The 72,089-nt window shown below is 39.9% G+C and overlaps 3 protein-coding genes across 3 annotated transcripts; 2 read left to right on the top strand and 1 right to left on the bottom strand.

Moving 5' to 3' along the window:
* Window positions 1-5,829: 5,829 nt before the first annotated feature.
* On the bottom strand, window positions 5,830-6,240 carry LOC138904893 (uncharacterized). The gene has a single exon (XM_070193390.1). The coding sequence runs from the start codon at window positions 6,238-6,240 to the stop codon at window positions 5,830-5,832; it is 411 nt and encodes a 136-aa protein (XP_070049491.1).
* A 14,390-nt stretch (window positions 6,241-20,630) lies between these two features.
* LOC104098081 (protein DUF642 L-GALACTONO-1,4-LACTONE-RESPONSIVE GENE 2) lies at window positions 20,631-23,698 on the top strand. The gene is made up of 3 exons (XM_009604739.4): window positions 20,631-20,831; window positions 21,975-22,475; window positions 22,927-23,698. The coding sequence occupies exons 1-3, from the start codon at window positions 20,741-20,743 to the stop codon at window positions 23,508-23,510; spliced, it is 1,176 nt and encodes a 391-aa protein (XP_009603034.1). The 5' UTR covers window positions 20,631-20,740; the 3' UTR covers window positions 23,511-23,698.
* A 4,860-nt stretch (window positions 23,699-28,558) lies between these two features.
* Window positions 28,559-28,867, top strand: LOC138904894 (uncharacterized mitochondrial protein AtMg00820-like). Its single transcript, XM_070193391.1, has one exon. The coding sequence runs from the start codon at window positions 28,559-28,561 to the stop codon at window positions 28,865-28,867; it is 309 nt and encodes a 102-aa protein (XP_070049492.1).
* The last annotated feature ends 43,222 nt before the right edge of the window (window positions 28,868-72,089 follow it).

Consider the following 72,089-nt stretch of genomic DNA (forward strand, 5'->3'; position numbering starts at 1 on the left):
AGACGAGTGGGGTTTCTTTTACTACATTCCAGCTTAGAGGAGTAGCCTATCAGTGGTGGCATGCTTATGAGTTGAGTAGTCCGGCCAAGGCAGCTTCACTTACATGGACTCAGTTCTCGGATATGTTTTTGAGAGAGTATGTCCCTTAGAGCCTCAGGGACTCATGGCACACGGAGTTTGAGCAGCTACGCCAGGGTGCTATGACTGTGTCAGAGTATGCAGTCCGTTTCAGTGATTTGGCCCGACATGTACCGGCCTTGGTTGCCACAGTTCGAGAGAGGATTCGACGGTTTATTGAGGGACTCCACCCTAGTATCCGAATTAGTATGGCCAGGGAGTTGGAGATGGATATTTCTTATCAGCAGGTTGTGAGTATTACCAGGAGATTGGAGGGCATGCTTGCCCGGGATAGAGAGGAGAGAGAGGCCTCGAGAGACTGGTTATTATTCAGGAGCTCGTGTCCCAACAGCTCGCCATGGTAGGGGTTATGTGAGTCGCCCCGTTCATTCAGATCTTCCAGATGCCAGTGGTGTTCTAGCTCCTTCTAGACCCCAAGAACCTTACTATGCACCGCCAGTATCCAGTGTGCCTCTTGCACGGGGTGTTCCTAGCAGCCAGTCCAACAGATTTGGCCCGAGTCAGCCACGCCCTCCCAGAGCTTGTTTTAAGTGTGGCGACACTCGCCATATGGTAAGGGATTTTCCCATATTTAGGAGGGGTTCACCTCCACAGACTTCTCAGCCACATCGTGCTCCACCGGGTCCTTAGGCTATGATTACAGCACCAGCTGCCACCCCACCTACTCAGCCATCCCAAGGTGGAGGTCGGAGAGGTAGAGGTCGCCCTAGAGGGGGAGGACATGCCAGATATTATGCCCTTCCTGCTCGTACAAACGTAGTTTCTTTTGATTCTGTCATTACAGGTATTGTCCCGGTCTGTCATAGAGATGCGTCGGTATTATTTGACCCGGGCTCTATATATTCTTATGTGTCCTCTTATTTTGCCCCGTATTTGGGTGTATTTCGGGATTCTTTGAGTTCCCCTATTTATGTGTCTACTCCTATGGGAGATTCTCTTGTTGTGGACCACGTGTATCGGTCGTGTTTGATTGCTCTTAGTGGTTTTGAGACCAGAGCCGATTTATTATTGCTCAGCATGGTGGACTTTGATATTATTTTGGGCATGGACTAGTTGTCGCCCCATTATGCTATTCTTGATTGTCACGCTAAGCCGAGAAAACTCAGAATCTCAGTAACTGAAGATGGCCTGGGCCAACTTTGAACTGCCTCTATTTTCTTCGGATTCACCTTAATCCCTTCACTGGACACTATATGTCCCAAGAATGCCACTGAACTAAGCCAGAACTCACACTTAGATAATTTGGCATAAAGTCTCTCCTCTCTCAATCTTTGTAATACAATACCCAAGTGTTGTGCATGTTCCTCCTGGCTATGTGAGTACACCAGGATATCATCAATAAATGCTATGATAAATAAATCAAGATATGGCTGGAATACACTATTCATCAAATGCGTAAATGTTGTTGGGGCATTGGTTAGCCCAAAAGACATCACAAGAAATTCATAGTGACCATAATGAGTTCTGAATGTCAGATATTTAAACTGGTGATACCCAGATCTCAAATCAATTTTGGAGAACACCCTCGCTCCCTGAAGCTGGTCAAATAAGTCATCAATAGGTGACAAGGGGTATTTATTCTTGATTGTAACTTTGTTCAACTTCCTATAATCAATGCACATCCGCATAGTACCATCTTTATGTTTCACAAACTGAACCGGTGCACCCCAAGGTGACACATTAGGCCTAATAAACCCTTTTTTAAGGAGTTCCTGAAGTTACTCTTTCAATTCTTTTAACTCAGTTGGTGCCATACGATACGAAGAAATAGAAATAGGTTGAGTGCCCTGCACCAAGTCAATATCGAAATAAATATCCATGTCGGGTGGCATATCCGGCAAGTCTGTAGGAAATACATCCGTAAAGTCTCGCACGACCGGTACTGAATCAATAATAGGAGTATCTGCATCAACATCTCTCACAAAGGCCAAATATGACAAACATCCCTTTCCAATTATACGTTGGGCCTTCAAATAAGAAATTACCCTACTAGGAACAAAATCTAGAGAACCTCTCCATTCAACCTTTGGCAACCCCGGCATCGTCAACGTCATAATTTTTGTGTAGCAGTCCAGAATAGCATGACATGGAGACAACCAATCGATACCCAGGATTACATCGAAATCAACCATATCGAGTAATAAGAGATCAACTCTAGTCTCCCGTTCCCAATAGTTACCATACACAACCGATACACACGGTCCACAATAATAATATCGCTTACCGGTGTAGATACACAAACATGTAAAACTAAGGACTCACAGGGCATATCCAGATAATGAGCAAAATACGATGATACATATGAAAAAGTGGAACCAGGATCAAATAATATAGAAGCCTCCCTGTGGCACACTGGAACAATACATGTGATCACTGCATCTAAGGCAACAATATCTGGCCTGGCAGGAAAAACATAGAATCGGGCCTCATCGCCACTTGGCCGGCATCCCCCTCTTGGGCGACCCCTAGGTGCCTGACCCCCACCCCGAGCTGGCTGGGCGGGTGGTGTAGCTGTTGGTGGTGATGCCGTCGGCCGAGAACTCTGCTGTAGAGTCCCACTCAACATCCTAGGATAATCTATCTTGAAATGACCCAATTCTCTGCACTTGAAACAACCCCTCCTCTCACGGAACTGCTGCTCCTGATATCCCGAAGAATTACCTATAGAAGCCTGAGCGGACGAGGCATGATGAGAGCTCTACACTGGTAGCCGATGAGTGACTATATTGCTAGCCACCACCCAAAGAAGATGACATTTGCTCCTGAAAATTTTGTGAGGCCCACAGGTCATAATACCTTGTAGGAAGCTATTCAATACTTCAAATTGTTGAAAGGAGCATAAATTCTCAAAACGACCGGTCGGGTCATTACAAGATTAGTCGCATCTGCGATCGCCCACAATGCTCCATCCGCCTCTGCGTGTTTCCTTTCGCACCTGTGGCCTCGCAGGTGCGGAAATATGCTCGCACATGCGCACTCTGTCTCACCAGCCCTTGCCGCTTTTGCGCTTTCCAAGCTCTCTTCTGCGGGCACGCACTTACGAGCCAAACTCCGCAGGTGCGATTGCATCAATAGGCAGCAAATTTCCAACTTTGTTCTAAGTCCGAATTTGATCCGTTTATCCATATGAAACTCACCCGAGGCCCCCGGTACCTCAACCAAATATACCAACAAGTCCTATAACATAAACACAGACCTACTCGAGGCCTCAAATCACATCAAACAATGCTAGAAACATGATTCATACCCCAATTCAAGCCTAATGAACTTTGAAATTTCCAAATTCTACAAACGACGTCGGAACCTATCAAATCACGTCCGATTGACCTCAAATTTTGCACACAAGTCATAAATAACATAACAAAGGTATTCCAATTTTTAGAATCGGATTCCGACCCTGATATCAAAAAGTCAACCCCCTGGTCAAACTTTCCAAGAATTCAACTTTCGGCATTTCAAGCCTAATTCCACTACGGACCTCCGAACAAAATTTCGAACACGCTCCTAAGTCCAAAATCACCATACGGAGCTATTTAAATCATCAGAATTCAATTTCGAGGTCGTTTACTCATAAATCAATATCCAGTCAACTTTTCCAACTTAATTTTTCAATTATGAGACTAAGTGTCTCATTTAACTCTGAAATCCTTACGGGCCCGAACCAACTAACCCGATAAGTCATAAATAAATTGTAAGGCATAAATTGAGCAGTAAATGGGGGAACGTGGTTATAATACTCAAAATGACCGGTCGAGTCGTTACATTCTCCCCCACTTAAACATACATTCGTCCCCGAACGTGCCAAGAATTGTTTCCAAGCAACCAAATCACTATTCCATCTTACCACGCACGTACCCGGGGGTGGTCTCACGTCACCCTATTATATATAGGCCTGACCACACAACATAATTGAAAATTACTAATTTAGCATTAGCCCATAAACCTTGGAATCCAATTTCCAACATCCAAAAATTTCTTTCGAAGACCCGAATCTCACATCCACACTCTGTATAAGTCTTAACAAGCTGTATCCAGCCATAACCATAATCCCAAATATAATCACATAACATACTACACAACTCGTATGTTCGTAGCACTATTTCTGATCACAGTAACTACTCAAAACCAACCAAGTACTAGTATAAAACGCCACATTCAACAGAACCTCATTCCAAAACCTTCGTACCCAAAATAGAAGATGTCTCAAAGTAGAGAACCGTATTGCAAGTTCAACAAGAACTACTACAACCGAAATGCTATGAGCTCATTATATACAATAGAACCAAGAATCACCGTAACTGATCCCAACTCCAGCACTCGAATGACTAACACATTTTTCATGCACGAGGATTACTTTCATAATTCTTCCGTGACACATAGCATTAATTTGACTGTCATCAGTCTAGCAACCAGGTGAGTACCGCAATACTAACGAAACATTTGTAAGTCAAAATACAATGCACATACTGAAATACGCACCCTTCTCAGGAATTACCGAGCAGTTATAACATTCATCGAAATATCTGAAATTGACCATGTTGTCCAACATTCGTTACCTTCTCTACTAGACTGAACTGTCACCTTGTACATGTAAATCCTAATTCCGCACAACAAACCACACCGCCCTAAGGCCCATAAGCCACTGTATTCTTCTCAAGCACCTCCATAAATACCACAACCAAGACACCCACTCTTCAAGATCTTATGTGAATTTAAAATTGTTCCTCTTTCCTTTCTTATACTGAAATGTAGAATCCATAGTCAAACAGAATTACCGCATATAATCACGCAATTAAATCGTAGATAGCAGACTCCCCCACTTAGCGCAAGACTATATAAAAAAATATCTGATATTTTACCATACCCAGATAATATCTAAATTGTCCATACTAAGTAATAAAATATCAACTCTGGTCTCATCCCCCAATAATTTCCACACACGACCGATACACCCGGTACACAATTATAGTATCGCCCATCGACGTAGATACATGAACAGGTGAAACTAAGGACTCACGGGGCATATCCAGAAAATGAACAAAAATATGATGAAACATGCGAATATGTGAAACCAGGGTCAAATAATATAGATGCCTCCTTGTGGCACACTAAGATAATACATGTGATCATTGCATCTAGTATGGCAGGAAAAGTATAGAATCGACCCTGACCGTCACCGGATCGGCCTCCCCCTCTTGGGCAACCCCTAGCTGACTGAGCCCCACCTCGAGCTGGCTGGGCGGGTGGTAGAGCAACTGGTGCAAAAGTAGTAGCCTGACTCCTCTACTGAACTAGACCTCGCGTATGGTGGGGACAATATTTCCTCACATGGCCCAGCTCTCCACACTTATAGCACTCCATCTCGAAGAATGGTGGCGAGTTCTGAGGTAGACCTCGGGAACCAGAATAACTAACAGAAGGACCTGGTACATATGATACCTGAACTGATGGTGCATAGGGCATACTCGGGGCTGTAAGTGCATTGAGAAATGACTGACTCTGAGGAGAACTGTATAAACCATGGCCGGATGATGCACCATGGTGAACTGGACGACCCGTCTGAGCGTGTCTGTAAGAATGACCTCTACCGCAATAAAACTGACCCCCAGAAAGAACACTGCTGAAATCACCTGGACCACGAGGCCTCTTAGCCTCCCTCTCTCCATATTCCCGGCTACAAACCATCTCTATCTACCGAGCAATGTCAATTACCTCATCAAAAGTAGCACCAGATACCCTCTCTCTAGTCATAAGTAATCGCAGCTGATATGTGAGGTCGTTAATGAACCTCCTGATGCTTTCTCTATTAGTGGGAACCAACCAAGCTACGTGATGAGCCAACTCAGAAAATCTCATCTCGTATTGCATCACTGACATGCCATCCTGACGTAACTGCTCAAACTGTCTGTGGAGCTCCTCTCTACGAGACTGCGGCACAAACTTCTCCAAAAAGAGAACGGAGAACTCCTGCCATGTAAGTGGTAATGCACTGACTGGTCTGCGTCTCTCATAAGCCACCCACCATCTAAAGGCAGCCCCAGAAAATTGAAAAGTAGTGAACGAGACCCCACTGGTCTCCAAAATACCCGTTGTCCGAAGCATTCATTGACATTTATCCAGAAAACTCTAAGCATCCTCTGATTCAGCACCGCTAAATGGTGGAGGTCGAAGCCTCTCAAATCTCTCAAGTCTCTTCTGCTCATCTTTTGCCATAACAGGAAATATCTGGGCCTGAGCAGCTGCAGTCGGTAGGGCTGGTAGTGCCCCCGGTATCTGAAGTCCTTGTACTACCTGGTCTGGAGTACGGTAAATAGGGGTATGATTACCTCCCCCGGCCTGAGAAATGGCAGGTGTGGCCTGAGTCGAAACCACCTGAGCAAGACCAGTGCAAGCTGTCAATATCTGGGCCAAAGTCTCATAAAGGCCTGGAATCTCAATGGGCATAGTTGGTGCCTGAGCTGGAGCAACTGGTGGTACTATAGGTGCTGCTCCAACCGCTGCATGAGCCATACCTCGACCTCTACCTCGGCCCCGGCCTCTCACGGCCCTAACTGGTGGTACTAGTGGCTGACCGTCCAACCCGGTAGTACGTGCCCTCATCATCTGTAAGAGAATAGAATAACAGGATTTTTAGTTTTCGGAATCAACAAGTTTGCATGACTGAATACAGTAGAGTGAAACTTCCTAAGGGCAGCCTCTCGAAGATAAGTACAGACGTCTCAGTACCGATCCGCAAGACTCTCTACGCCAGGTTTACCACGATTAGATTGGAGAGGTACCTTAGAGTATACTCCCAGTAGAGTTATTTCATTTCTTAAAGCTCAACGAATGGTTGAGAACGGGTGTGACGCGTATCTAGCTTATGTGAGAGATGTCAGTATTGATACCCCTACAGTTGAGTCAGTTCCAGTAGTGAGGGACTTTCCAGATGTGTTTCCAGCTGATCTTCTGGGCATGCCGCTTGACAGAGATAATGATTTCGGCATTGATTTGTTGTCGGGCACTCAGCCCATCTCTATTTCCCCATATCGTATGGCTCCTCCTGAGTTGAAGGAGCAGTTACATGAATTGCTTGACAAGGTCTTCATTTGGCCCAGTGTGTCACCTTGGGGTGCTCCTGTCTTATTTGTAAAGAAGAAGGTTGGTTCTATGCAGATGTGTATTGATTCCCGCTAGTTGAACAAAGTCACAGTGAAGAACGGGTATCCATTGCCTCGTATAGATGACTTATTTGATCTGTTACAGGGTGCCAGAGTGTTTTCCAAGATTGACTTACATTCAGGATATCATCAGTTGAAGATTTGAGAGCCAGATATCCCGAAGACTACTTTCAGGACCAGATATGGTCACTATGAGTTTCTTGTTATGTCTTTTGGGCTGACCAATACCCCAGTAGCTTTTATGCACTTGATGCACAGTGTGTTCCGGCCTTATCTTGATTCATTCGTCATTGTGTTTATTGACGACATTCTGGTATACTCCCGGAGTTGGGAGGATCATGAGTAGCACCTGAGGACTGCGCTTCAGACTTTGGGAGAAAAGATATTATATGCAAAATTTTCAAAGTGTGAGTTTTGGCTAGACTCAGTGCCATTCTTGGGTCATATAGTTTTGAGTGATGGGATCCAGGTGGATCCGAAGAAGATTGAAGCAGTGTAGAGTTGGCCCAGACTGTCCTCAGCTACAGAGATCCAGAGTTTTCTTGGTCTGGCGGGGTATTACCGTCGCTTTGTAGAGGGATTCTCATCTATTGCAGCACATATGACTAGGGTGACCCAGAAGGGTGCTCCGTTCAGGTGGATAGAGAAATGTGATGAGAGCATTCAGAAGCTCAAGACAGCTTTGACTACAGCCCCAGTATTGGTATTGCCTACAGGTTCGGGGTCTTATACTGTATATTGTGATGCATCGCGGATTGGTCTCGGCGTGGTGTTGATGCAGGACGGTAGGGTGATTGCCTACGCGTCCAGATAGCTGAAGGTACATGACAAAAACTATCATGTCCACGACCTTGAGTTAGCAGCTATTGTTCATGCCTTGAAAATTTTGCGGCATTATTAGTACAGTGTTCCTTGTGAGATTTACTCCGATCACCGGAGTTTGCAGCATCTGTTCAAGTAGAAGGGTCTTAATTTGCGTCAGAGGAGGTGGTTGGAACTACTTAAGTACTATGATATCACCATTTTGTACCACCTGGGGAAGGCCAATGTGGTGGCCGATGCGTTGAGTCACTGGGCGGAGAGTTTGGAGAGTTTACCATATCTACCAGCAGTAGAGAGGCCCATGGCGTTGGATGTTCAGGCTTTGGCCAGCCAGTTTGTGAGATTGGATATTTCTGAGCCGAGTCGAGTATTGTCTTGTGTGGTCTCTCGGTCTTCTCTTTATGATCATATCAGGGAGCGTCAGTATGATGAGCCACATCTGCTTGTCCTCATGGACACGGTCCAGCACGGTGATGCTATGGAGGTCACTATTAGGGATGATGGCGCATTCAGGATGCAAGGCAGGCTATGTGTTCCCAATGTAGATGGTTTGCGTGAGTTGATTCTCCAGGAGGCTCACAATTCGCAGTACTCTATTCACCTGGATACCGCAAAGATGTATCAGGACTTGAAACAGCATTACTGGTGGAGGATAATGAAGAAGAACATAGTAGAGTATGTGGCTCGATGTCTGAATTGACAGCAGGTAAAATATGAGCATCAGCGACCAGGTGGATTGCTTAAGAAGTTAGATATTCCGGAATGGAAATGGGAACGGATCACTATGGATTTCGTTGTTGGACTCCCACGGACTCAGCGGAGGTTTGATGCAGTTTGGGTGATTGTGGATAGGCTGACCAAGTCAGCTCATTTCATTCTTGTAATGACTACCTATTCTTCTGAGCAGTTGGCTCGAATTTATATCCGCAAGATCGTCAGGCTATATGGCGTACCGGTATCTATCATCTTTGACCGAGGTACGCAGTTTACATCACGGTTCTGGAGGGCTGTACAGCATGAGTTGGGTACTCAGTTTGAGTTGAGCACAACATTTCACCCTCAGACGGATGGACAGTCTGAGCGCACTATTCAGATACTAGAGGATATGCTCCGTGCTTCTGTGATAGATTTTGGGGGGTGCTTGGGACCAGTTTCTGCCACTTGCGGAGTTTGCTTACAACAATAGTTATCAGTCCAGCATTCAGATGGCACCGTATGAGGCTCTGTATGGTAGGCGGTGTCGGTCCCCAGTGGGATGGTTTGAGCCGGGTGAGGCTGGATTATTGGGTACAGACTTGGTTCAGGATGCCTTGGAGAAGGTTAAGGTGATTCGGGACCGACTTCGCACAGCCCAGTCAAGACAGAAGAGTTACGCAGACCGGAAGATTCGCAATATTGCATTCATGGTTGGAGAGCGGGTCTTGCTCCGAGTTTCGCCTATGAAGGGCATTATGAGGTTCGAAAAGAAGGGCAAGCTGAGCCCAAGGTTTATTGGTCTCTTTGAGATGTTGTGGTGAATTGGGGAGGTTGCTTATGAGGTTGCCTTACCTCCCAGCCTAGTAGGAGTTCATCCGGCATTTCATGTTTCGATGCTCCATAAGTATCACGGCGATTCGTCCCATGTGTTGGATTTCAGCTCAGTCTAGTTGGACAAGGATCTATCGTATGTTGAGGAGCTAGTGGCTATTTTAGACAAGCAGATCAGAAATCTAAGGTCAAAGAACATTGTTTCAGTAAAGGTTCAGTGGAGGGGTCAGCCGGTCGAGGAGGCAACTTGGGAGACCGAGCATGTCATGAGCAACAGTTACCCTCACCTTTTCACCACTTCAGGTATGTCTTTATGCTCGTTCGAGGATGAACTATTATTTTTAGAGAAGAAGGATGTAACGACCCGACCAGTCGTTTCTAGAGTAATAGCCCTGATCCCCTATTTACTGTTTTCCCTGTATCTTTTTCTGCTTATGTGACTTGCCAAGAGGTTTTGTTTTTGGTTTCAGAGTGTGTTGGGACACTTAGTCCCTAAAATAGGAGCTTAAGTCTTAGGATTTTAACCGTAGTTAGAATTGTGTGAAGATGACTCCGGAATAGAGTTTCGTCGGTTCCGTTAGCTCCGTTGGGTGATTTTGGACTTAGGAGTGTGTCCGGATTGTGTTTTGGAGGTCCGTAGCTTATATAGGATTGAAATGGCGAAAGTAGAATTTTTAGAGATTTGGACCGATAGTGAAAATTTTGATATCGGGGTCGGATTCTGATTCCGGAAGTTGGAGTATGTAAGTAATGTTGATTATGACTTGTGTGCAAAATTTGAGGTCAATAGGACGTGGTTTAATAGGTTTCGGCATCGGTTGTAGAATTTTGAAGTTTCAAGTTTTTTAAGTTTGAATTGGAGGGTGATTCGTAATTTTAGCGTTGTTTGATGTGATTTGAGGGCTCGACTAAGTTCGTATGGTGATTTAGGACTGGTTGGTATGTTTGATTGAGGTCCTGGGGGCCTTGGGTGAGTTTCGGATGGTTATCGGATTATTTTTGGACTTGAAAGATTTTTCTGGTGTTGGTTGTGCTGTAATCGCACATGCGCAAGGCTGCCCGCAGGTGCGAGCAAATTGGCGCAGAAGCGGATTTGAGCATCATGAGCTGGGTTCGCAGGTGCGAGGTTAGTTTCGCATCTACGATGCCCGCTGATGCGAGGGAGGAATCGCAGATGCGAAGTTAGACCGCAGAAACGCAAAGGATCTTCGCAAGCGCAAGCGCGCACGCGCAGGTGCGGCCCCTTATCGCAGGTGCAGAGGCATAGGGGGTAAGTGAATTGCACAGATGCACACATTTTCCGCACAAGTGCACCCGCAGGTGCGAGCCCAGGCTCCGCAGGTGCGAAAATACCTAGGCAGTGCTTAAAACCGAAGGGTTTCGCGATTTTTGTCATTTTGGACTTTGCAAACTCGGTTTAGGGCGATTTTTGAGATCATTTTCGAGGGATTTCTTGAGGTAAGTACCTTGTGCTTATTTTGATCAATAATCCTGTTTCCCCATTTATTTATTTTTCACCTAGTTAGTGTGTATTTAAGGTGGAATTTGGGAGTTTGAGACTAGGGATTTAGAAAGTTTGAATTGTGGATTTGAAGGACTATCTGGTGTCAGATTTTAATAAATTTGATATGGTTAGACTCGTGAGTGAATGGGCTTTCGGATTTTGTGATTTTTACCCGATTCTGAGACGTGGGCCCGAGTCAACTTTTTAGGGCGAATTTCGAAATTTTTGTTAAAATATTGATTTAATTAATTAGATGAGTCTATTATGGTTGTATTTATGATATATAATTGTTTTTGGCTAGATTTGGGCCATTCGGAGCCGGATATTCGTGGGAAAGTCATTCTTACCGATTGATTGAGCTTGGTTCGAGGTAAGTGGCTTGCCTAACCTTGTATGAGGGAACTTCCCGTAGGATTTGTACTATTTTTGATATATGAGCACAGTGTACGTGAGGTGATGAGTACGTACACGGGCAAATAGGGTAAAAGCCCAATTTTTCTACTAAGTAATAACATGATTTCTTTCTTATTTAAGTTTCATCAGCATGTGTAGTATCCTGCTAGATTAGAATAGCATGCCTACTTGCCTTAACTGTTTACTTGAACTACGTGCAGCATGTTTAGTGAATTTACCTATTTTTCCTTAACTGGTACTTAGGTTAAACTGTAGAAATTTCGTGCCGTAACTATTGAATTCTATTGTTTTCGCTGCATATTTACTTTGGGACTATGGAACGGTATTCCGGGAGATCCCTTTGTACTGCATATTTAGTTTGGGACTACAGAACGGTATTCCGGGAGATCCCCCTGTACTGCATATTTACTTTGAAATTACGGAACGGTATTCCGGGAGATCCTCTTGTACTGCATATTTACTTTGGGACTACGGAACGGTATTCCGGGAGATCTCCCTGCACTGCACATTTACGTTTGGGACTACGAGACGGTATCTCGGGAGATCCACTGTTGTATTTCTGTGTACTGAGTTGTTAACTTCTATAATTTCATTGTTGTTAAATTTAGCCTTTATTTTTACGGTATTACACTCTATCTTGTTTTATTATATATTTACCAGTAGGGCCCTGATCTGACCTCGTCACTACTCAACCGAGGTTAGGCTTGGCACTTACTGGGTACAGATTATGGTGTACTCATGCTACTCTCTGCACATGTTTTTCGTGTGCATATCTAGGTACTCCTTATCAGCCGTACAATCAGTGAGTCGGGACAGCTTTGAAGACTTTAAGGCATATCTGCCGCGTTCGCAGACCTCGAAATCCCCTTCTACTCTTTCTCATGTCCATTATCTTCTGTATTTTTCTTTTGTTAGACTCTGATGTATAGAGATACTAGACTTTCCTTCTGCAGTTTATGATTCACGATGTTCCGAATTTTGGGATTGCTGTGTATTTTTGAACAGTTAGTTGTTAAATTTATGTTTCTATTTCATTATTCCGCAAATATTAGGCTTACCTAGCCGTAGAGACTAGGTGTCGTCACGATATCATACGGAAGGGAAATTTGGGTCGTGATAGAGAAACAGAGAGAAGGAAAGCAAATGATGGAGGGCTGGTCGGCCACCGCCCAAGAGCAAAACAATTTTACATAAATGGGCCTGAGAAAATGTGGGTAATTTAGAAAACCTAAGGATATAAATGTAATTACACACGAAAGCAGGACGACGAAGATGAGCTTCACTCGCGCTTCTAAATAGTAGTAATATATATAAATATAAAAGTACTTCATTTATGACCAAAAAAAAAGTTTCTATTGGCTCAGCAGACTTGGTAGCCCATCTAACGTATCCGAGGCTTTTGCATCTATACTCAGTTTTGGGGTCACAATTGAACCTATACCCTACCCGCTTTACGATCAACTTTACACTTATCGGGTCTGAAGTTAAAAAAAATAGTTTGTAGTGCAACAAAAGTTTTCCGACCCTTAAGGCCAATAAGTCTGAAGTGTAAAATTGCACTTCATATGCACGTAAGGCCAAATAGGTCTTAAGTGCAATCAATGGTCATGCACTTAAGGCCAATAAGTCTGAAGTGAAAAATTGTACTTCAGATGCACTTAAGGCTAAATAGGTCTGAAGTGCAACTAATGGCCATGCACTTAAGGCCAATAAGTCTGAAGTGAAAAATTGCACTTCAGATGCACGTAAGGCCAAAAGGTCTAAAGTGCAACAAACGTTTTCCTACACTTAAGGCCAATAAGTCTGAACGAAAAAATTACACTTCAGATGCACTTAAGGCCAAATAGGCCTAAAGTGCAAATTGCCCATAAACAAAAACTTGTTCTTCAAATTTTAATAATCCAATTACGTTTTAATACCTAAATCTACTCCAAATGAGCTCAAATTTGAAACATAACCTCCAAATATCATCAAGAACAAACCTCAATCATCAATTTGTCAAAACAACAATAAATCTAACGAACCCATTTTGCGATTAAGAAAAATAAAAAGAAGAAACCCTAAGCAATAGTAAAAAATAAAGCGACACAATAGCTTACCGCTGTAAAACATCATAAACTACTTTAAAATATGTTCACAAACACCATATAAAATTATTGTTACCCGAAAAAAAAGAAGAAGAAGAAAGAGAAGAAAAAGGCTTAAAGTTGTTTAAACAATGGGTACAAGTTAAAAAAAAAATTAAAAAGTGGGTATAGGTTAAATAGGGGCGACCAAATAGGGTGCCCCGTGCAATTTTTACAACGTATCCTTGACAGGAAAAACTATACAGTATAGCCGGCAAAATAGATATTTTTTATATATTAATATAAAATATTCATATTTTATAAATATTTTTTATATTTAACTAGCAAATATGTTTTTGATCGACCGGTCAAATTTATCCTCCTTGAAAAGTAGGGCTTGGCGGTCATGTGAACTGAGTTTAGTCAGAAATGTTAGTTACTCTTTGACTGCCCAATAGACTAGCTAATCTATCCCATATATTAGATATAGTTTATATACACTGCCAATACGTAAAAATATTTGCGTAATCAGATTATTAAGAAGATAATTATACATGATTCTTTTTTATAATAAACATGGATTGGTAATAAATGTATACAACTTAAAGCATTTTAAATACTACTTAAGTTTCATATACATCAATCGCATTTTAATAATTTATTTATTGATCATATTGGAATATTGTAAACTTATAGTTATAGTATCACTGCATGTGCCTCTAGACACTTTCGGCCTAGCTTAGTATCTCATATAAGGAAAACAATTCCAACGTGAAACTCTGCATATTAATAGTTTAACTTTCAGTATTAAATTTTGCATATGGCTTTTCTTTCACTTTTAATCCGCGCCAGAAACTATTTATATTCGATAGCCAAAAAAGTATATAAAATTTATATATAACATACAGAATGTATATATGTACAAAAAAAAATATTTTTCGGCTATTATTTGAGAGCGGCTATATAGTGTCATTTTTTCAATTTGTATAGCTAATACATATCTTTATATTATTTTATATGTGCAGTATAGAATAAGAATATGTGCATTAACAATATCAAGTGATGTTAACTCTTGACTTGGGTATCACAATTTTTATATTCTAAGCAAGTACTATGTTATTCAACTATTTAAATTATGTCTCGCTAATTCAATGGGATAAATTTGACTGTAAAAAGAAACATTCATCCAGCTACTTTCTAAGGCGGACAACTCACCGAGTTAACGGGGACATAATTTAAAGAGTGCCCTCGAAAATGGACATACATCGCAAATAATAATGAGTAAACCCAATTCTGTCATTTGAAAACACTGTCCATTTCAAGTCCAGCCCATAACTAGTGGCCCAAATGTAATTTGCATCTGCTTCCTCTTTATTCCGAAGTCCAAAGTGGTGAGCCCGGCCATATCAACGAATAAACCCAAGTAACCATCTGAGCCCAAAGGGTTGTGTTCTGATCCCCCAAATTACGAACTAGTTAGTCCAAAACGAATTGGAAAAACTATACAATATAGCATTCTAAAAAATAATAGCCGTCAAAATATATATTTTTTATATATTAATATATAATATACATAAAATATGTAAAAATAGCATGAGCTAGCCAGTTTTCGAACTCGTAATTGAAAAATAACCACTATTTTGTTGTAACGCGAAAAGTTCCAGCATAATATACTGGAGATTGGTGCACTTGTGTATGAAATTCCAACATATTATGCTGGAACTCCAACACACGGAAAGTTCCAACATAATATACTGGAGATTGGAGCATCTGTGTATAAACTTTCAGCATATTATGCTGGACTAGTATATTATGCTGTAACTCAAGTATATTATGATGGAACTCAAGTATATTATGATAGAGTTCCAGTATATTTATACTGAAACTCCATCATAATATACTGAAATTTCAGTATAATATACTGGAACTCCAGTATATTATGCTGGAAGTTCACATGTAAAAAATTCGAACTCCAGTATATTACGCTAGAATATTTTTCGCATTTTGAACAGTGTTTTCGTTCAGATTTATCTTTACATGAAAAGTGGCTAAATTTCGATTACTTTTGAAACTATGACTATTTTTCAATTACCACTTGTAAATCTGGCTATTTTTTAATTTCACCCATAAAATATACTATCTCTGTTTCAATTTAGATAGTTTGACTCGTCACGGAGTTTAAGAAAAGAAAAGTAAATTTTTAAAACTTGTGGTCTTAAAAGCTTAAGGGTAAAAATTTTGTAAGACCATGACATTTGTGTGGTTATAAAAATTTCTCATTAAGGGTGAAATGGGTAAAATTAAGAGTTTAAAGTTGAATCCAATTGTACAAATGTGTCATTCTTTTTTGAACGGACTAATAAAGAAAATGTGTTATCTAAATTGACAACCTAAGAAACACAATAAACCACTTTATCATTGGTAGTTTATCCTCCATCCTCGCGACATTCTCTAAGTTTGCAGAATTAATTCCCTCCATCTCTTCCATTCTTTTTTCCATTTTCTGTCTTTCAGCAAAAACAACATCTTCCAAGTTAGCCATCATCTTCTTCAGATAATTTCTTTCAACTTCCACTGATTTCAGTAAAGTATTAAAGCTATTGATTAACATCGTCACATGTGGTGGCATTTCTTCATCCCACCATTCCCACAAACCACATGAAGCTTCCTCGTCAAAACAAGGACATTTGTAGAATCAACGACCACCGTTCAAATGAGTCTTAGCCACAAAATAATTTGCAATTAAATCACAAACCACAACGACGCGGTGAATCAGAAGAGACAAAATTTTCAAACATTTGAGTTTTTTGTTAATCAATAAAGGCGCAACTTTGAGTCAACCACAAGATTCGAAGGAAAAAGACAAGAATTAAGTAGTTGAAAAAGAGAAATTTTGGAGAAGAAGATTATATGAGCAACCTGATGATCTAGGTTCTAAATTGGGGAAGAAGAGGAGTAAAATATGTGGGTATAGGATTAAAAGAGTGGGTATAAGGTAATAGGAGTGGGTCAGATCGGTTAAATGAGTCGAAATTTACCCATAATATAATTTCAGCCCCATAGAGCCAAGTGGCCAAATAAAAGAATGTCACATCATTTAATGAGAGTCCTACGTGTGCTGGCGTTAGTCGTGGGGCACTTTTGAGAATAGAATTAACGTTAGACGGATAGATGAACAAGATTTTTTATAAACCATTTCGCATACAGGAGTAATTCAAGCCCCTTTCCGCTCACTAAATAAAACCAATAGCATAGATATAAGAAGTCTAAACAGATGCAATATCATAGATAAAGCTAAATCTGATAAATAAGTGTCAATTCTTTCCAGATTAATCTAAAATTATTCTTTGCAGCAAATGAAGTCCAAAAAAGTCTTCTCCTATAATCTGCACGGTTCGGCTGCTTTTTAGAAAGTTCAGCAACTTTGACTGCTATTGACAGTATGTTTTTCCCGCCACGACCTCGGCTTCTGCGTTTTATACCTTTCTTGTCCCTTATGTATGAAGTATGATTTCTTTTGACAAAAGTCCTAATGTTTAACTAATTAAATAATTAATCTCCCCCTTCTTTCGAATTAATTTTTTGTTTTTTGAATTAATAATTGAAGTTCCCACTTCCCACTTGTTTTATAAGATGCTCTTCGCAGATTTCCATAATTTGGCGGTGACCCTACCCCTGCATTGGGCCCACTAATGGTAAGAAAGTGAAACACCAAAATCTCAGAACGCGGAATGTATTTATGCTCCTTTTGAGTATGAACACTTACACTGACATTTGAAAATGGGAAACACAAACCCCTAGTATATGTATTATGTACCTCTTTTTAAGTATTCAAGTATATTTCAACTAATAGCTTGTCAAAAGAATAACATAAAAATAAATACTTACTACTCCAGCTTGTCACAAGAAATAATTATTCCAGTCGTTTGATATATATGTCACAAGATATATATATATATATATATATATATATATATATATATATAGACTTTAATTTTCGAATTAAGACATTTGAATTTATAATATTACACTAAAAGTATGTATAATATTATCAAGAATATTTTTGATTTTTTTATTTTAAACCTATTATATTATTCTTATAACTGAGTATCATCAAGTGTTGAGTGGGAAAGGATGAATAGAAAAAAATTTGCTTCTAAAAGAGTGACATTTCTTTAAATTAGTTTAAAAGAAAAGCATGGGCAAATAAATTAAAACCGAGGGAATAAAGAATTTTTGGACACGAGATGTATAAGATACACTTCAACTATTTCAAAGAGAAATTTGCTAATATTTTTATCTTAATTACTCTTAATTATGTGATAATTTAAGTCTAAAGATATTGAGATCTTAGAATAACAATGTGAGATATAAGTTAATATTTTATGTACTGTGCATATCATTTCGCCTCATTGTCGTATTATCAACATTCAACACCCGGGGCACCCAACCTCATCGGAGGCCTAAAGCAAAATATTAATAAGAGATCTTAATATATATATATATATATATATTATTTAATGAACATCGTTTTTAAAAAAAAATTTAGACAAGTGAGGATGTAAAATTAAAAAAATGAGAACTTAGTTTTATTAAATACAGAAAATTAAATGAATTTAGCGTTGATTGCATCACAACTGAAATGGGAGAACCCAGAAAACATAAGTGACTCCTTTTTTTTTAGTAAATCACTTTCTATATTCGGTAACAATTCAACTTTAGATTTTTTTTTTTTACCATTAATGAGATAATTTCTAGCCCAAAAACTTCTATGATTTATTTAAGATTACAATTTTCAAAAGTCTTCCTTTAATTCATAAAATCCATGTCCAGTCAAACACTTTCATATAAATTGGGACGGAGAGAGTATAATTTATGTAAGGAAAATAAATAATAAGTTAGATTATTAGATATAGTTACGTGACCAACTAATGAATAGAGAAATATAATTAAGTAAAAAAGTAAAATAAGATTGACAGAAAACTATTTTAGTTATATTAATTAGAGGAAGAAATCGAGTTATTAAAAATTAATATGACAATAAAGAAATAAATTTATCAATAATAAAAGATAATTATATAAATAATATACTATTATATATAAAAAATACTAGTAGTAATTTTGGGGTCCTTAAATTTTTGAGGCCTGAAACAAGTATTTCACCTACTTTAGGGTTCGCCCGCCCCTGTCAACACCAATTGCCATTGGTAGTGGGATCAGGAGGAGCGTAAAAGGCCAAGTTGGCCATAAGAAGATAAAATTTTGCTGTTTCTTGAATCAAAATTTGGAAAAACAACAGTAATCCTGATGGGAGCTTTGTATAGAGGAATAATACCAAAAGTAAGATAGATGTACTTAACAAAAAAGATCTAGGGGTGTATATGAATAATACTTACGAATTAAGAAGAATCTTAATTTAACAAGGGAAAAGAGCCAAATATACTTATATATTTTGATATATTGTTCGCATTTATCCTTCATTATATTATTGGGTCAAATCTACCTTTACCGTTAATAAAATTTTCAAATTTATCCTCTAATCTAACGGAAAGCCCCAAAATCCCAAATTCCTTCTATTTACTACAATTTTTTTTCACAAATTACTTATCCCTTCGTGTGCTCTACCACAGAAGAAAATATCCTTGACAAGTTGATTTCTTGTTCCACTTGATTATTTAGAGCCGGAAGACTTAACAAACTCGCCACCTCCAGTCATGGGAATACTAGTAAATATTTCTTTGAAAGAATGTTCTGAAGTTGGACATAGATTTAAACAAATTATTTAATTTAGGATTTTTCAAACAATACTAAAGAATCATATGTCACAAATGTCACGAAGAAGTGCATGCGCAAGCAAAATTTGCATCAAATGATATGCTAAATCTAAATCCGAAAGGGAATACATTTACATGGATACATACGGCCTTGTTATGCATGTAGTCCATAAAAAATAGGAGTAAATATTAGTAACAACTTCATAAGCGAGTGCATTTCGACCACCTAAAAAATCAAATAAATCTCTTCCAAATTATCTACGGTATTTCACTCATCCTCATTCCGTTGGAGACATACCCATAAATTATGAATTCTGCCCTTCATTTATGGTTTGAGCATAACCAAAGACAAGGGGAATAAATATGATGCAACTCTGCACTCCTATTTTTATAATATGGACCTTTTTTCCTCTCTGGTAGATCACACGAAGGAGATAACTGATTTGTGAGGAATAATTGCAGTAAATAGAAGGGATTCGGGGTTTTTCGTTAGGTTAGAGGGTAAATTTGAACTTTGCTAACAGTGAAAGTATATTTGACCCGATAATATAACGAAAGATAAATATGAAAAATATATCAAAATATAGATGTATATTTGGCCTTTTCCCATTTAACAAAGTCTGTCTCAAGAAACGCCTTTTCTTATTGTACTGGGAAAAGCATAGGTCCTTCATCATTCATTGATCAAATTAAAAAGCTACTCCTAAAAGCAAAGTAGCTGCTAGCTGGTTAAAGTGTACTAAAAAACTTAGCCCCCTCATCCCCAATCAAAAGCTAGTAAGAGAAACTTAAAAATTATATGAGAGATATTTAAGTACTTAATACTTTCCATTTCCATTTTATGTTAAACTTATTTTCTATTAATCCTTAAAAATGACATTTATTCATTAAAAAATATTTTAGATTTTAGGGGTACATTTTGTTCCTAATGACATCATTTTATAATCATAAAAATATCATGACATATTTTAGATCATAAATTGAAATGAAAGGCACAATGTTTACAGATTTATGAACGCATACCTTAAAGTTTTAGTGTTAATTACTTTTTTTGATATCATCAATTACTATTTTAAAACTGTGGAGCAAATAAGACAGAGAAAAAAAGGAAATACAAGAGAAAAAGAAAAGGAGGAAAAGATACAAAAGAGCCTGAGGCAAACAAAAACAAAAGAAAAAAGAAAAAAGAAAAGAGCTTGAGTCCTGGATAAAAAGGACATTTACTCTTGCCCCTTTTCTTCACTCAAAGCTGTGTCTCAGTTCCCTTCTGTTCTCTGCTTTCGTTACACTTGCATTACACAGGAGAGAGAAAGAGAACATTTTCTTTTACTCGCCATGGAAATAGCTCGGAGCTCAAGAAGATGCAAATGGGTTACAGCATTTCTTGTTCTACTAGCTTGCTCAGCTGCTGGACAAGTTGAAGATGGTACGCCCCTTCTTCTTCCCTTTCTATTTTACCATTTCCCACTTTGAAGATCATATTATTTTCATAAACAAAAAATGAAATTTATGCTTGATGGGATTTACCAACTTGGTATGAGATCTGATGAACAATTTCTTTTGTCTTCATTTTCAGCTTCAATGTATGTTAATTTAAGCATATAACACGATGATGTCATCTGAAGACTCAAATTCTAACATTGGTAGAAATATTTAATTTTAAACAATGGAGTAGTGTATTTGTTCGTAAATTTTGTTCCTCTGTCTCAAACAGGATTATTTTCCTCCAATTTCCGGAAGCAACATTTTAATATGTTTGTATCACATGAAAATATTGTAAAGTTAAATTGTTTTTTTTAAATCTTAAAATAACAAATAAAAGTTATATTAATAAGTAATTATGTAGTTGATGTTGATGATCATGAGGTGTTATTGCGACACCCTCACCCTATAAGAATCATGACAATGCAGGGGTTATGGTCCTCACTCCACACAATTAGACCGCTATTTCTATTTTGATATTTTGTGTACGTTTGATTTACATATTATAAGTTTATTTTAATTTCTTAATGTCGTACACATTCATTAGGAGTGAGTTGGTGGGGGAGCTATAGTATCATTACTAATTTCAATAATTACCATTGGTTACATTTTTAGGCCTACAGAGTTACTACACAGGACTTATTTGCATAAATATTCCTTCATAATTTGTGAAAGTGATTACCTCAGTTGAGTGCCGTGTGAAGTGAATGTTCCTTCATGTCATACACTAATTTTTGGTACGATTTTGAAGTGGGCTCAATAATAAATGCTACCTTTTCTTTATATGGGTTTTTTTCACATAATGTGTGCATAAATATTTTTTCATGTATAATAGACACTAAGCTTAATTTATTTCCAAAAATTAGCTTATGAAGCTAAGATTTTAAAAAAGAGACAATATTGGAAACAAAGACGACGAAATCTTAACTACAATGAGTTGATATTGCCCAAGTGAAAATATATTTTACTTATATATCTTAGTAAAACATTTACTAGTGGAAACCTTCTCTCAGTGCTGATAGTAAAGAAAAACAAAAACAACCCCATATCTTTATTAAATTATCAATCCAACCTTGTGGTTTTGCAGGTCCGTTAGTTAACGGTGATTTTGAGACACCTCCGTCAGGCGGTTTCTCTTCCGGCGACGGATTCTCTGATGGCCCTCTCGTACTCCCTAGCTGGAAAACAAACGGCACCGTCGAGCTAGTGGAATCAGGGCAAAAACAGGGTGGGATGATCCTCATCGTACCACAAGGTAGACACGCAGTTCGGCTCGGAAACGACGCCGAGATAAGTCAAGAGCTCAAAGTCGAGAAAGGCTCCATTTATTCAGTCACGTTCAGCGCGGCTCGCACCTGCGCCCAGCTAGAGTCACTGAACGTGTCGGTTCCTCCGGCGTCACAGACCATCGATCTTCAGACTCTGTATAATGTCCAGGGCTGGGATTCCTACGCGTGGGCCTTTCAAGCCGAGGAAGATGACGTGCGTGCCGTTTTCACAAATCCTGGCATGGAAGATGACCCTACTTGTGGGCCCATTATTGATGATATTGCTATCAAGAAGCTTTTCACTCCAGATAAGTCCAAAGGTAAGGTCACTTCTGTTTCTTTACTTTCTTATTTGGGCCCATTTCCAGCTGTTTATCACACCACGTTTTGGTCAAAGATTTGATTCTAATTGAAATATCTACTTGGGTTTTGAGAAAAATTTGAATGGCAAAAAGAATAACTTAAATAAGGTTTGGCATAGAAGTACTGCAAATCTCAAAATTAGTTTTGATGTTTTCATAACTTCTCATATTATGGAGAATTAGGAAAAAATTCAGATGATCAACATGAAGCCGAGAAATAGGTTCATTCACCTTCTAGCTAGTTTTTCGACGACTTTAATGCATTTCTCGCATGGCTTGTACATGAAACTCGTGATGGATGCATGAACAAAAGACACTCTTTTGATGTTAAAAAAACCTGAAGCAGAATGCAACATGTAAATAACTACAAATGTTGCTAACTTGTTCCTTATGTTGGCTATCGGAACAGATAATGCAGTACTTAATGGCGACTTTGAAGAAGGTCCATGGATGTTCAGGAATGCTTCCCTCGGTGTTCTGCTTCCAACCAACCTCGACGAGGAAACATCATCGCTACCTGGTTGGATAGTTGAATCAAATCGAGCGGTTCGGTATATTGATAATTATCACTTTACAGTTCCAGAAGGGAAAAGAGCTATAGAATTGCTTTCAGGAAAAGAAGGCATTATATCTCAGATGGTTGAAACCAAGCCCAACAAGCCATACAGATTGACATTTTTGTTGGGCCATGCAGGGGACTCATGCAAGCAGCCACTGGCTGTTATGGCGTTCGCCGGTGATCAGGCCCAAAACATCCATTACACTCCCAATTCCAATTCTTCATTTCAGATTGCTAATCTGAATTTCACGGCTAAGGCGGACAGGACACGTGTTGCGTTCTATAGTATCTATTACAACACAAGGAGTGATGATATGAGCTCTCTTTGTGGACCTGTTGTGGATGATGTGAGGGTTGAAGTATCTGGGTCTAGCACAGTCAAGGTTTTGGGGTTCGGGTTTATGTTGTGGCTGTTAGTCTTAGTATTGGTTTAAATTGAATAGCTTTCTGTTTTACTCACGTATATGGGATCCAATGTTGTACTACAGCAGGGAGGTTCAGATCGCAAAAAAAGAAGTTTGCTGTATTAAATAGCATGTGTAACTGTATGTCTTCTCAAGTCCAATGTGGTATGTCTTGGTAATTTTGCAATCAAAATTTGAAAGCGCTTCCAGTTTATTAAGGTCAGTATTCTTGGGCTCCTTTACACTATTCTCTTCTGTGGCGCTATGATAGATAAGAGTACTACTACATTCCTATTTGTCACCTTGGCTCTGTTTGCAGGTCTATAATTAATGACTTAACAAGGAATATTATTCTTCGAAATCCAAAGCTTATTTGTTACTTCATTTGAGTAATAAAATTAAGTCAATTCAATTTCAGTCAAGGAGATATGTAACTTCTAATGAGTAGTACTTAACAGAAATTTGAACATTTCTGCCAAAAAGACACCTTCTTCACGAACATGTGTCTTTGCAAATGTTGAAACTCCAACTAGTTGGCTATAAATTCAGAGGTTTTGCCTTAATTTGAAGAAAGAAGTGAACATGACTAGAATAGGGTGCTAAAGAACATGTGTCAAGATCATGAGCAGGATTTAGACAATTGCTCCAAGATCTTGGTTTTGAGCTATAAAGACTTGCCCATTTCCTTAAAACTTTGCTACCTCTATTTTGCACTTTCCCCAATAGGACCCTATGAAATTCCTGTATTCGACTTGATTAACATGTGGGCAGCTGAGAAATTCATAAGCCGAAGAGAAGAGTGTGAGATTGAGGAAGTCGGGGAGTTCTACCTAAATGATTTGGTTGCTAGAAACTTGATTCAAGTCTCCAAACGAAGGTACGATGGAAAAATTAAAACTTGTTGAATCCATAATGTTCTTCATGATCTTTGCATCAAGGTAGCAAAGGGTGTCAGCTTCTTCCATTCTCTTAATGGCATTGTAGGCACTACTAGCCCCAATGGTTGTGTTGAGGGAGCTCGTCGACTTGCTGTACGTCAAAGGGATGTGGACAAGTACCTTTCTTGTCACCGCATTTCTTAGTTTTGAACCCATTAGAGTTCCAGAAAATCAGAAGGTTAAAGATATTTTCCTAAATGTAGGATTCTTGAGAGTCCTCAACTCAGAAATCTTGACATCCCCTGACAAGTATGGATGGTCGGTTATAGGTCCGATTGGGAAATTAATCCACTTGAGTTACCTTAGATTGAGAGTATTCTCAGACACTTGCTTTTCTTCAAGTATAAGCAATTTGAGAAACCTACTAACCTTGGATGTACGAGGTTGCGATTTCATTAGACTCCCCACTAGCATTTGGAAAATAAAACAACTTAGACATCTCCAAATTGGTTTTGGTGCCATGTCTTTGTTCATTCGATATTGTGTATTTGTGTTGGATATTGGGGTTTCGAAGAATCTAATATCGTAACCAAGCACTATCCCGTTGAAGTCAATCTCCCAAACATCCAAACTTTGGAGACAATGGATGTATGCTACTGGAACCCCAAATGGTTATGCAAAGTTGGTTCCAATATAAGAAGATTGGCAATTTCAAGTACCTCTAGTGAAACCATAGATGTACTAATCAACAAGAACAAGTTTAATAAGCTTGAGAATCTTCGGTTATCTAATTAATGACACTACATATGTTATTCCTAGTGGAGAATTCGATTTGTCAAGCTATATGCACTTGGATGGTTAGTGCATTTCAATTTTCTTCATCACAATATTGCACCGACCAAATGCCTCCTAAATTTCGTTATATTGCATCTGTGAGGACATTAATTGCTGATCTTATTTCCAAGTAACTATCTACGTACCTTTCAAGGATATTGATACTATGTGTACTTAAGGTTCTTTTTGTACATTATTATTGCTAACTTGTTAACCTTGAAATGATATGACCATTCCGAAGAAACTGGTGATTCACTCTTCCTTTTGTTGATGCAAAAAAACTTTCCCTTGTCTATCTATGTTCATTTGTAGCAAAGACTGAAATCTTATGATACAAGAGGTCATAAGTTTAATTTGATTAGCACTCGGACACAAAATATCAATCTTTTTCGTACTCTTAATGGAATTTTCTCCATTTTGTTGACAACTCAATCTATTCATTCTGGTATGATCAAATTTTGATTCTTCTCTTCCTTTTTTTTTTCTCTGTCGCAGGAGTTACATCATATAATGGCGATGGATCAAAATGATGATCTTTTTTTGTCGCGGGAGTTACATCATAGAGTTTTTTTCCAAGGAAACTCGTAAGGAGTTCTAAACTATTGCGAATAAAAATGTGGATGATAAAGTGGCTATTTTTGGGATGTTAGCATATGAAACCTACCACAACATAAAGAAAAATAAACTACAAAGGGGTTGTTCGGTACCTGGTTACCGGGTAAGTTATTCATGTATTAGGAGTAACATAACTAAAGTATCATATTTCGTAGTCTTTAGTTACTTTGTACAAAAGTAATGTTATGTTTGGTTCCTTTTCCCATTGGGATATAAATAATACATGGATAAGTTATACAACAAATTTAAGTATTATTTTTGCAAGATAGAATATGGAGTAACTGATACATGTATTAGTAATACATGGATTAAACAATCAAATGTCAAAAAATCCTTATATTTATTTTACATTACACATTGTATAATTAAAATAAAGTTAACATTTAACAAAAAATAATCTCCACATTACAATCTATAAATTAACAATTTATGCATTACTAGTCCTTACATAACTAATTTATTTATAATTAAACCATGCATAACAAAACCCTGTATAACTAAACTCTACATAACTAATCCCTGCATAACAAATTCCGGCATAACTAATCCCAGTATTATTAATACCTGCATAACAAATTTCGGCATAACTAATTTCAGTATTATTAATATATGCATAACTCTAACTAGCAACCAAACGACCCCAAAATGTGTAGGTTCTTAAGTCATCCATCTTGACACTTTTTAAAGTTGAATGTTTGACATTCAAAATGGCATGTAGCAGAAGCAAAATTGAAATATATTTATAATAAGGGTAACATTGTTTACTTTTATTAAATGTAGTACGTAATACAATTTTGAAGTGATAAATTCTCTTCTTCTAGGAGTTTGAAAGAATCGCCCGCGATGCTTCCCAATGCCTCAAGAGAGATTACGCTCCTTGTAGATGTGACAATTTGGATGTTTGGGTTGAAAACAAATCATGACAATCTAAGCTACGGTTTTGTACTCTTAGCTTAAATGGACCGGAAATGCACAATAAATCCTTCTAACCAAGATCTTGATAAGTTATGTGCATGTGTTTTGATGATTTAACTAACTTCATATGAAAATCAGATAGGGAACCTGATACAAAGTCTTTCTGTACTCGGAACATTAAGTCATATGTCTGGCACAAGTTCCAATGATATCAATCAAGGGAACAACAGATGAAATAAATGGCTATCAGTTCCTCCGGTCACATGAGGCAAGAGATTACATATACTTGCAAACCCTAAAATATTACTCACTCTCAAGTGTGCAGCCGCCTTCATTTACTCCAAGGCTTGAAGAACAAAGTAGCAACAGAACAAAGTAGCAACAAAACAAAGGACTAGATCCCAGCATTGAGTATATCGTGTGTCCTTAGTATTGTTGTATATTTGTTAATGTTATTCACTTGTAATTCCTACTCAGCTTAGTTTGAAGCATCTAGTAGGATATCTTTGTAAACCATAAATCTTGTGTTTGTGTTTGTGTTTGACTAGAGTTAGTCAAAGTGGTGAGCTTTATAGTAGAGTTATTACAAAGAGAATTGCAATAGAGTTATTGCAAGTAGGTGAGGGATTAAGAGTTTAATTCCTAGGATACAATAGGTTGTAATTTAAAGTTGCTCGGTTAGTGAAGGTGAAATCCTACGAGTGTAGGTCGTGGTTTTTAATCTCGTGAGCTGGGAGTTTTTCATGTAAAATATTGTTGTGTTATTTACTTACCGTTGTATGTGTGTGTGTGTTCTGTGGGAACTAATAGAGAATCAGGTTCTCTATACAGTGTAGTGAACTCTTAGTTTACAACAATTAGTATCAGTGCAGGTTCTTTCTATAAGTCTAACACTTAGAAAGGATCTACATGGCTGCTTCACCAAGCTTTGAAGAAGTTCAATCAACCTACAGACCACCAAGATTCAATGAAAAATACTATGGCTGGTGGAAAACAAGAATGCATGATTTTATCATGGCTGAAGATTTGGAGCTTTGGGATGTCATTTGTGATGGACCCTTTGTCCCTATGAAGACTATTGGCGAGACAACAGTGAAAGTCCCAAAGACAAAGACAAGGAAGGAGTACAATGATATTGATCGCAAAGCTATTGAGAAAAATTTCCGAGCAAAGAAGATCCTCGTCTGTGGTATTGGACTAGACGAGTACAACAGAATCTCACCTTGTCAATCTGCCAACGAGATCTGGGAGGCTCTCCAAACCGCACATGAAGGAACAACTCAGAAATATTCAAGAACTAAGAAAGCGTACATATTAATCTTTGATGAATCACACCACTTAAGTGGGAAAGATTCACATGATATAAATGATCAAGACAAAGAGCATTCAAAGGTTCCTGGAGAAGTCATTGATATGGCAAACGGGAAGGCAGATCTGATGAGTCAGGTCAAAGAGTCTAGTAAAGAAGATGCAGCAAAACCTTCAGCTGATTCAGAGGAACCTGGTCCCTCTATTACAGCAACTGAAGCAAAAAATAGATTTGCGAATGCTGTGCAAGGCACCCATGATGTTGAGCAGAGAAATAACACTCACACTTCCATGGATACTAATGATGGATCCCACACGGCGGAACTTGGTTCTTCTCAACATGTAACTCAAGTGTCTAACTAGAAGCATAAAAGCTCACATCCTCTCCAGAATGTAATCACCCCTCTAGATTCAGGAATTCAGACTAGATCAAAGACAAGAAACATGTTTGCTTTCTCAGATTTCCTGCCTCAAATTGAGCCCAAAAATATTAAAGAAGCATTGAAAGATGCTGACTAGATTGTTGCTATGCAAGAAGAACTCCATCAATTTGAGAGTAACAATGTGTGGTATCTTGTTCCCGAACCTTCAGATAGAACTCTTATTAGAATGAGGTGGGTGTTCATAAACAAGCTTGATGAGTTTGGAAATGCAACAAGAAACAAGGCTAGGTTGGTGGTTCAAGGATATAATCAAGAGGGAGGAATTGATTATGATGAAACTTTTGCTCCAGATGCAAGGCTGAAAGCCATCACAATTCTCATTGCTTTTGCATCTCATATGAAATTCAAATTGTTCCAAATGCATGTCAAGAGTGCCTTTATGAATGGATATTAAAGGAAGAAGTCTTTATCAAACAACCACCTGGTTTTGAATGCCATGAGCATCCTGAACATGTATTCAATCTCGACTAAGCACTATATGGATTAAAGCAGGCCCCTCGTGCATGGTATGAAGGTTGTCGAGGTTACTTCTAGAAAATGGTTTACTAGAGGGAAAATTGACAACACCCTTTTTCTGAAGAAAAGAGGGAGAAACCTGCTAATTGTGCAGGTCTATGTTGACGACATCATCTTTGGTGCAACAAATGATTCTTTGTGTGAGGAGTTTGCGAAGCTTATGGGAAATGAGTTTAAAATGAGCATGATGGGGGAACTGAACTTCTTTCTAGGTCTGCAAGTTAAGCAAACCTCTAAGGGAACAATGATAAGTCAACAAAAATACATTAAGGAGCTTCTGAAGAGGTTTGAGATAAAAAGTTCAAAGACCATTTATACTCCTATTGCCACAACCACTCGTCTATGCATGGACGAACCTGCTTCCCCTATGAATGAAACCATGTATCGGGGCATCATTGGTTCACTCTTGTATCTTACATCCTGCAGGTCTGACATTGTGTTTAGTGTGGGTTATGTGCTAGATTCGAATCAAGACCAAAAGAATCTTATCTGAAAGCTGCTAAGAGAATTCTAAGATATCTCAAAGGAACGCATGACCCGGTCCTCTATTATCCCTCAGGAGATAATTTTGGCTTAATTAGGTATGCTGATACTGATTATGCTAGTTATTTGGTAGATAGAAAGAGTATATATGGGATGACACATTTTTTGGGGTCATGCTTGATTTCATGGGATACTAAGAAACAAAACTCTATAGCCCTCTCTACTGCAGAAGCTGAATATGTGGCAATTGCTTCCTGTTATGCCCAACTAAGGGTGGCAAGTGGGCCGGTCCCGGGACTAAACGAGATATGTGGTACGGTCCAAACGGTCCCGGTCCCAAATTAAACGGGCTAAACGGTTCCGGGCTAAACGGTCTTTTTGTAAGGACCGGCCCGGAACCGGAACCGTTTGGTCCCGGGCTAAACGGTCTCGGACCGCAGGCTAAATGGGCTAAGTGGGCCCAATAGATTTTAAAAAAAATTAAATAGAAATTAGAGACAAAAGGATGTTAAAAATAATATCTAAGTCTAAAGACAAAAATATTATAAAGAGATATGCCTTGTAATTTTATTATAGCATTAAAAAATATGGCAATATCTTTCTTAGTCTTCATCCCCCTATGGAATGAGCACAACAAGGTGCTAATACCACCATTAAGAAGAAAAAGAAACTAATCAAGATGTGCCAAAATATAAGTTACATAATATATACTAATTTTTGTTCATACAAGTTACATGGTATCTCTTACAAACTTCATAAATCTATCAAGGTCCGGAGGAATTTTCGTTGGTGGTGGCGGAAAAGTAGCTTGGTCATCGCCACTTCCGGGCGAAGCAACATCCTCCACAAGTTCAGCTAGCATTTCTTCGTAAGCTTCGTCTTCATCTGGTTGTGATTCAATAAGTCCAAAATTTCTTCTTTCCGATCGGATCCAATCTCTGAAAAGTACTGATTTTTCCAAACTCTCCCTCATAGACGCTCTATAATCACCGAGTTGAAGTCTTGCTTGACTGAAAGCGCTCTGTGATGCCACTGTTGAAGCTTGAATAGTTAAAATGTCTCGGGTCATCCTTGAAAGAACCGGAAAGTATTTTTCTTTGTCCTTCCACCATTCCAAAAAGATTAAAGGAGCTGTCGGGATTCACTTCCTCAATCGCCTGCGACAAATAAACTTCAAGCTCATTTAGTTGTGAAAAATCACTACTACTAGAACCTTGAGAACCCCTAAACCCCGCCCAAGCACTAAGTGCTCTTACTCTCGCAGTTCTTTTAGATGATTAAGAATCGGAAGAAGAAGGAGTTGGAGCATTTGGTCTAGCATGATTTAATGCAGCTTGATAAGCATTATAAATAGTTTGAACATTTATTTTAATTGAGGCTATTGCGTCCGGAAGTTTAGACAACTCCTCATCTTCAAGTGTTAAACCATTATAAACAGTTTCATACCAAAATTGAGGACCTCCTAATTTCATAGTAGGATTTAACAATGCAGCAACACCATAAATTGGGGGAATAGGGAAAAAATATTTTTAATTTTTTTTTCTCATAGAATCTATAGCAAGTTGATAAATATCCCCACCCTATGAAAAATGATCAAACAAATTTGCAAGTTCTGCAATATAAACTAAACAGTTAGAAATAGTAGGATAATATTTTCCAGAAAATTCATTTGTAGCAATATAAATTTTTTTAAAAAAATCTACAAGTATTTTAATATTAGCCCAATCCCCATTTTTAAGGTGTTCATCATCATCACTTACATGTGCATTAAATGTTAAATTTATGAGATTTTTATATTCATATGCAACAACCAAACTTTCATACATATAATTCCATCTAGTTGGACAAGGTTTAGGAACCTTTCTTTCTCTTAGGCCAAATTCATCGCATCTTTTAAAATATTCTCTGAGTCTACTTCTACGGTTTGAATAAAAAAGCTAGTTAAAAGCCATTTTAACCTTTTCAATTTCAATATTTAAAATTCTCATACCATCACCCACAATTAAATGGTAAATATGACAAATACATCTAACATGAAAAATATCACTAAATGCAGGATTTAGCGTAGTGGTAAGCAAAGCTATAGCATTTGTGTTACTAGTAGCATTATCCATTGAAATTGATATTATTTTATCACTAATGCAAAAATATCTACAAATATCTGTAACTGTGCTAGCAATAAACTGCCCTGTGTGACGTGAATTAAATATATTCTATAAGAAATAATGCGCTTTTGCATTATCCAATCCACATCAATCCAATGATCGGTAACAGTAAGGTAATCACAGTCGTTACCATTTCTACCAATATCAGTTGTAATAGCAACACGGTAATTTATATGAGTAAATAAATAGCGCAAATATTGTTCATATTCATGTTTATATTTATAAATATCGCTCTTTACGGTTGTGCGAGGAAAACCTTTATAAATAGGATTAAAAATGTTTCTAATATAATGCACAAAGTTAGGGTCAGAAGGAAAACTATAGGGTAAACACATAACAGTTACCATTTTTGCCAATTCTTTCCGATCTTTTTTTGGATCATAATATAAAATACCACCGGTAACAATGTTAATTCTCGATTGAAATTGATTTGAACCGGTACTAGGTTCAACCTGACTAGGAGTAGGTAGACTTTTCCCCTCGGCCAAAGCTTTCAGACAAATATATCTCACTCTGTCTTGAGGGTGTTTTATTATGTGTCTAGCCAAAGTTCCCGTCCCCCCCCCCTCCCGCGATCCAAAATATTTAAAAACTAACTTTGTGCCACAAGTTTTACACTTAGCCTTATTTTCTGGAATTAGTTGAGTAAAGAATGGCCAAACGGGAGATGTTTCTGTCCGTTTGCTAGGTTGTCTAGAAAAGTAGGGGTAGTAACAGGAGTATCAGATGGGCATCATTTGGATTAGCAGGGTTATCACTAGTTGGGTTAACATCAGGAGCAGGACTAGTTGGTGTATCATCATCCGGTTGAGTTTCATCAAAATCTATTTCCTCGTCATCATTTTCATCAATAGTTGGATTAGAATAAAGAGCATTCATTACTTCATGGTCTAATTGTTCACCAACTCTAATATTATGGCAAAATTAACTTTCAGTAAATTATAATAAACTATTATCACTATCAAGAATAGCAGGTGTAGGACGGATATGGAGTTTGGTTCGGGGAGCCCGGGGCAGTGGAGGAGGAGCAGATTGAGCACTAGATTCGTCACTCTTGGATTTTCCCTTATTTTTACCAAATTTTTTTTAAGGAAGCCATCTTAATTAATAAAGTAATAGAAAATAAATAAAACAAATAAAATTATAATATTAAAACTTAAGAGTTGGAACGAGTTTACCGAATTAACGAACAACTTCTTAAAAATTGATTATCGTTGAAGACTTCAATTCACCAACTTCACAATTGTTTCACAAATTGTAACAATAAAGTAAACAATAGTAGCAATTATAGAAGAAAATTAGAGAGAGATTGTGATAGATTGATGATTTTGTAAGAAAAAATGAAAGAATGATGGGGTATTTATAGTTGAAAATAGAGAAAAAGTGTAATTATAAAAAGTTTGGGATTAAAACAAAGTTGGGGGGGGGGGGGGGGGGGAGAGGGGGTTAAATGGCTATTTTATAAATAGCCAACGACTATTTTTGACAGCCCAACGACTATATTTTAAAAAATAGCAGTTGGGACCATTTGGCCCACTAAGGGACCGGTCTCGGTCCCTGGCGGACTAAATGGTCCCGGACCTGGCGGGCCCAAATTATAGGACCGGTCTCGGTCCCTCGATGACTGACTATAAAGGAATGGTAAGGTAAATTGCTAAAAAGTATTTTCTGGCAACTTCTAACTCAATTCTATACTATTACAGGTAAACACGCATGGCAACTACAGAGCAAACAAACAGCTAATGACATTGCAATTTGGTAGGATGATGATGCTCATATTTGCAAAATCAGTCAGAGAATCTGGTTCCCTTGACTCAGGTTAGCAGTTCCTCTTACACTCATTCGCATTTTAAACTGCTAAAGGTGCCACGTCATTAAAATATGTCTGCCCTTTTCCCATACCTTTTAATCCCAAACATCACACCCATTACAAACCAACCCGGCTACCCAGTTCGTCGCATCCAACTATAACTGGTCCCTTCTTCCCTCTAAATAGCCCTAAGAGACATGTCTATCTCATAACTATCTACATCAAAGGCATCAAACTCTCTTCTTCTCTCCCAAAATCCTCTCTTTCGTGTCTTTACTCTAAAACATTTACCATGTTTTCTCCAAAATTAGAGTCTCCTAAAGCCACCACTAACATCCCTACTATTTCTTCGTCTCACAAAGAACATCAGTCCGAATCGGAGTCTCAACCTTCACCCATTGAAACCCCCATCTCCAATCAACCACCACCCACTATCTCTTCCCCGACTCCATCAAGTTCTAGTTCCTATCATAGCCGAAAAAATCAAACACCTAAGAATTTTGTTGCTTCAACCTCTCCCCCTGCTACGCCAGAAAAAATGGTTGAAGAAGAACTAGTGGAAGGGGAAGAAGGAACAGAGGTCTCGAGTCAGCGGGTTGAAGAAGCAACTGTAGACAAAGAAGATATTGCTAGTCTTGGTGAAGCATCTGGTGTATCTACCATTCCATCTGGTCCAACTTTTGATCTAAGCAGTCTATCACCATCAGGTAATGCCTCGCTAGCTTCTACTGATTCTTCATTATTGGATGTGAGTGAAAAATAAGCCATAGAAAACATGTTGCTTATTGCTACTGAAGGGAGTTTGATTGGGGAATATGTGTCTGGTGATATGAGTGTTGAGGTTTAGGGGGGGAGAAAAGGGGAATGGGGATGAAAGTGGGGAACTGGTGACTCAAGGTGACTTGGTACCGGTTAGTACTACAGGGGAGCCAATATAGGTACCTTCTCCCTCTGCCCAAGAGGAGCACTTTGCTTCTCCTTCCCCTCATCTTGATGCAGTTCCGTTAGATTTTGTGATTCCTGAGATGAAACCTTCGTCTGAAGAAGAAGATGATGAAAGTGAGGAGGATTATGATGATATGCCTATATCCCAGTTTATCACTGCTAGAAGTGGTAGGGCAACCTCTAAAGAGAATTTTCTTAAAAGACCCACTACTAGGCAGCAGAAGAAAGAAGCCCTTGAAAATGCTTTGAAAAGGAATAAGGAGAAAAATAAGAGAAAAAGATTGGTGAAGGCGGGAAAATTAGTGAATGATGAGGATCTGCCTTCTGCCAGTGTTGTGGATGTTGAGGATGAAGAGGTGAATAAGGAACCTACTTCCCTTCTTCATAACTCCTCTAAGAAATCTGTGATTAAGAAGTCCAAGAAAGTGTCGTCTGTGAAAGGTGTTGAAAATGATGGAGAGAAGAGTGTTGAGAAGAAGGAGTCTGGTGAGAAAGCTAAGTCTGGTAGGAAGTAGAAAGGTGTTGAGAAGAAGAAATCTCACAAGAGAAAGGCGAGTGACAGTGAGGAACTTGGTTCCTCCAAGAAGGCTAGAGTGGAAGTGTCTGAAGTTGACAGAAGGCCAGTGTTGTCGGGCAGAGTGTTTGATGCTGCCATTCTTGACATGTCAGGCATGAGACAACTAGTTGAAATTTGCGAGTTTTAGAAATGGACTCATCGCTTTACTGTTTAGAGTCCAAACGTCTATGAAGAGGAAGTTTGCAGTTTCTGCGCTGATTTATTCACTGTGGAGGATGAAAATATTTGCCTGAAGGTCAATAGAGTGGATTTTGTGATGGATGAAGCTTTACTGGGGAATATCTTGGATGTGCCTACTGAGGGGCTCTCGTCTGTTGAAGGGACTTATTCCTCCAATTTTAGGAAGGTTATTCTAAAGCCTCAAGCTATTCAGCAAGGGGAACAGGTGCACAAGAAGGCCCTGCTTCCAGAATACCAGCTCATGTTTGAGATGGTAAACAAGGTCCTGCTCACTCGAGCTGAAAGAAGCTCCATTGCATCAATAGCGGACCTATTCCTCCTGGAGGCATTGGATGGGTACACTACTATCAACCTGCCTGGAATCATGATTGAACATATGAAGAAGGTGGAAGACTTCAAGGATGGGAACCATATTTTTCTATATGGGTTCCTGCTCACAAAAGTTTTTGATATATTTCCAAGTCCTCTTGGGGAGAGCAGTTGTGGGAACTCGAAAGCAAACATTCTCAATGACTACCTTGGAGAAGTGCGAGTGTATCGACAAGAAGGGGTGAGTTGGCATCAAGTCTACAATTTCTCAACTTATTGATGCTAGACTACTACTAACGAGGAGATAAGGAGGCTGAAGTCTAGGAATGCCATTCTTGAGGGACAGCTCAGTTAAGCCAAAGAGGAAACTAGTTCTAGCAGTGCTCAGGGTGCAGAGGTTGCCCGCTTGACGGCTGAAAATGCAGACCTGAGGAAATAGGTTCAGAACCTTAAAGAGCAACTGGTCAATGAGCAGCGGTCTACAAATGCTCGAGTGAATATTTTTCTCAAAGCCCCTTCATCCTTCTCTCCCTCTTCTAGTGCCCCTTAAACAGTCCCCTTGTCCGTGTCTAGTTTATCAGTGATTGTCTTAGTCCTAGTGTCCTGTTTTGGTATTTTGTTCTTATGACCGTGGTACTTTAGTTTGTTTATTTTGTGGATGTTTTGTAACAATGGTACTACTACTGCCTATGTTTTTCTTCTCTCTTTAATTAATGAGCATCTCAGTCCTTTGCTATGTATGTTATACTCTTGTGTTCTGTTTTAGCTATGTTGTACGCACACAAGTGGCATGAGTTAGCTTTACTGGACTTCTTTTTGTATTTACTTGAAAAAATTCTTTTTATGATGCCAAAAGGGGGAAGAAAAATTGAAGGGGAGAAACAGGTTCTCAGGGGGAATATGACTAATCTGCGGGGGGAATCATATGGAGATCTGGTTCTCAAGGGGGACTTCAATTTTAAGTTTGACATCATCAAAAATGAGAAAATTGATAAGTTATGTGCCTTTGTGTTTTAATGATTTAATAAAATTCATATAAGTACCAGATAGGGAATTTGATACAAAGTCTTTATGTGCTCGGAACAACAAGTCACATGTCTGGCACAAGTTCCAATGATATCAGTCAAGGGAACATCAGAGGGAACAAATGGCTATCAGTTCCTCTGGTCACAATACAAGTCAACTCTTTACAGCTGTTAAATCTACAACACTGTAGACGCAACAGTGCATCAGTCAGTGTTGAAGCATACTGTGTATCGGATACTTGCTTGCATCATCCTAGTGACCTCACTTATATATTACCAACATGAGGTAGGGGATTACACATACTTGCAAAGCCTAAAACATTACTCACTCTCATGTGTGCAGCCGCCTTCATTTACTCCAAGGCTTGAAGAACAAAGTAGCAACAGAACAAAGGACCAGATCCCAACACTGAGTACATCGTGTGTCCTTAGTATTGTTATATCTTTGTAAATGTTATTCACTTGTAATTCCTACTTAGCTTAGTTAGAAGTATCTCATAGGATATCTTTGTAAACCATAAATCTTGTGTTTGTGTTTGACTAGAGTTAGTCAAAGTGGTGAACTAGAGTTATTGCAAGTAGGTGAGGGATTAAGAGTTTAATTTCTAGGTTACAATATGTTATAATCTAAAGTTGCTCGGTTAGTGAAGTTGAAATCCTACGAGTGTAGGTCGTGGGTTTTAATCCCGTGAGCTGGGAGTTTTTCACGTAAAATACTATTGTGTTATTTACTTACCCCTGTGTGTGTTCTATGAGAACTGATAGAGAACCAGGTTCTCTTTACAGTGTGATGGACTCTAGTTTACATCAGATCACTTCCTCAACTACATTATTTATAGTACTCATTAAAACATGACCTACTATGCATTAGTACATTAATACGGATAAATTAATCAAATTATAACTCTTCTTACATTACTTTTATATATGTTAAAGAAATTTTTGCATAGAACTGAAAGTAAGGAAAATAAGCGTAATATCGTAAATTGCAAGAGAAATTAGTATAGAAAGCGTAAAACAAAACTGAAAAGGTTCATTAAATCCCTCTAAACACTAAGGGGTCATTTGGTTCAAAGACAAGTAATATAGAGATTAATACTAAATGGATTGTAACGTATGGATTAGAATACAAGAACTAATAATGCATTGGGTTATTAAGAATTAAAATATGTATTTTTAATCCTTTTTTCAAAAACTCTTTTTGAATACATTGGGGTTAATTTTGTTATGTACCTGTTCTTATTTTACTTTCTATCATAAAATAATACTCCATGATTTATGCAGGTGTCATTTATTCGAACAACAAAAATCGCTACAAAACATTACATTGCCAATGTTGGTTTTTAGCAACGTAAGTTGTATACGGTCAAAATCGGACTTGCCCGATTTTTTATGGTTAATCGAGACAGGGGTGGCAGACCGAGGTTCAATCCCAAGTTATATTGGATCATTACATGAATAAATATTTTTTAGCTCGTGATTCAGGGATCGATCGAGATCGAGACCAGCTAAGGCCGAGACCGAAAAGGATAGAGATCTACCGAGATCGAAGGAAACCTACTAAGTCGGCATGTATCAAGTCAAGACCGGCTGATTAGACAATCGGGAGATTTCCTTCTATATTTAGAATTGTACCATATATAGAACTCCTCTACTATATCAAAGGGGTTCCAATCATTTTATAAGTACAGATTCACGCATAACAAAGCAATATATTATGTTTTCTCTCTTAAGCACTCTTATTCAGTAGTTCAGTTCTTACTCTTAAATAATATACTTAGTTGGTGCGGGGACATCCTAGCACAAGGGCCAAAGTTGTATGATATATCGGTTTGCTTTATTATACAGTTAATTTATAACTTCAATTTTCATATTTCTTAGTTTGTGCCAAGCGAAATCACATATCCTTAAAACCACTTACAAATTTAATTGTTATCCGATTTTAAGGGTAAACAGTTTGGCGCCCACTGTGGGGCTAAGGATAATAGTGATTGCATGGTGCTAATTTTCATAACACACACACTGCTTTACACTTGTTCTTGTAAGCGTTTTTGATTCCAGGATCAGCATGTCGAACTCTCAAGCAGTACCCAAACACATCGACAATGGCCTTGGTTTTCATGGCAAAAACGACAACACAGCCGCCCCAGGAAACGAAGTGCTTCCAGTTGACCTCGAGGGAGTACCAGTTGCATACCCCATTGACGTCAGTTCCTATGTTGCCCTGAATGCAAATCTGGGAGTCGACCCCGAAAATTGCATTCGCAGAGACGTTCAATCAGCCGGTCAGAATGCATAGGGCAGAAAAGAAGGCAGAATCAGCCTTTGAATAATATTCAAAATGCTGCAGGCTCAACAAGCTGCAATAGCACAACTTCAAAATTAGAACAACACACTAAGTAGTTTCGAACCCGAGCCATCACAAGAAGTTCTTCACAAGGCCGAACCAGTGCCGGGGAGGTCAAATGTGAATGAGTCAGGGACCGACCCTGCTATCTTAAAAATGTTTGAGGAGCTGATAAAGCGAATTGAATCGGGGGAGAAGAAGATTGAAGCGAATGACAAAAAAATGAAAACATATAACTCCCGGGGGCACCACCGATTTTGAAGGGTTTGGATTCAAAAAAGTTCATACAAAACCCCTTCCCTCCGAGCGCGGCTCCTAAGCCCATTCCGAAGAAATTCCGCATGCCACAAATTCCCAAGTATAATGGAATTACCGACCCCAATGAGCATGTCACTTATTACACATGTGCAGTAAAGGGGAACAATATAGAGGACGATGAGATTGAGTCCGTACTGCTGAAGAAATTCGGAGAAACTTTATCAAAGGAGGCGATGATATGGCACCATAATTTTCCACCTAACTCCATTGATTCTTTTGCCATGCTCACAGATTCCTTCGTCAAAGCACACGCCGGAGCGATAAAGGTCGAGACTAGAAACTCGGACCTCTTCAAAGTAAAACAGAAAGACAACGAGATGCTCAGAAAGTTTGTATCTCGGTTCCAAATAGAGCGTATGGATCTGCCCCCAGTTGCCGACGATTAGGCCGTTCAGGCTTTCACTCAAGACCTAAACATACGAAGTTCGGTAGCCTCACAATAGTTAAAGCAGAACTTGATTGAATATCGAGTTGTAACCTGGGCCAATGTGCATAATCGGTACCAGTCAAATATTAGGGCTGAGGATGACCAGTTAGGGGCTCCTTCCGGGTCCGTTTATCCAAACGGGACCATCGACAAAGTTAAAAGGGATATTGACCGGGAATCACGGTCAAACAGAGATCGATATCAGCCATACAGTGGAGATCGGAGAAACAACGGGCCTGGACACAACCCCGTTCGAAGTGATAGATCAAGGACAGAGCTCTCGAGGGTTCATGAGTAAGAATGGTTTCGACAGAAATGTCAAACCCAAAGAAGCACCACGACTATCAGAATACAACTTCAATGTTTATGCATCAACTATTTTATTGGCCATTGCAAATCCTAGTCAAATGTGCAAATATCATGGCACCCATGGTCATAGAATAGAAGATTGCAGACAGTTGATGGAGGAGGTAGCCCGTTTGTTCAACGAAGGGAATCTTCAAAAATTCTTAAGCGATTGGGCAAAAAACCACTTTAAGAACAGAGATTCAGACAGACAAAATGAGTAAGAAGAGACGCAACACATGATCCACAGGATTGTTAGAGGGGTCGATATTCCTCAGGGGACCATATTCAAATGCACCAAGGTGTCGATCACGAGGGAAAAGCGAACTCGAGACTACGTACCAGAAGGGACCTTGTCTTTCAATGACGAGGATGTAGAGGGGATCTTACAACCCCACAATGACGCACTGGTAATATCTGTCCTTATGAATAAAATTCAAGTTAAACGTGTTTTGATTGATCCAGGTAGCTCGGCCAACATTATTCGATCGAGGGTCGTAGAACAGCTCGGCCTACAAGATCAAATTGTGCCCGTAGCTCGAGTACTTAACGACTTCAACATGGCAAGCAAAACCAACAAAGGTTAAATTACTCTGCCAGTGAACGTGGTCGGGACCATCCAAGAAACAAAGTTTCATGTGATCGAGGGTGACAGGAGGTACAACGCCTTGCTCGGAAGGCCTTGGATCCATAACATGAGGGCAGTACCCTCGACCCTTTACTAAGTTCTGAAGTTCCCGACATCGGAGGGAGTCAAAAATAGTGTACGGGGAATAACCCGCCGCCAAGGAGAGGTTTGCAATCGATGAAGGGATACCGGTTTTGGCACTCTCATCAACGAAGGGATCAGATTTGAAGGGAAAGAAGGAGGCCAAATAGCAACCACAAACACCGATCTCGACCTAATTGCAGAAGCAAGAGATCGACGAGGATGACGACTACTAGATCCCTCAATCCTTCATAAGTCCCGATGACTCCGATGCCACCAAATCAACGGTCGAAGAGCTGGAACAAGTCACACTGGCCAAGCATCAGCCCGAACGAAAGGTATACCTGGGCACGAGGTTAACCCCCGAGCTTTGGAAAAAACTTATTAATTTCCTTAAAGATAATGTGGATTGCTTTGCTTGGTCCCACCTCTATATGACAGGGATCCCACCAGAAATTACCACTCACAAATTGAGCCTGGACCTTAAATTCCGCCCGGTGAAGCAAAAAAAAAGGCCCCAGTCCGAGGTCAAAAATGCCTTCATCAAGGACGAGGTAACCAAACTTCTCAAAATAGGTTCCATTCGGGAAGTAAAGTATACTGAATGGTTGGAAAACGTAGTGGTAATCCCAAAGAAGGGTGATCGAGTCCAAACCTACACCACTATAGAGTAGCGAGGATGGTCGATGCAGTTTTACCCAACAAGGTCGGGATCGATTTCCATAGGGAGTTAATTTGGTTTGGAGTTAGGTGTCTAACTAATCTAGATGTGCGTGTTATTCTTAATTGCACTTCCAAACATTGTTGCATTTAGTTCTATTCTAATTTTATACTATTGTATGCTGAGCGTAAGCTAATTACAATATTTTTGGTGAAAATTTTCAAGTGTTAAAAGGCACTGGGGAACTTACTTTCGCCTAGGTGAATATCTAATGAGTATCAAGAATCTAGGATAAGCTTCTTATGATTGGGGTCGTGATATAACTATCACACATAAGTTCTCACTCTATACCTCTCGGTAGTTTGAGTGACTTTGCCCGATTTGGCTTTCTCAAGCCCAAATGGGTGTTCATACAATACAAGTAAAATTGGCTCAAGTCGGGTATTGCTATCTCTAGGTTTCACCCTTTAATTGGGGCTATCATTCTCTTGAGTTCACCCCAATTCCTTGTTAGCCTAATTTTCCTAGACTTAGTCCCTCTTTCTCAAGAAGAGACTAAGTTATAAAGGCATGAGTCAGTGTTTGCAACCACTAATTCTACAATTTTAGCATGAATTAGGCTAAATATCACTAACCCATAAATAATTAAGCCATAAAATTCAAAACCAATTAAATACCCAAACTAGGGTTGGGTCATAACCCTAGTTATGGGGTCTAGCTACTCATAATAATAGTAGAAATTAGAGATAAAGATGAAATATAAGCCATAATTTTAAATTACAAGATGAAAATCTAAAGTTTGAAGGTAAATCTACTCTAAAATTGCCCAAAAAGGGAAAAACCAGCCGTTCACGTGCTCTGCTGAACAAAACTTAACCTAAAACTGATAAAAGGATATATTTATACTAGGCTAAAATTTTCGGACAAAAATGCCCCTGCAGAGGATTCGCGGACGCGTAATTCTGACCGCGTCCGCGCTTGAGCTTTCACGACCGCGTAATAATGAGCTCGGTCCACGTTTCTTCAATATTGGGCTTGGATTGGGCTTAATTTCACGGATCGCGTAATTTCAACCGCGGCCGCGTAATTTTGACACGCACCGTGTTCTTCAGTTAAGCCTGACTTGGAGGGTCTCTGAACCTCACGATGCGTTCTCAACGGAATTCCCTTCGCGGGCGCACCAAAGATTTTGTGGCCGCGCTTTTCCAACGCGGTCAGCGGTGATTTTAGTACTCAAAGCAGCTTCTCTGAATCTACTTTTGCGGAATACGTAATAATGGCCGCCTCAGCGGTGGTCCTTACGCGGCCACACTTTTCTGCCGATCTCAGCGCTCTAGTCTCAGCCTTGGATTCGTGCAGGTTTGACTCCTTCATGAGTTGATTATGGCTTCTTTGCCTCATTTTGACCAAACCCTACAAGCAAGCACATTAAGTTAGTTTTTGGGAATACCTTTACATATTTTTGACCCAAAACCTAAGCAAAAGAGAGTAAATAATAGGGTAAAACCCCTAGTTATCAACTCCCCCAAACTTAAGCTTTTGCTCGTCCTCAAGCAATCAAGGTAATTCCCACCTCCACAAGAAAAAGAAATGAAAATTTTAGCTATCCTAAGGTGACTTCATCAAACATCAATTGGGACTAACAATTATCCTCAACAAAAATGCATTATCAACAACATCATGCTATGACTTCCATAGTTCTAATGTGACACAAAAGCATCAAGAGTTGACTCAATTCATCAAGGAAGCTCGCTCTCTCATGTAGGTCATTGTGGATCCCAAACTCCTCCTCCTCTACTCCCCATGAGCAAATCTCACTTTATAGAATGTGACACTCAAAACAAGGATTGTAAAGAAGTGCGCTCATCACTCTTAAAAGAATGCCACAAGTCCGGATCTAAGTACCATAAGCTTGCCCCTTATGTAAATCACCACTAATGCAAGCTCACTCAACTTGAAATCATATAGGGCTTTAGCGGGATGTAATGAAGGCTTTTTGGAATAATGTAGGACACAATGAACTATGATGGTTTCATCTTTCCTTAAGCACTCCATTTTCTCATTTCAGTTCATACTTTCTTGACTCTTTGAGTCATTTTCTTCTTCCTCAGGGGAACTAGAGAGGCACATTGTCACTCTTTCTTATTCATGAGAATCATTTTTCTCCTCTTCTCATCATTCCATGCCTTTCAACATTGTTTTCTTTTAATCCCTTCAACCTTTTCTTTCTTTTTGGCATATTTCTTTTTAACTTTTCATCTTTTTCTTTGCCTTTTTTTTCATCAATTCTTTTTGTTCTTTGTACTTTTAATCACTTGAAAATTCCTTATCTCTCTCCCAAACTTATGTTTTTGCTAATTGCTAAGTCATGAATGCTAAGAAAAGATTGGGTGCCAAGAGAGGGTCATTATAAAACGGATGGAGGTTTGTAATGTGTCTATTGAATGAAAAAGGCTTAGGCTCAAAGGGGTTGACTAGGGATATCATATTAGTGGGCTACAAAAGCTTTCACAATTCAAATGGGACTAAGTATAGCCTACACTCACTTCTCAAGTCGAGTTACACTTAGAATTTCTCCTAGACAAATATTCAGGGCAAGTTCTAGACTTATTGGCATGGGACTTGGACTTGAAATTCAATACCTCACCTCTCAAGCTACTGGATCATTACAGAGAATAGAGTCGAGGTCCCACAATAACCTCAGCTAAGATTGAAGATTACAGATGGCTCACAGAAACCACTTGATGATAGTTTTAGTCAACTCAAGAGTCTAAAGGTCACAACTAGAGCTAATCTCGTCAACAAACTTGTCTCTAACCATGAGGTCAAAGGTAAATGTGTTAGTGCCAAGTGAAGCCTACTTGAGACAATTTTATTCATTACTATTATATATCAAAACAGAAAGAAAAACAAACTTAATCCCTTAAGAAGGTTGTCACGCCATCCATCGTTGGGAAGAGCCACCCGGTTCACACAACATCCACCTTTGGAAAGAACCGTGGCCTTAAGAAAACCAAAGTCTTATTGAACACACTGAAGTTATAAAGTAAAATATGGAAAGTAAAGTTACTAAAGGAAATAAGAAGCTAAACTATTAAGGAAAATTACAAAAGAAGTTATAAAGTAAAATACAGAAAGTAAAATGAATATGTATAATAGGGGAGTGAAACGAATATACACAAAATGGGGATGAATATATACATGGAATGGTAAAGTTATATACATACCAAAAGTGAAAAATAATTAAAATAAAAATAACGATAAGTAAAAATAAAGAATAATAGTATCATAATTATTACATGCCAGTCATCAAAGTCATCAAATCAAAATAAGATTGTCCCCCCCCCCCAAAAAAAATAAAATAAAATTTAGCATTGTCCTCAATGCTAAAAGTAAAAACAAAGATCAGGGGAGGGATAGAGAGTAAAGAAAACTCCCTATGTGGTATTTGTCTCAGCACCATCAGGATCCTCTAACTGGATCTCCAGGTCCTCGGTCTGGGGTACCACAAATCTTCTCACCGGCTCTCTGTTAACCTCCTGCTCTGATGCATATATTGCCGGTGCAGTCTCATCCATAAGGAGGTCCAGAGGAATATCGCCGGTGGAAGTAAGCTTCTCCACCTCCTTCTTTAACAGCTCTTGATTCTTCTTCACCTTCTTGACCTGCTTTCCCATTTCCTTGATTACCTTTGCATGAGTACCCAGAGTCTCCATAATTTTCTTTTGGTTGTCAAGGATATTCTTCAATAAATCCTCCATTGATGGAGGCATCTGAAGTTGTGTTAGAGCTATATGTATTGCGACTGCACTGGATAAGGCAGATAGCTTTAATGTAGCTACCTGCATCCAGTTATTGATGCTGGATAAAGTCTGATTAACCCGCAGTGCAGTCTAAGGGTAAGCTAAGGAGGAAGGCACGGATAGTGGGGCAGAGACAGATGGCCCTGAGGACGGAGGTGGCATATCAGTAGATGGACCTTCGATGGTGGAAGGCTCGGACAAAGTGGCTACTACCCTTGGCTCTTCAGACTGGCCAACGGAGGTAGTGGTTTTTCCTTTGAACTTGGGATTGTCTGCTCCCTGAAGGCTGTACCAAGAGAAGGGCCTTTTCAGCTTCACCTTCGTGTCAAAGTGTCTCCCCTCAACCCCTTGGTCCTCTAGGTACATAGTGATGAAATTGGGGTAAGGGTAGGACATTTCTTCCTTCCCTGTTGCCTTAGATATGTTCTGGGCCATGAGTTTCCCCATATTTATTGGGTACCCCGCCATGATGGACGCTATGAGGATCGTCCGGGAGAGTGGAATATTATTGTCATGCAGGCACGGATCAAGGTGGTTGCAAATGAAGGTGCACCACCCTTTTGCTTCAAAGCTTAAAGTGTTTCTAGCAATATGGACCCCAGGGATGGCTATCACCTTTACAAGCCATAGATGGGTTGCCTCATCTAATGCCACCTTCTCCAAGTATAGGGATTCGTTCACATCATCGAACCCGGCATATGTGTTCAATGTCTTGCCATCAAATCTGATCTTCCGGTTCCACCCCACTCTTTCATCAAATTGCTTATTCACATTGGGATTGTGGGGTAGAAGATCTCTTTCTATGAAATGTCGCTCAAGGGTTAGCGACCTTTGTGGCCACCATTCCCGGAATTTATGGTAGGCCTTCTCACTCACGAACCTATCTTGCCACACTACCGACTTCCTTGATCTGATCAAACCTCCAACCTGGGTATCACTACCTCTCCCGTCATCCAGGACATCCTCTTCATCATCGATATTAATAGGAGCCGTTGTTGAGGCCGGAGTTGCAGCAGGTGGGGCAGGTGGTATGGAAGTATCACTACCTCCTCCCGAGCCATCAGATGACCAAGACAAGGAGGTGGATTCATTGACAAGGTGGTGGGGCTGTGATTGAGACTTTTGTTGGGGTTGTGCAGCTTCCCCTTCAGAAATCTCCCCGGATGAGACATATTCACTAGTCTCAGAAGAATTGGGAGTGGGTCTTCGGATGGTTTGCTTCTTTCCAATGACCCTTTTAGGTGCTAAGGGTGCAGTCTGTTTCCCTCTGCCCCGGCCTCGAGAGGATTCTCCCCTCCCTTGTGATTTTTCAGGACCGCCACGAGATCGCACCATTATCTGCATATACAATCAGTGAAAGCTCATTAGTTTTGTGGTTCAATGAATCGGCAAAGGAAAGCAAATGAAATGATCACAGTGTTTCTCAAAGTAGGGGTCCGCTGACAGCGAAAAAAGGAGCGCGCCCGCGGTAGGGTCAGCATGGTCTGCATAAAAAGGAGCGCGGCCGCGAAAGAGGTTGGACTCAGACTACCAACTCTCTGATCATGGTCTTCCGCGGACCGCGTCATATGGGATGCAAACGCGAAAGATAAAGCGCGAACCGCGTAAAAATAAATGCGGCCGTAAAATCAATTTGTTAATTCTCTGAAGCTCATGCGCGGTCCGCGAAATTATGGACGCGGCCGCGAAAGATCAAACGTGGACCGCGTAAAAATGAACGTGGCCACGAAAGAAATTGCCAAACTCTCTGAAACTCCTGAGCGCGAACCGCGTTTTTTGGACGCGGCCGCGTTTGTTCAAATGCAGACCACCGAAGAATCATCGCGTCCGTGAACATGCAGCCATACTCAGCTATCGCAAATTAAAGAACGTGGACCGCGTAAAATGGACCGCGGTCCGCTGAGTTCAAACAATAACTGGCACTGGCACATTTGAAACCTAGGGTTTTTATTAAGTGCAAACATTAATGCAGTTAACATGCATAGTTAATAACCTACCCCCCATTAGGCATGTAAAGCAATTACCCACATGAATTTAAGCATCAATTAAGCATGATTTGGAGATTGTGGTATGTATTAAACACTAACTAAAAAGAAAAATTAAAACTAGAAGAAAAGAAAATCAAAATATGAAATTAATGTAAAGATTTGAGCATACCAGATGTGGATTTGTAGTAGGAAATTGCTTCTTGATTAATGATTTATGAAATTTAAAGTGTAAGAAGGGGAAGATGAACAATGGTCTATTTCGGTGAGAGTGTGGGGTTCGAAAAGTGTAAAAGTCCTAAAGACTTTCTATTTATACAAACCCCAGAGGTCCCACCGATTTACCTGAGCGCGGTCCGCAGAATTCCACCGCGGTCCGCGCTTTTTACCTTTCGAAGAGCCTTTTCAGAAAGAGGCCCGCTGAGAGCGAAATTACGGCCACGGCCGCGTACGATCAATGCGAACACAAAATTACGAACGCGGACGCGAATACAACGTCAGAGAGTTGATATTCTGGACTTTTCAAGTCCGCATCCACTGACAAATTGCGCTCCCAAGAAAAACTCTCGCTGACCGCGAAATTTTGAGCGCGATCCGCGTAATTCCCCACACTTAGGCAAATTTCTCCAGCAATAATCCTGTACTGCACAAATAATTCCTACACAAAGCTCACAACCAGTTAGTTCAAAATAAAATCCTGATCTAAGAAGAAAATCAATAAAAAGAAAGAAAAACACATGGGTTGCCTCCCAAGAAGCACCTGATTTAATGTCGCGGCACAACGCATGTTACCAATATCATTGGAAATTGATCAATGCCACCACATGACTGTCATCAAACTTGCTGAGGTAATGCTTCACTCGGTGTCCATTAATTCTGAAGATTTCACCATTTTTGTTTTTCAAGTCAAGAGCACCAAACGGAGTCACGTGCACCACCTCAAACGGGCCACTCCATTTTGACTTGAGCTTTTTCGGAAACAGTTGTAACCGAGAGTTGAATAGAAGAACCAAGTGACCCTCCTTGAATTCTTTATTCTGGGCATATTTGTCATGTAAGTACTTCATCTTGTACTTATACAAGGACGAGCTGGAATAGGCATGACACCGGAATTCATCAAGTTCATTGATTTGCTCCACCCAGAGATTGCTGTTACATCACATTCAAGGTTTAACTTCTTGAACGCCCACATGGCCTTGTGCTCTAACTCAACCGGAAGATGGCATGATTTTCCAAATACCAACCGGTACGGAGACATACCAGTTGGAGTCTTGTACGCAGTTCTATAAGCCTACAAAGCATCGTCAAGTTTCCTTGACCAATCAGTCCGGTTTGCATTTTTTGATAATATGCTCTTTATCTCCCTATTGGAGAGCTCAACTTGTCCACTATCCTGGGGATTATAAGGGGTTGACACCTTATGATTGACACCATACTTGGAAAGTAAAGTGTCGAAGGCCTTGTTGCAAAAATGAGAACCCCCATCACTGATGATCGCCCTAGGAGTGCCAAACCTTGTGAAGATATTTTTCTTAATAAAGCCACCACACTCTGTGCCTCATTGTTGGGCAAAGCTACAGCTTCAACCCACTTGGAAACATAATCAACAACAACCAGAATGTAAGTGTTACCACACGAACTCACAAAAGGCCCCATGAAGTCTATGCCCCACACGTCAAAAATATTGATCTCCAGAATAGTGGTGAGAGGCATTTCATCCTTCTTGGAAATTCCACCAGCTCTTTGGAATTCATCACACCTCTTAACCAGCTCACTTGCATCTTTATACAGGGTAGGCCAATAAAATCCATAGCTAAGAACCTTTGAAGCAGTTCTCGCCCCACCACGATGACCACCGTAGGGCGAGGATGGCAAGCATCAAGAATATTCAGTTGCTCCTCTTCCAGGACACATCTCCGGATCACACCATCATTGCAAATCTTGAAAAGATAGGGCTCATCCCAATAATAATCCAAGCTATACCGTTTGAGTTTCTTCCTTTGGTTTGAAGAGAGCTCACTCGGGACAATGCCGGTCACAATAAAGTTAGCCACATCGGCGAACCAAGGCGTACCATTCAAAGACACGGAGAAGAGTTGTTCATCCGGGAACGAATCATTAATTTTGAGGCCATCGTGGGGCCTCCCCTCCTCTTCTAAGTGGGACAAGTGGTCCGCCACTTGATTATCACTTCCTTTTCTATCAATGATTTCAAGGTCAAACTCTTGAAGCATAAGAACCCATCTCATCAACCTAGCCTTTGAGTCCTTCTTGGTCATCAAGTAACGGAGTGACGCGTGATCGGTGTGCACAATCACTTTGGCACCCATGAGATATGGCCTAAACTTTTCCATGGCGAAGACAATGGCTAATAACTATTTCTCGGTCACCGTATAATTGACTTGGGCGTCATTCATTATTTTTCTTGCATAATAAACCGGATGAAATATCTTGTTGACCCTTTGCCCCAAAACTGCTCCTACCGCAACGTTACTTGCATCGCACATAAGCTCAAATGGTAAGCTCCAATTGGGTGCGGTAATGATGAGAGTGGTTGTCAATTTATACTTGAGAAGCTCAAAAGCTTTCATGCAATCTTCATTGAATACAAACTTTGCATCCTTTTCTAGCAGCTTGCACAAGGAGTTTACCACTTTTGAGAAGTCCTTGATAAACCTTCGGTAGAACCCCGCATGTCTAAGAAAGCTCCTAACTCCCTTGACGGAAGTAGGAGGAGAGAGATTTGAAATAACTTCAATTTTCACTTTGTCCACTTCAATACCGTTCTTTGAGATTTTATGGCAAGGACAATGCCCTCCTCGACCATAAAGTGGCATTTTTTCCAATTAAGCACTAGGTTGGTCTCTTCGTATCAGGCCAACACTTTGTCAAGATTATCCAAGCATTCTTCAAATGAGTCCCTCACAACACTAAAATCATCCACGAACACTTCGAGGAAGTCCTCCACCATATCCATAAATATTGCCATCATACACCGCTGAAAGGTAGCCAGTGCATTACACAAACCAAACAGCATCCATGAGAATGCAAATGTGCTATACGGACATGTGAATGTGGTTTTCTCTTGGTCTTCCGATGCAATGAGAATCTCGTTGTACCTGAGTACCCATCCAAAAAGCAATAGTAGGCATGCCCGGCAAGTCTGTCCAACATTTGATCAAGAAAGGGCAATGGAAAGTGGTATTTGCGGGTCACTTTATTTAGCTTTGTGTAGTCCATACATACCCTCCATACGGTGATAGTACGAGTGGGGATCAACTCCCTTTTCTCATTTTTGACCACAGTCATACCCCCTTCTTCGGCACACCTTGTACCAGTGACGTCCATGAACTATCCGAAATAGGGTACACAACCCCTGCATCAAGCCACTTGATAATTTCCTTCTTGACGACCTCTTGCATATCCTCGTTCAACCTCCTTTGATGTTCTACTGAGGGTTTGGCATCATCCTCTAGTATAATTTTGTGCATGCAAAAAGCGGGGCTTATACCCCGAATGTCATCCAAAGTCCATCCAATTGCCTTTTTTCTTCTTTGAAGCACCGCAAGGGTGGAGTCTACCTGTACGTTAGTTAGGCAAGCAGAAAGAATAACAGGTAATGTGGAATAAGGGCCTAAGAATTCATACCTGAGGTGTGAAGGCAAAGGCTTCAACTCCAATGTTGGTGGCTCCTCGATTGAGGGCTTTGTTAGTGGAATCTTCCTGTTTTCCAAGTCCAAGGAAAGTTTACGGGGCCCATATGAGTAGGATCCCATTCCTTGCAATGCATTTGCACATGCAACCAAGCCTTCCTTTTAATCATCCTCATGGTTTAACAACACAGCTTCCAAAGGGTCTTCCACATTGATCATGGCACTTGTGTCATCAACTATCACTTCCGTCACAAGATCCAAAAAAGAGCAAACTTCATTGCTATTTGGTTGCCTCATTGATTTGCACACGTGGAATACAACGTTTTCATTGCCCACTCGGAAAGTGAGCTCCACTACTTCCACATCAACCAATGCCTTCCCTGTTGCTAGGAAGGGTCTCCCAAATATTATAGGCACCTCATAGTCGACTTCGCAGTCGAGAATCATGAATCAGCACGCAAAATAAACTTGTCGACCCGGACTAGAACATCATCAATAATACCAAGCGGCCTTTTCATTGTCCGATCCGCCATTTTTAATCTCATGGAAGTGTCTCTTGGTTTCCCAATACCTAGTGTCTTGAACACGGAATATGGCATCAAATTAATACTTGCTTCCAAATCACACAAGGCTTTTGCAAAATCGACGCTACCAATGGTGCATGGAATTGTAAAGGCACCGGGATCTTCAAGCTTTAGAGCCATCGAGTGCACAATGGCACTCACTTGATGAGTCATTTTGATGGTCTCACAATTCATAGAACTTTTCTTATTTACCAAGTCCTTCATGAACTTGGCATATCCCAGCATTTGTTCGAGAGCTTCCACCAAGGGCACATTGATTGACAAACTTTTCATCATCTCAATAAACTTCTTAAATTGATTTTTATTATTTTTCTTTGCAAGCCTTTGAGGATACTGTGGAGGAGGCCTTGGCAAAGGGGCCTTGGCTTTCGGCACTACCATTTCCGTTATGTCTATCACGTGTTCCCTAGATGGGTTCACATCATTTTAAGTCTCCTCCATGTTGTCATCAATATCGATCCTCACTTCATTATTCACATTCTCATCATTTGCTTGTAACACAACATCATCACTCACAATCTTCTTTGGATTAAAGGTACTTGCATCTCCACCTCTACCGCTTCTTGTGGTCACCGCCATAGCATGGCCTGTATTGTTCCCACCCTTCAGGTTTACTACTGTATTACTTGGTAGTGCCCCATTAGGGCGAGTATTCAATGCTTGAGAAATTTGACCCATTTGTACTTCCAAGTTGCGAATAGAGGTAGTATGGGAGGCTATTTGGGCATCAGAGTCAGCATTCCTTTCCATCATTTGTTTAAACATACTCTCTATCCGCCCCATCTCATTGTTTGAAGAACTTTGCCCTTTAGACGAATATGGGGGCAGATTGTTGGGTTGTTGATACATCGGGGGCCTTTGAAAGCCTGACCCCGATTTCCTTGATTATTATTATTCCAACCCCCTTGGTTTCCATTGCCGCCCCAATTCTGATTGTTGTTCCCCCAATTGTTCGAGTTATTGTTGTTGCCATTGGACCTTGGCCTTGGTTTCCCCAATTTTGATTGTTCCCTTGCGGTCTCCATTGTTGATTTGGGGCATTGCTCCGTTGACCTTGGTAGTTATTGGCATATATAACACTTCCTCACTTTGATCATCATAAGAATCGTATTGATTGTAATCACTACCACTTTGCTCATATTTATCTTGATTGTTTTGCACTTGTTGACCACGTTGTCTCCTCTTGTTGACCATGACATTTACCCCTTCCATGGCATTTACTTGCTTTGTCCCTTGAACTTGCTGAAGTTGGGCTTTTGCTAATTGATTCATAGTAGTTGTCAACTCGGTTATGGCTTGTCCGTGATCATGAAGTTCTTTGTGAAGATGGATGACATTAAGGTCACCCTGAGGAATATTTGCCCGACTCTGCCAAGCTGAGGATGTGTCAGTCATCTCATCAAGTATGTCACAAGCATCAACATAAGGCATTTTCATAAAATTTCCCCCAGCTAGCATATTCACCACACACTGGTTGGTTGTGTTGATGCCTCTATAGAATGTCTGTTGAATCATTGCTTCAGTCATATCATTGTTTGGGCAGTCCTTGACCATTGTCCGGTATCGCTCCCAGATTTCATGTAGGGGTTCAGTAGGTTCTTGTTTAAAAGCTTAGATCTCATCCCTCAATGCTGCCATATGACCCGGTGAGAAAAACTTGGCTATAAACTTTTCGGCCAACTCATCCCACGTGTGTATGGAGTGGTTGGGTAGCCTCTCAAACCAGTCCAAAGCTTTTTCTCTAAGTGAAAATGGGAAAAGTCTCAATCTTAGAGCGTCCCCCGACACGTTCGTCTGCTTGCTCCCCCAGCATGTGTCTACAAAACCCTTTAGATGCTTGTATGCATTCTGATGAGGGGCTCCAGTGAAAAAGCCCCTTTGCTCCAATAGGGTCAGGATGACATTTGTAATTTGAAAATTGCCCGCCCGAATCCGGGGCGGGACAATTGCACTTGCATAACCTTCATTGGGTAGCACCCGGTGTGCTGCCCGTGGAGGAGGTTGGGGGGGGGTTGGAATGTTGTCATTAGCCTAGCGGCCTCTTCTTTGGACTTGAGGTTCTAGATTAACCTCATCCTCACCATTGTTATCTACCTCCACCCCCGGAAGAACATGTCCGAGAGCATCATTATGAGCCATTTGGTACCTAAAGCGATTGATACACAAAAGGTCAAAAAATAGAAGGAAAGAAAACCCAAGACACACAAATAGTTATATAGATAGCCAAAACCGTCTAACTCCCCGGCAATGACGCTAAAAAGTGATCGAGTCCAAACCTACACCACTATAGTGTAGCGAGGATGGTTGATGCAGTTTTACCCAACAAGGTCGGGACCGATTTCCACAGGGAGTTAATTTGGTTTGGAGTTAGGTGTCTAACTAATCTAGATGTGCGTGTTGTTCCTAATTGTACTTCCAAACATTGTTGCGATTAATTCTATTCTAATTTTATACTATTGTATGCTAAGTACAATATTTTTGGTGAAAGTTTTCAAGTGTTAAAAGGCACTAGGGAAGTGACTTTTGCCTAGGTGAGTATCTAATGAGTATCAAGAATCTAGGACAAACTTGTTATGATTGGGGTCGTGATATAACCATCACATATAAGTGCTCACTCTATACCTCTCGTTAGTTTGAGTGACTTTGCCCGATTTGGCTTTCTCAAGCCCAAATAGGTGTTCATACAATACAAGTAAAATTGGCTCAAGTCGGGTATTACTATCTCTAGGTTTAACCCTTTAATTGGGGATATCAATCTCTTGAATTCACTCCAATTCCTTGTTAGCCTAATTTTCCTAGACTTAGTCCCTCTTTCTCAAGAAGAGCCTAAGTCATAAAGGCATGAGTCAGTGTTTGCAACCACTAATTCTACAATTTTAGCATGAATTAGGCTAAATATCACTAACCCATAAACAATTAAGCCCTAAAATTCAAAACCTATTAAATACCCACACTAGGGTTGGGTCACAACCGTAGCTATGGGTCTAGCTACTCAGAATAACAGTAGAAATCAAAGATAAAGATGAAATATAAGCCATAATTTTAAATTACAAGATGAAAATCTAAAGTTTGAAGGTAAATCTACTCTAAAATTGCCCCAAAAGGGAAAAACCAGTCGTTCATGTGCTGTGCTGAATAAAACTTAACCTAAAATTAATAAAAGGATCTATTTATACTAGGCTAAAATTTTCGGACAAAAATGCACATGCGGAGGATTCGCGGACGCGTAATTCTGACTGCGTCCGCACTTGAGCTTTCGCGGCCGCGTAATAATGAGCGTGGTCCGCGTTTCTTCAATACTGGGCTTGGATTGGGCTTAATTTTGCGGACCGCATAATTTCAACCGTGTCCGTGTGTGCTTCCATCGTGGCCCGCGTAATTTGGACACGGACCGCATTCTTCAATTAAGCCTGACTTGCAGGGTCTCTGAACCTAAAGATGCGCTCTCAGCGGAATTCCCTTCGCGACCGCGCCAAAGATTTCTCGGCCGCACCTTTCCAACGCGGTCAGCGGTGATTTTAGTACTCAAAGCAGCTTCTCTGAATCTACTTTCGCGGACCGCATAATAGTGGCCGCCTCAGCAGCGGTCCTTACGCGGTCGTGCTTTTCTGCCGCTCTCAGCGCTCCAGTCTAAGCCTTGGATTCGTGCAGGTTTGACTCCTTCATTTTAACCAAACCCTTCAAGCAAGCACATTAAGTTAGTTTTCGGGAATACCTTTACACATTTTTGACCCGAAACCTAAGCAAAAGAGAGTAAATAATAGTAAAAAACCCTAGTTATCAAAGGGAAACAAACTTAGAATGTGTGTAGATTATAAAGACCTGAATAAAGGATGCCCCAATGACTCTTTTCCTTTGTTTAATATCAATTGTGTGATCGATGCCACGGCCATCCACGAGTCTCTCAGTTTTCTCGATGCCTACTCCGGGTACAACCAGATATAGATAAACCCGGAGGATCAGGAAAAGACCTCATTTATCACTAAGTACGGTACCTACTATTATAGTGTAATGCCATTCGGTCTAAAAAATGCTGGTGTAACTTATCAACGACTAGTAAACCAAATGTTCGAAGAACAAATAAGAAAATCAATGGAAGTTTATATTGATGGCATGTTAATTCTGCGAGCAGAGGACCATTTAAAGAATTTGCATGAAACTTTCGATATACTGAGGAAGTACAATCTGAAGCTCAACCCTAAAAAGTATGCATTCGGGGTTGGCTCGGGCAAGTTTCTTAGTTTCATGGTATCCAGTCGGGGAATCGATATCAACCCCGATAAAATCAAAGCTATCGAGGATATCACGGTAGTGGATAATGTAAAGGCCGTGCAGAGGCTGACGGGGTGGATAGCCGCCCTAGGACAATTCATTTCGAGATCCTCAGATTAGAGCCACCGATTCTTCTCGCTGCTTAAGAAGAAGAGAAATTTTGCATGGACTCCGGAATGCCAGCAGGCCTTGGAGGAACTAAAGCGGTATTTATCGAGCCCGTCGCTGCTTCACACCCCGAAAGTGGACGAACAACTTTACCTGTATTTGGTAGTCTCGGAGATAGTGGTAAGTGGAGTCCTGGTCTGAGAAGAACAAGGTACGCAATTCCCTGTCTATTATGTTAGTCGGACCTTAGGTGAGGCCGAAACTAGACATCCACACTTAAAAAAATTAGCGTTTGCTTTAATAAGCGCCTCTAGGAAACTAAAACCATATTTCCAATGTCATCCAATATGTATTGTAACAACTTATCCTCTTCAAAATATTTTGCACAAACTCGAGCTTTCGGGTCGATTAGCCAAATGGGCCGTAGAAATTAGTGGGTACGATATTGAGTATCGACCCTGAACCGCCATCAAGTCTCAAATATTTGTGGACTTCGTGGATGACTTTACGCTGGCCCTCGTACACGAGGTTGAAAAAGAACTACTGATAAAATTGGGTACATCTTCGGGAGTCTGGACCCTCTTTACGGATGGTGCTTCGAACGCGAAGGGGTTCGGATTAGGCATCGTACTAAAATCACCCACATGTAATGTAGTTAGACAGTCTATCAGAACTACAAAATTGACTAACAATGAGGCCGAGTATGAGGCCATGATTGCTGGTCTCGAACTAGCTAGAAGCTTAGGAGCGGAAGTCATAGAGACTAAGTGTGATTCCCTCCTCGTGGTAAACCAAGCTAACGGGACTTTTGAAGTCCGAGAAGACCGAATGCAGAGGTACTTGGATAAACTACAAGTGACTCTACATCGATTTAGGGAATGGACCTTGAAACATATACCTCGAGAACAAAACAGCGAGGCTGAAGCTCTTGCAGACTTAGGTTCATCGGTCGAAGACGACGAACTCAACTCGGGGACTGTCGTACAACTCATGAGATCGGTAATCGAAGAAGGTCACGCTGAGATAAACTCCACAAGTTTAACCTGGGATTGGAGAAACAAAACAAGTACATAGAGTACTTAAAGAATGAGAATATTCCATCAGATCCAAAGGAGTTGAGAGCTCGGCACACAAAAGAAACACGATTCACTTTGTCTGAAGACAAAACGCTTTTTAGAAGGACGTTCGATGGACCGTTGGCAATATGTTTGGACCGGGAGATACCGACTACATCCTACGTGAAGTTCACGAGGGCACTTGTGGAAATCATTCTGGTGCCAAATTGCTGGTCCACAAAGTAATCAGAGTAGTGTACTATTGGACCAATATGGGGAAGGATGCAAGGGAGTTCGTTCGAAAATGCGACAAATGCCAAAGGCATGCACCCATGATTCATCAATCCGGGGAAATACTCCACTCGGTTCTGTCCCCATGGCCCTTCATGAAATAAGGAATGGACATCGTTGGCCCTCTCCCATCGGCCCTAGGTAAATTTCAGTTTATTTTATTTATGACTGATTATTTCTCTAAATGGTTGAAGAACGGGCTTTCGAGAAAGTCAGAGAAAAGGAAGTCATAGACTTTATTTGGGACTACATCATATGTCAATTCGGGATACCCTCCGAGATTATATGTGATAATGGAAAATAATTCATCGGCAGCAAAGTAACTAAATTTATCGAGGATCACAAGATCAAAAGGATCCTATCAACACCTTATCATCCCAGCGGGAACGGACAAGCCGAATCGACCAACAAAACCATCATCCAAAATCTTAAGAAGAGATTGACCTATGCCAAAGGAAAAGGGAGAGAAATACTACCCGAGGTTCTATAGGCATACCGTACAACATCAAAATCCAGTACTGGAGCAACACCATTCTCCTTAGTTTATGGCGCCGAAGCTCTGATCTCGGTCGAGGTCGGAGAACCTAGTATCAGGTTTTGATATGCAACAGAGGGGTCGAATAATGAGACCATGAATACTAGCCTAGAATTGTTGGACTAAAGATGCGAAGCCGCTTTCGTCCGATTGGCCGCCGAAAAATAGCGGATCGAAAGGTAATACAATCGAAGAGCCAATCTTCGACATTTTAACATCGAGGACTTAGTGGTAAGAAAAGTCACCCTCAACACCCAAAATCCGAATGAAGGGAAACTAGGTCCGAACTGGGAAGGACCGTACCAAGTTCTCAAAATCACTGAAAAAGGATCCTACAAGCTTGACACGATGAATGGCGAACAACTGCCGAGCAATTGGAACGTATCACACCTAAAACGATACTACTGCTAAGGTACGACCTCTTCCATTTTCATTTATATTTTAAACTAACCCTTGAAGGTGTTCGACCATAAACATCGATGGATTCCTCGGCACGAAGACTTTAGGTCTGAAAGCATGCGTTGCACTCTTTTTCCCTTAGATCTATTTTGTCCCAAATGGGTTTTTCGGTGAGGTTTTTAATAAGGCAACCATTGATCGTGCTAACTTAGAACAATTCAACAGTATCCGAGGTTTTTTTACAATCAGCCTCGAATACTGGGGGAATTGCCCTCGAATGTCAACTTTGATGCGAAGAAATTACTTCATGGCAGCAGGGTCTCGATAGGAAAAATTTGTAAGGGACAAACGGTCAAACGAACCGTGCCCGCGTAGTTTGCTCGAGCCCTGGCACAGAACATGTACGCATGTATAATCATTTATAAAGAGAAGTATTTTTCTTTACCGATATCTCATGCCTTAGAAAGAATTTGCTACTTTACAAATTTATACTCTCGATCTATTACGTAAATGGGCTTAAGGGCCAACCATAACCAGAGTTCGGATAATTACCCCACGCTCGGGGACAGCCATCCGAAAAATAAACAAGATCGAATTATTAGAACTCCGAGATCATAAGACCCTTTAGGCAATCCTCGGTTTTTATAGGCTACGGCCACCCCACTCTGGGACTGACACTTCGGGCAAGCTCGAAGTAAAACGGAAAAATAAGCCCAAGGGGCAAATCCCGAACTAAAAAAGCTATGGACGAATTAACACGGTTCGGAGACGCCCGAATTCCGTAACAAAACAGGCCTTCGAACTCCCTCATAAACCGATTAAAAGGGCTACCCCTGGAAAAATCATAAAAGGCTTTGATAATATCAAGCCTCGAAAACTCTAATGAGTACAAAATTGTTCGAACGCTCGAACAGTTCCATATTGCATGCTAAGGCATTACAAGTTTTGCAAATACAAATGATAAAAAACAGTTTCAAGCCGAAAAGGGGAGAAAGCCATAAACAATATTTTTACAAAGGCTATATCGGCTTAATACAAAAGCCTAAGGGCTGTTTTTGTTTTGAGTTCGAGAGACCATCCCCGCTCAAATAAAAAACCTAAGGGTTACCTTACTTCGAGTTCGAGCAAGCACTCACTTGATCGTAAAACCTAAGGGCTATACTAGTTCGGTTTCAATCAAATTGTCTAAACCTCGGACCTTAGAATACAACTTCATAATTTTATAAGGCAAAAAGGAAGAAAGTTTTTATATAGATATGTCAAAAATCATTTACAAGGGAAACATGACCCGATCATATTTCTCTACAAAAGACCGAAACAGTCTTAAAAGAAACACAAAAATTACTAATCCTAAAGGACTTAGTCTTCCCCAGGAGCAACATCTTCGCTCTCGAGGCCTTCTCTGCTTTCAGATCAGCTCATACTCCCAGAATCATCATCATCAGGAAATGCCAACACTCTAGCTTCAGCTTCGAGCTCCTTAGCATTCTCGATCTTGGCTGTAAGATCGAAGACACGAGCATGGATCTCCTCAAGAATCTCCCTTCAAGACTGGCATTTAGCATGCCTGACAGCCCAATTTGCTCGAGCCTGAGCAGCTTCGGCAACCTCCTTTGCTCGAACCTGAGCAGCTTCAGCGTCACACCGGTAGACTGCCACCATTGTATCAGCATTAGCCTTGGCCGTTTTGACCTCCGATTTGGCCGCTGCAAGTTCTGTGGCCAGCCTCTCTTGATCAGAAGTTGCTGAAACCAACCGAGACTGGAATTACTCAAATTTCTTGGCTTGCACCAATGCCTTTTCTTTCAAGCTTCAGAGTTGGGTCTCAGCCAAGGCCAGTTGAACTCAGGCAGCTTCCTTTTCTGAGGCAAGGCGGTCCATGTTCTTCTTCCATGCCTCGGCCTCCGCTTTCACTGCGTCCACTTCCTCACGAAGCTGTCCGATCACATCGATCTTTCGCTGGACATATGGGATCGAACTGTTAGCCACCACGCCTGAGTCAGTGTCATTAACTTCAAAGATTCTTTTTACCTGCTCGGCCAGATCAGCTTGTTCTTTCTGAGCTACTTCTAGCTCATCTCGAAGTCCTTTTGCTTCCCCTTCTCTCTGCTTACTGAGAAGCTTGAAGGAACCTCTCTCCTCAGTAAGCCCTCGGTTTTCATCTTAGTACCGGCTTAGATCCTCTTGGGATCGGAAGAAAGCCTCGTGATGAAGCACATAAGCTTGCAAAAATAGAAAGAAGTAATTATACAAGGGGAGAAAGTACAAGTATGAAAATTGACAAAGAAAATATGAACTTACCCGGTTTAGGGCATGTTGGGCTTCGTTGAAAAGACAAGGCGCTCTCACCTCGTCCATCTGGACTTGGTTTTCTTCTGTGACCAAACGTTGGAGGTAGCTAGCCACCCCTACGGGGACAGCAAGAGCCCGGGCATCCTCCGGGACCGTGGTAATGATTGTTAGCTTGCACCCAGGATCGACACTAGGGGCCGAAAACTAATTGCTCAGTTTAAAACTCGAGGAAGCCTCGCCCGAACTCCTCTTCGGAACCTCTAAGTCACTCAGACCAGTGATACCTTCTACCCCAACAAAATAACCACGGAAAGGAGCTTCCTCTCCGTGGGCTCCTTCCCCGTAACAAGTCTCCATGGCCTGAGCGTCGCGTATCATCAACTTAGAAAATAAAGGAAACAAGGGGGAATCCCCGATCTCTATTGCCCCAAGTGGGTCTTTTGGGGCGCCGCCTCCGTCTTGGGGAGCCTCAAGCTCAGTTTCTGTGATGACCCAAAATGACATCTTTAAATTCAATAATTAATTTTGTATTCTAAGATATCAAAAAGTACTATTTATCATTCCTCGACTTACGTGCACAGTCCGTAAAATTTTCCGAAAAGTTTTCAGGTGAAAAATGAATTAAAATGTGAATTAGAGCTTTAAAACTCAATTGAGTTGACTTTGGTCAATATTTTGAGCAAACAGACTCGGATTAGTGTTTTGACAAGTTTGGTAGGTCTGTATCGTGATTTGGGACTTAGGCGTATGCCCGAAATCAAATTCTGAGGTCCCTAGCCCGAGATATGAAATTTTGATTAAAAACTAAAAGTTTAAGTTCAAATAGTGACTGGATGTCAAATTATGTGTAAACGACCCGGAATAGAATTTTGATGATTCCAACAGCTCCGTATGGTGATTTTGGACTTAGGAGTGTGATCGGAATTTTATTTGAAAGTCCGTAGTAGAATTAGGCTTGAAATGACAAAAGTTAAATTTTTGGGAAGTTTGACCGGGGGGGAGGGGGTTGACTTTTTGATATCGAGGTCGGAATCCGATTCTGAAAATTGGAATAGATCTGTTATGTTATTTATGACTTGTGTGCAAAATTTAAAGTCATTCCGAATTGATTTGATGTGTTTCGGCACAAGATATAGAATTTGAAAGTTCAAAGTTCATAGATTTTGATTTGAGGTGCGATTAGTCGTTTTGATGTTGTTTGATGTGGTTTGAAGCCTCGACTAAATTCGTATTATATTTTGGGACATGTTAGAATAATTGGTTAAGGTCCCGAGGGTCTCGGGTGGAATTCGGAAGGTAAACGGAATGGATTTCGGACAAAGAAGGTTGCTGGAAATTTGTAGAAATTTCTAGTGTGTGGAGCCAACTTTGGAAGCTTATATCTCGTAATTCATAAGGAATCGGAAAATTGTCAAAACATGAAAGTTGTAGTCATTTGTTTCTAGTTTCCATAAAGTTAAACCATTCATTATTAGGATATCTGTACAGAACGTTATGATGGATTGAATGTAGGCTGGTAGAGCAGTTTCGCCAGAAATTCTGATGCATGGAGCCGACTTTGGAAGCTTATATCTCACAATTCATAAGGAATCAGAAAAGTTGCAAAACATGAAAGTTGTAGTCGGTTGATTTTTAGTTTCCAGAAAGTTAAACCATTTATCATTTGGACATTTGTACATAAAGTTATGATCAATTGAAGAGAAGCTGGTAGAACAGTTTCTTGTGGACTTTTAGTGACGAAAAATGGACTTTTAGTGACGGAAAATAGACTTTTAATGACGGATTAGCAGAAACTTAAGGACCAAAAATGGTCATTTCATTCATTTCGTTTTGGATTTTTGGAGCACGGTTCTTGGGCGATTTTTGGGCGATTTTTACGGGAAAACATTGGGGTAAGTGTTCCTTATCCTATATTGATTATATTTCATGATTCCATACTCATTACATCATGAATACGTGAATTTATGGAAGAAAAATCAAGATTTTTGTAAAATCTTCCAAAAACAAAAATTTAAGATTTGGAGGTTGAGTTGTTATCGGATTTTGGTAAAATTGGTATGGGTGGACTCGTAATTGAATGGTTTGTCAGATTTTGTAAGTTTCGCCGAATTCCGAGATGTGGTCCCCACGGGCAAATTTTGAGCTAATTTCGGATTTTAATGAAAATGCAATATTTTCTTATGAAATTGATTACTATAATTTTTGTTGACTGTATCGAATTAATTATGACTAGATACGAGTCGATCGGAGTCGAAAAATCGAGAAAAAAGCATAATATTTGGTTAAATTGGAGCAAGTCGAGGTAAGTGACTTGTCTAACCTTGTGTGGGGGAAATTTTCCCTAGAATTGATATTAATGTGATTATTGAAATGTGTTGAAAGTCGTGTACACGAGGTGACAAGTGTGTACACGGGCTAAATGTGAAATATTATATTTTTAAATTATGTAGATCATTGTTGAGAATTTATTAAATTATTTTATCTTGTTATATTCTTCATCATTGATCTGTGATATATATTTTAACTTTGTTTGCCTTTTTCCTGCTAATTGTTTTACCTGTTTAATTGAAACTTGGTTTCTTTCATACTGTGCATTATTTGAAGGTTGATTTTCTTTAAATTAAATATTATTAATATAAAGTATTTGACATTTTTAATTTTGATATTGAAGTAACGTATTAAAAATTTGGAATATTATTTTCCTGAATTATTTATTCTTAAATATTTTCGTGAGATTTTGTTTCATGGAAAATTAAAAAATGGGCACTTGAGGTGCAAATTGTGATATATTCTGATATTGATACGCATGCGGTGGTATAAGGTCCGGGTGTTGAAACGCATGCGGTGAGATAAGGGTGGCTTGATACGCGTGGCTAGTAGGGGTGACTACTAGAAGTCATGCGGTGTAATAAGGGTGGCTAAAACACGGGATGCTATTTCGGGAAAAAAAAAGTTTTCTTCAAATAAATTGTGAAGGCTCCCGCGGTGATATAAGGAAATGAGATATTGTGAATTTGTTTATGATTTGGGACTACGAGGCGGTACCTCGGGAGTGCCCTTGTTGATATTGATTTATGGCCGCAGTTGCCTTTGATTATTGTTGTGATTTTCTTCAAGTTGGAAATAATTCTGTTTTGTTTCCACGAGGTATTTATTTGCCATTATTTTATGTAATTAAATGTGACATACTACTTGATTCATTTTCATTGTCATTTTATCTTATAATATTGTTTAAACATTTTACCATGCCATTATTTATTCTCCAGTAGGGCCTGACCTGACCTCGTCACTACTATACCGAGGTTAGGCCTGGCACTTACTGGGTACTGCTGTGGTGTACTCATACTACGCTTCTGCACATCTTTTTGTGCAAATCCAGGTACATCTTATCAGACTACGCATCAGTAAACTAGCTGTACGAGGAGACTTCGAGGTATATCTACCAGCGTTCGCAGACTCCGGAGTCCCCTTCTATCTTACTATGTTGTCTTCCTTATTTGCTTTAGACTCTAATATATAGAGACATAGAGAATAAATTCTTAGAAGCTTGTGACTTATTTCTACCGGGTTTTGGGAGTTGAAATTATTTGAATTATAGTTTATTTATTTCAGATATTTATTATTGTTCTGCATTGATAGGCTTACCTAGTCTTAGAGACTAGGTGCCATCACGACATCCTACAGAGAGAATTTGGGGTCGTGACAAGTTGGTATCAGAGCACTAGGTTCATAGGTGTTACAACCAGGTTTAGTAGAGTCTTGCGGATCGGTACGGAGACGTCTGTACTTTTCTTCGAGAGGTTATGGAACTATTAGGAAATATTCACTTATTTGACTCCTTATCGTGCGACATTGATTTAGCTTGAAACATATATCTTATATTCCTTTGTATCCACTCGTATATGACATTTCGCACTCGGTATCAGTTGTGCGTCAATGGTTCGTGATGTCGTAGATGGACTATGAGGGAGCCAGAGATGCTCAAACATTGCCTCAACGTGTGGTTCCAACTGAAGATGCGGGCGTATTGAGAGATCACCTAGTGAATCATGCGGGGGTGCAACAGACGTTAGCGTCTGGTTGATTTATACAAGTTGTGAAGGTTATTATTATGGATCATCGGACGTTGTGACCTATGACTTCGCGCTGAGTGGGGGGAGTCCACTATCAATAGATGGATTGCGGGGTCATATGTTATGTGAGTTTTGCCTTGAAATGTATATATGTGGTACTGAAAGGTTCCCTAAAAATATACACATGTTTGAGGCCTGAGATTTTGTAGAGGATAAAGTTGGGACTTGCGGTATGTTCGCCTCCTTAATAATCCTATACTTCAATACCAAAGGAGTTATAGAAACAACTCTAAATTTGTAGAAGGTCTACTCAGCGTGGACGTCACTGTTGCGGATTTTGGGGTGCTTCGAAGGAAGTACACTTGTTGACGAGAGTCTGGACTATGTGGTTCGTGATAAGATTTGTTTGTATGGAGCTCTACTTTTGTGATCATTATGTATAAATAGGGGTAAGGGTTACCCCAAAGAAGAATCGAAGAGGATGTTAAGAAATTGGTCAGCTCAACAGTGTTGAGTCAGCATAACAAAAGAAGAAATTTGCCTTGGGAGAGATAATTCTCCACCAGTGTTCGTGGCAAGCCTATGAAGAGGGAAGACCAGCCAATGCAACACCGCCCACTTGTCTCAGTTCTCAGAAATGCTTTTGAAGGAGTTTGTTTCATGGACTCTCCGTAATGCGTGGCGCATAGGGTTTGAATAGTTACGTCAGGTCACCATTGACGGTGTCAGAATATGCCATCAAGTTCAATAAGTTAGCCCGTCATACTCCTACTTTGCTTCCTACAACTAGATGGCGAGTTCACAGACTCATTAAAGAACTCAATTATGATCATAAAATTTTGTACGACTCGGGAGCTACAAGCTGATACTTCATTGCTGCTAGTTGTACAAATTACCAAGATATTAGAATGTGTTCGGGGTGAGGAAAAAGGAAACTAAGGAGACCAAGACTTATCGAGGTTCTGGGGGATTCAGTGGATTCTACTCAGCAAGTATAAATCATTATGGTGGGGGCTCAGGCAATCGGCCAGCCCAGTCCACACATCGGATTACTCGGGGTGCTCTAGTCAGTTCTTTTAATGCACCACCGACATGAGTTCCTATAATGGTTATTCCATTTATCTGGCACAGACTTAATATGAGAAGCCTAACCCGCAAAGGGGTTGTTATGAATACGGTGATACTAGGCATATCATGAGAAAATTATCCCAAACTTGGGAGAGACATATTTCATCAAAGCACTCAGGTTACGTGCCCCATTGAAGTTACTACACCACCCACACGACTAGTTAGGGGTGGAGGACAGGCGGGTAGAAGGCGTCCTAGAGGTGGAGACCCAGCCGTTGATATATTTTTATGGTATGGCGGAGGTCGCTACATTAGTTGGTGTCATTACAGATACGGCCTTGATATAATATAAAGGAATAATTTCCTTAACTTGATTCGGTTCTCAGTATCGAAACGAGTCCTTCTATGGTGCTCCACTTATGAGTGAGCTTCATAATTCTATAATCTATTTATGTGCTTACCCCTGTGGGGAGATTTTATGGAGATAACTATGCCTATCATTTCGTGTTGGTCACTAATAAGAGCTGCGAGGCTAAATGTGGCTTTCTGTTACTCATTTCGGTAATTTTTGATGTAAATTCCGAATAATTAATTGCAAATTGTGAATTATATGCCCTACCGGTGTGTGGTTCGTTATGTGTTGTGATTTTGTTTAACAGAAATTATTTAGAAGGAGCAAATGGAAAGTTTCGATTGGCACGATGTGCATATTACTTGTGATTCAGAACTGAGGATGAGATTCTCGCATTTTTAAAATAAACTGATATGTTTAAACCGGGCTACGAGCTGCGGTGGAAGTTATATAAGGACAAGATCCTTGTGAGGAAAAATCTTGTGTTTAAGTTCTCCCTTGTGAGATCTAATTTGTACTATAGTACTAATAGGGATTCATGCCTGTTAGACTTAATTGAAAATACTTATATGAAATCCGTTATGCATACTTGCCAAATTTGTGTTGTAATTATTGAGTTTTAACCTACGAGATAGGTTCCCGCCCAGATGACGTTAAATGTGACTCATTAATTCAGGTAAATAATTTTGAGGTCTTCATGCCTCGTGTCTCGTTATCAATATTGTGAAAGTTTGAAATGAGATTTCTGTTAACATGAAGTTAATTGACGATTCTGTAATTGATTATGAACAACTATTAAGACCAGATTGACCCAGAAGGTTGCTCCGTTCAGATGGACCGAGGAATGTGAGGAGAGCTTTCAAAAGCTCAAGACAGATTTGACTACAGCCCCAATGTTGGTATTACCTACAGGTTCAGGGACTTATACTGTGTATTGTGATGTGTCGCGTATTGGTCTCAGCGCAGTGTTGATGTAAGACGGTAGGGTGATTGCCTACGCGTCCCGACAGTTAAAGGTACATGAGAAGAATTATCCGGTCCATGACCTTGAGTTAGCAGCTATTGTTCATGCCTTGAAGGTTTGGTGGCATTATTAGTACGGTGTCCATTGTGAGGTCTACACCGATCACCGAAGTCTATAACATCTATTTAAACAGAATGATCTTAATTTGTGGCAGCAGAGGTGGTTGGAGTTGCTTAAGGATTATGATATCACTATTCTCTATTATCCTGGGAAGGCCAATGTAGTGGCCTATAACTTGAGTCGTAAGGTAGAAAGTTTGGGAAGCTTAGCATATTTACCGGTAGCAGAGAGGCCTTTAGCCTTGGATGTTCAGGCCTTGGCCAACTAGTTTGTCATATTGGATGTTTCCGAGCCGAGTCGAGTTTTGGCTTGTGTGGTTTCTCTGTCTTCTCTTTATGACCGTATCATGGAACGTCAGTATGATGACCCCCATTTGCTTGTCTTAAGGATACAGTTCAGCACGGTGATGCCAAAGAAATCACAATTGGAGATGACAGTGTATTACGGATGCAGGACAGGCTATGTGTGCCTAATGTAGATGGTTTTCGTGAATTGATTCTCCAGGAGGCTCACAGTTAGTGGTACTTCATACATCCGGGTGCTGCGAAGATGTAGCAGGACTTGAGGCAACATTATTGGTGGAGGAATATGAAGAAAGTCATAGTGGATTATGTAGCTCGGTATCTAAATTGTCAACAAGTGAAATATGAGCATCAATGACCGAGTGGATTTCTTCAGAAGTTAGAGATTCCAGAATGGAAATGGGAGAGGATCACTATGGATTTCGTTGTTGGGCTCCCACGGACTCAGAGGAAGTTCAATGCAGCTTGGGTGATTATGGATAGATTGACCAAGTCAGCTCATTGCAATTTTATGATGACTACCTACTCTTCCGAGCAGTTGGCTCGAATCTATATTCGCGAGATTGTCAGATTTCACGGCGTACCGGTATCTATCATCTCTGACCGGGGTACACAGTTTACATCACGGTTCTGGGGGGCAGTACAACGTGAGTTGGGTACTCGGGTAGAGTTGAGTACAACACTTCACCCTCAGACGGACAGGCAGTCCGAACGCAATATTCAGATACTGGAGGATATGCTTCGTGCGTTTGTGATAGATTTCGGGGGTGTTTGGGATCGGTTCTTACCACTTGCGTAGTTTGCTTACAACAACAGTTGCCAGTCAAGCATTCAGATGGATCCGTATAAGGCCTTATATGGTAGGCGATGCCAGTCCCCAGTGGGTTGGTTCAAACTGGGCGAGGCTAGGCTATTGGGTACAGACTTGGTTCAGGATACCTTGGAAAAGGTTAAGTTGATTCAGGATTGACTTCGTACAGCCCAATCTAGACAGAAGAGTTATGCGAATCGGAAGGTTCGTGATGTTGCATTCATGGTTGGTGAGCGGGTATTTCTCCGGGTTTCGCCTATGAAGGGTGTGATGAGGTTCGGGATGAAGGCCAATTTGAGCCCTAGGTATATTGGGCCTTTTGAGATTCTTGAGAGAGTTGGAGAGATGGCTTACAAACTTGCACTACCACCTAGTCTCTCTACGATTCATCCGGTATTCCATGTTTCCATGCTTCAGAAATATCACGGCGATCCGTCTCATGTGTTAGACTTAAGTTCGGTTTAGTTGGACAAGGATCTATCTTATGTTGCGGAACCAATGGTTATTTTGGATAGGCATGTTCGAAAGTTGAGGTCAAAGAACATTGCTTCCATGAAGGTTCAATGGAGGGGTCATCCGGTCGAGGAGGCGACTTGGGAGACCGAGCATGATATGCGCAGCTGTTATCCACACTTATTCACCAGCTTAGGTACTTTTTCTAACTCCGTTCGAGGACGAACGTTTGTTTTAGAGGTGGAGAATGTGATGACCCAAAATGTCATCTTTAAATTTAATAATTAATTTTGTATTATAAGACCTCAAAAAGCACTATTTATCATTCCTCGACTTGCGTGCGCAATCCGTAAAATTTTCCGAAAAATTTTCAGGTGAAAAATGAATTAAAATGTGAATTAGAGCTTTAAAACACAACTGAGTTGACTTTGGTCAACATTTTGAGCAAACAGACCTGGATCAATGTTTTGACAGTTTTGTTAGGTTTGTATTGTGATTTGGGACTTATGCGTATGCCCATAATCAAATTCCGAGGTCCCTAGCCCGAGATATGGAATTTTGATTAAAAACTAAAAGTTTAAGTTCAAATAGTGACCGGAATGTCAAATTATTTGCAAATGACCCCGGAATAGAATTTTGATGATTTCAACAGCTCCGTATGGTGATTTTGGACTTAGGAGTGTGATCAGAATTTTATTTGGAAGTCCGTAGTAGAATTAGGCTTGAAATGCCAAAAGTTAATTTTTTGGGAAGTTTGACCGGGGGTTGGCTTTTTGATATCGAGGTCGGAATCCAATTCTGGAAATTGGAATAGGTCTGTTATGTCATTTATGACTTGTGTGCAAAATTTGAAGTCATTCCGAATTGATTTGATGTGTTTCGGCACAAGATATAGAATTTGAAAGTTCAAAGTTCATAGATTTTGATTTGAGGTGCGATTAGTCGTTTTGATATTGTTTGATGTGGTTTGAAGCCTCGACTAAGTTCATATTATATTTTGGGACATTTTGAAATAATTGGTTAAGGTCCCGAGGGTCTCGGGTGGAATTCGGAAGGTAAACGGAATGGATTTCGGACAAAGAAGGTTGCTGGAAATTTGCAGAAATTTCTGGTGTGTGGAGCCAACTTTGGAAGCTTATATCTCGTAATTCATAAGGAATCGGAAAATTGTCAAAACATGAAAGTTGTAGTCGTTTGTCTCTAGTTTTCATAAAGTTAAACCATTTATTATTTGGACATTTGTACAGAATGTTATGATAGATTGAATATAGGCTGGTAGAGCAGTTTCGCCAGAAATTCTGATGCATGGAGCCAACTTTGGAAGCTTATATCTCGCAATTCATAAGGAATCAGAAAAGTTGTAAAACATAAAAGTTGTAGTCGATTAATTCTAGTTTCCAGAAAGTTAAACCATATATCATTTGGATATTTGTATATAAAGTTATGATCAATTGAAGGAAGGCTAGTAGAACAGTTTCTGGTGGACTTTTAGTGATGAAAAATGGACTTTTAGTGACGGAAAATGGACTTTTAGTGACGGATTGGGAGAAACTTAAGGACCAAAAATGGTCATTTCATTCATTTTATTTTGGATTTTTGGAGCACGGTTCTTGGGCGATTTTTGGGCGATTTTCACAGGAAAACATTGGGGTAAGTGTTCCTTATCCTATATTGATTATATTTCATGATTGCAAACTCATTACATCATGAATCCGTGAATTTATGGAAGAAAAATCAAGATTTTTGCAAAATCTTCCAAAAAACGAAAATTTAAGATTTGGAGGTCGAGTTGTTATTGGATTTTGGTAAAATTGGTATGGGTGGACTCGTAATTGAATGGGTTGTCAGATTTTGTAAGTTTTGCCGAATTCCGAGATATGGGCCTCACGGGCAAATTTTGAGCTAATTTCGAATTTTAATGAAAATGCAATATTTTTTTATGAAATTGATTACTATAATTTTTGTTGACTGTATCAAATTAATTATGACTAGATACGAGTCGATCGGAGTCGAAAAATCGAGGAAAAAACATAATATTTGGTTAAATTGGAGCAAGTCGAGGTAAGTGACTTGTCTAACCTTGTGTGGGGGAAATTTTTCCTAGAATTGATATTAATGTGATTATTGAAATATGTTGAAAGTCGTGTACACGAGGTGACGAGTGTGTACACGGGTAAATATGAAAGATTATATTTTTAAATTATGTAGATCATTGTTGAGCATTTATTAAATTATTTTATCTTGTTATATTCTTCATCATTGATCTGTGATATATATTTTAAATTTGTTTGCCTTTTTCCTGCTAATTGTTTTACCTGTTTAATTGAAACTTGGTTTCTTTCATACTGTGCATTATTTGAAGGTTGATTTTCTTTAAATTAAATATTATTAATATAAAGTATTTGACATTTTTAATTTTGATATTGAAGCAACGTATTAAAAATTTGGAATATTATTTTTCTGAATTATTTATTCTTGAATATTTTTGTGAGATTTGTTTCGTGAAAAATTGAAATATTGGGCACTTGAGGTACAAATTGTGATATATTGTGATATTGATACGCATGCGGTGGTATAAGGTCTGGGTGTTGAAATGCATGTGGTGAGATAAGGGTAGCTTGATACGCGTGGCTAGTAGGGGTGACTACTAGAAGTCATGCGGTGTGATAAGGGTGGCTAAAATGCGGGATGCTATTTCGGGAAAAAAATATGTTTTCTTCAAATAAATTGTGAAGGCTCCCGCGGTGATATAAGGAAATGAGATATTGTAAATTTATTTATGATTTGGGACTACGAGGCGGTACCTCGGGAGTGCCCTTATTGATATTGATTTATGGCCGCAGTTGCCTTTGATTATTGTTGTGATTTTCTTCAAGTTGGAAATAATTCTGTTTTATTTCCACGAGGTATTTATTTGCCATTATTTTATGTAATTAAATGTGACATACTACTTGATTCACTTCCATTGTCATTTTATCTTATAATATTGTTTAAACATTTTACCATGCCATTATTTATTCTCCAGTAGGGCCTGACCTGACCTCGTCACTACTATACCGAGGTTATGCCTGGCACTTACTGGGTACTGCTGTGGTGTACTCATACTACGCTTCTGCACATCTTTTTATGCAGATCAAGATACATCTTATCAGACCGCGTATCAGTAAACTAGCTGTACGAGGAGACTTCGAGGTATATCTGCCAGCGTCCGCAGACTCCGGAGTCCCCCTCTATCTTACTATGTTGTCTTCCTTATTTGCTTTAGACTCTAATATATAGAGACATAGAGAATAAATTCTTAGAAGCTTGTGACTTATTTCTACCGGTTTTGAGAGTTAAAATTATTTGAATTGTAGTTTATTTATTTCAAATATTTATTATTATTCCGCATTGATAGGCTTACCTAGTCTTAGAGACTAGGTGCTATCACGACATCCTACAGAGGGAATTTGGGGTCGTGACAGTTTCTGCACTGGCATCCACCGCTTCTTCAACGGTCTCTTCGCCCAGAAATAAAGCATCTTCGGTTCCTCTCGGATCGGGGACTTGGGCCGAAGTCTCCTCCTCGACCTCATCGAGCCTAGAAGGAGTAGTATTAACTCCCACCGGTTCCGAAGTTCTCCGAATCTCGATGCTAGCTCGCGCACGGGACACCAGCCCGGAATCATCTTCTTTCTCT

The sequence above is a fragment of the Nicotiana tomentosiformis genome, chromosome 2 (assembly GCF_000390325.3).
Source record: "Nicotiana tomentosiformis chromosome 2, ASM39032v3, whole genome shotgun sequence".
Classification (NCBI taxonomy): domain Eukaryota; kingdom Viridiplantae; phylum Streptophyta; class Magnoliopsida; order Solanales; family Solanaceae; genus Nicotiana; species Nicotiana tomentosiformis.

What these genes read in the sequence shown, in the direction of transcription:
- LOC138904893 (XM_070193390.1), bottom strand. Translation starts at nt 6,240, where the DNA reads ATGCTTCGGACAACGGGTATTTTGGAGACCAGTGGGGTCTCGTTCACT.
- LOC104098081 (XM_009604739.4), top strand. Translation starts at nt 20,741, where the DNA reads ATGGAAATAGCTCGGAGCTCAAGAAGATGCAAATGGGTTACAGCATTT. An exon ending in TGCTGGACAAGTTGAAGATG is followed by an intron (nt 20,832 to 21,974) that starts GTACGCCCCTTC and finishes GTGGTTTTGCAG; the next exon opens with GTCCGTTAGTTAACGGTGAT. An exon ending in CACTCCAGATAAGTCCAAAG is followed by an intron (nt 22,476 to 22,926) that starts GTAAGGTCACTT and finishes CTATCGGAACAG; the next exon opens with ATAATGCAGTACTTAATGGC.
- LOC138904894 (XM_070193391.1), top strand. Translation starts at nt 28,559, where the DNA reads ATGCAAGAAGAACTCCATCAATTTGAGAGTAACAATGTGTGGTATCTT.